We start from the raw sequence: 72089 nt of genomic DNA on the forward strand, positions 1-72089 counted from the left end.
CTCTTGGGAAAGTGCAAAGGAGCAATCTCTATGGAGTGTGAGGGCATACCGATGATCTTTTATGTATTGCCAAACATTAAATGTGTAGGTACGGAATCGCTGTTAGGATGCATGTTTCAAAAGCAAGCTCATTGTAATGTCGACTATGAGTCCCAACGCATTCATCTTGCCATAGGCAACATGCGTATAGTTACCGCTTTCAATAAGGGCTGCGCAACTCCTTCAAAGTCTACAACTAGTAGAGAAACCCACTGTCAAGTCTAAGGACGGGGGTCGTGACCCATCACAACCTGACAAACCTTAAGACGAGCCAATCACTAGAGCCAAAGCTAAGGCCTACGAACCAATTCTTCAATGGATACCTAAACATCAAGGCCCGCCCCCTAGGAGCAAACTCCCACTACCCCCCAAGGCTAAGAACCCTTACTCGAAACCTAGAAAGCCGAGATGGAACTACCAACATCAACAAACGGTCAAGCCGCGATAGGTCTCCAAGACCTTATTGCAAGCTCAAGGCTATTATGAGGGTAATTCATGGATATGGGTACCTAAAGCCAAGATGGCATTGGGCACTACTCAAACATCGCCCTCAATCTTGACCATCCAAACCATCAAGGCAAATCAGGCACACATGCCACACGAGACTCAAGCTGTGAAGCCCATAGAACCTTAGAAGCCTAGGCCAATAGAGCCTAAACCGAGCTATTAACAAAAACTATAACCTGCTACTCACAAGCTACCTCAACCCAATCCCAGTTGTACCCTTAAGGCCTCAGAAGCATCTAGTAGCATGACACTTGTGGCGCCAACCAAGCCCGGTGAACATGAGACCAAGCCACAACCTCAGGAGCAATCCAAGCTACAACAATCACTTGCTGAACTATCTAGTTCAACAGTCAAACCCCAACCACCAATCAACCTTAGATGCTCTTATGAGCGGAGATCAATTCTAACCATGCCAAACATTTAGTAGAAAATATGGATGACTTGGTTGCTTGCCTTAGATCCTTGAATACTACCTTGATGACACTTGCTAAAAGCTACGACATCTAGATTTAGGTATTTTGGATGAGCCTATAGCGATGGAAGTGCATACACTCCCTTGTTCTTGGAAAGAATCGGAATTTGTATTTGTTAAGGCTTCCAAAGTAGCTCAGGAGCTAATTGCCACGAAGATCTCCAAAGAACATGCACGACACCAACGCCTCAGTATGTCCTATCACAAGAGCATCATGACTAACGCTGAGCAATGACATGCCATCAAAACCTCAGAGTATGACCCCACTTATGTAGCTCCAACCTCCTATAGGGTGTCAACCACCATTCGTAACCGACCCCTAGAAGAGCACCTCCTGAATTACCCGCATTTAGATTGAATTCTGATTGAGGAGGAGTTACACATTGCCAGTCGAGTCAACTCTGGTGACCTCCTCACGGATGTTCTCACCTACATCACTCAAGTAGGCATTCGTCCTTTCAACATGGACCACTATGTTGATCTAGAATACAATCCAAACTTCTATGTTTGGCTCATGCGGAAGTAAAGCACCAAAAACACACATTGAATGCCCTTGACCACTCGACCTCTAATCCTAGAAAGGATTCTTCTCATTTCCAAGGGGGGAGGGGGTGATAAGGTGAAGGGAGTAATAAGGTAAAGTAAGGTAAAACCAACAAGTGAAATCAAACATGTAAGGGAAATGAAACATGCAATGAGAAATTTAAAGTCTCTTCTCTTTCTGTGCTTAAGCATGTTCTTTTTTCCATAAAAGCATGATCAACTCCTGCTTATCTTCTAGCAAGAGAGTGTCTTAAGAATGTTAAGGGTGAACCATGGTTTCATGACAAGAGCTAAAGATGGTAGCACAACAAGATTGCATCCACCGTCTTCTGTTCACAAATGAGGAAAGAGCGAAGTATGGCCTTTTCCTATCACCTATAACCAGCTCAAGTTCTGAAGCATCCACAATATTGTAGAGGTGGTGGCTAAGGAGGATATTGCAAAAAGGGTCGTGGAGCAATGCAACCTAGCCAAGTACCTTGAGAAGTTTGGACAGGAGCCAGACAACACCAAATGTGTGGAATTTTTGAGGACCTACAACCCTGACACAGAATGTGGGATGGTGATTGTGGGGAGGGGAGAAGGAGCTAAGCAAGTCCAAATTCAGCTTAGTAAGGCCTTGGTGGAGAAGGCGTTGGGTCTAGAATCCAAGGTGGAAAGGAGACAGAAGCCGGACGTGTATGCCATGCTGAACATGAAGAAGAAACAAGTCTTAACAAACAATTGCACAAGCATTCAAGACATCCCTGACCCAGAAATCAAAATGCAGGCAAAAGTCATCCATTCCCTCTTCTCCATCCAACGATACAACTCCCTCATGCACAGAATCAGTGTGCCTATGCTGGAGAGCTTGGTAGCTCACTTGTTGGATGAGATAGACTGGAATGTCTATGTGTGAAAAACCATAGATCAATCCACTAAAGCACTAGCCTTATTCCCAAAACCAACCCCCCCAAGACCTCCACATAATCAACTCACATGATCGTCCCTTTAAATCACCGACGAACCTTCACCAACTCAAAGCTGCCAGTGTCATGGAACTTGCAACCATCTACATGATCTATCACCATGCAGGCCACACGATGCAAGGAACAACCAAGGAAGCCCCCGTCAAGAAGTGAATGAAGAAGCTCATTCTACTCAAGCAAAAATAGTAAAGAAGATGGCAACCTTAGAAAAATGTGGGGGAGTTCCAACTACTTTGGTGAGATTCTCTCAAGGATGAGGGAGAACCTCCAAAGGCTCTAACAAGAAAAGTGCGAGGAGCAATGTAATTTATTTTATCAGCATGCCAAACCGACATCAGCGAAGGGATAAGGCACCTTGAAGGGAATAGGAAAAAGCCATGTTAGGATTGCGGCGTAGCAACCGCAGTAGGCAAGAGGACAAATCCATCTAATACCATCGTCAATTTCAAAGGATTGATCCGCCCACCTACCATTATCCAAGGGGGGATCCATCAACACCATCGTCGATTTCAAGGGACAGGCCCACTCAAGGTCAGTGTCAGGGGGGGACTTGCCCCAACTACATCTTCAATTTCAAGGGTCGGTCCATCCAACACCATCCCCGCCAAGGGCTCGTATACAAACTCAAAAAAATTATCTGGCTACACACACTTGGTGGTAGATTTCTCTATTAGTGGCTTCACAAGCTTTGATTGAGTCATGCTGCCCTTGCTAAAAGTTGTTACATTGCGTACATTGCCAATGGCAAGATGAATACGATGTGACTCATAGTCGATGTTGCAATGGGCCGGTTTTTTAAAGGCGCATCCTAGCAACGATTCCTTACCGGCACCTCCTGTGTTTGGAAACACATAAAAGATTATGGGTATGCTCTGAGACTACTCGATAGAGGCTACAACTTTTCATTTCCCAAAAGTGCATATGATTAGCCCCTAAAAGGGTTGAGTTTGGCAGTCATGGACTGTAGTTGTGGCCAGCCAATTTGAGCCCAATGATCGTGAGTTAAGATATTAACATCAACTCCTTCATCGATCAATGCATGGAAGATATGTGTTCATTGGGTGGTAACTATTATGCGGAGGTAAGTAGGTTCTACTGCTTCTTCATGCTCGTCTTCACTTTATGTAATTGTGGCAACTCGGACCTTCATAGAGGACTCTAGCATGGGAGGCTCTTGTGGATGTGTGGGAGGGAGGGTACTACTTCTTTACGTGGCTACCATTGAAGAAGCCTATGCCCTCTCCATCGAGGGTCTCGAGTTCCACATTGCCGATTGAGGACGCGGAAAGGCCTAATCCCCTAAACTTCATTTTCCACCTTGATCACTAACTAGTTCAATGGGGCAATCAAATCATGAGATCACATGCTCCCAAAGGAACTTAGTTGTGGTTCTAGCATCGTTCTTTCTAGTGGCTCGTGATTCTGTCCACTTTGTGAGGTAGTATGTGGGAAACTATGACGTACTTGTCCTGCAAATACTGTGCTACGAGACTAATTGGCCTGATGAAGTCGATTTCCCATTTTTCAAAAGGTTGCCTTGCAATGATTGGGATTAACTCCATCCTGTGCTTGCGAACAGGAACCTTGGTCTGTTAGCATTCATCACAGTGCTTTACAAATCACGTTGCATCTTGGAAAAGTATAGGCCACCATAGTTAAGACTGCATCACCTTGCGAGTTGTCTTGTCTCTGCTTAAGTGTGCTCCAGTAATTCTACTGTGTGCTTCTGCAAGCACATCATGCATTTCATGCTCGCACACACACCTACGTAGCAAGCCATCATGCACTAACCTATGGAGTTGTCCTGCTATCAACTAGTAGGGTTGCATCTTGAGGGTGAGTCGCCTAAGTCATGGCTTCTCAATGGGTCTTTTGGGTAGTCAATGTTTAAGCACTTGGACTATGTCATCTGCCCAATATGGCGTCAAGTCGGCTCTAAAAAAATCTTTCTTGCTAGTCAGACCAAAGAGATACGTTTCTGGCAATGGCGACACCCTATCCAACAGCTTTTCCTACAGGTATGCGGGATACATGGTTAGCCATGTAATGTTGTTTTCCTTTGCACACAGCCACGGAGAAGTCGAATTCTAACAGCAAAAGTAACCATTGAGCAATGCATCCTATAGCACAAGGTTTATTAACAAGACAAAGGAAGGCTTGATGGTCAACAGATAATGTTGAAATTTCTTTACATCAAACACCATGACTAAACCTTCTCTCTCCATCATGGAATAATTCATTTCGGTGTTCGTGAGTTGTTTGCTAGTAAAACTCATTGGATAGTCTAGATTGTGTTCATTAGGCTAGCACAACACTGCTCCCGTGACAAACTTTGAGGCATCAACGTGGATGTGGAAGGTTATGGTCCAGTCTTGGGCTCGTAGTATTGGTGCAGTTGTTAGAGTCTTTTTCAACTCTTTGTATGCACATTGGCATTCCTCGGTCCATTCAAATGTTATCAATAGTTCATAGAGTGGTCTAGTGATTAACGCATAGTTCAACACAAATCGTCGATAGTATCTTGTATGCCCTAGGAAGCACTGAACTCCCTTGTAGTTGGTTAGTGGTGGAAGGTCAACAATAACCCTAACTTTCGAGAAGTCAGTGGCAATGCCATTCTTGGACACCATGTGCCCTAGGATGCATCCGCACTTCACCCAAAACTAGCACTTAAGGGGGTTCAACGAGAAATGATAGAGTATGCATCGTTTAAAGACTGCACGAAGTTTTTCTAGGTGTCCTTTTCAACTCAAATGAACACATAGGTCATCTACAAACACTTCTAACTCCCGTCGAAGCATGTCCTTAAACATGGTACACATGATCCGTTGGAATGTGGCTGGTGCATTTGTCAGCCCAAAGGGCATAACCATGTAGGCAAAGACACCCCACTCAGTAGCGAATGTGGTCTTATGCCTATCATCAAGATGCATTTGTACCTAATTGTAACCTGAGAAACTCTCTAGGAAACTATAGGCTTCCTTGTTGGCCACTCTCTCAAGTATATGCTCAATGTACATCAATGGATAGTTGTCTCTCTTTGTTGCAACGTTGACTTTCTTATAATTAACACACACTCTAATTTTTCCCTTCTTGAGGATGATTACAATGGGCAAGACCCACTCCGTGTGCTCAATTTCATAGATGAATCCTACTTACTCTTAAGAGTTTGTCTATCTTCTCCTTGACTGCATGAGGATGCTTGGAATTCATCAAATACAGTCGTTTGACTAGCGTTGCATCACGTGCCATGGGGATGTTATGAGTCATTATACTCGAATACACTCCTTTTAGCTCGTCAAGTGACTAAGTGAAGACGTCTATGTACTCTCGTATGGGAGCAATGAGACTTGCTTCTTCTTGCTCGCTCAAGTCGCCAGTGAAAGGCAGGTCGGGGCATCTCCCCTTCCTTATCCAAATTAACCTCTTTTACTTTGGTAGGTCCTTCTATAGGCTCACTCACTTGACCTTGTCGTTTGGCTCCTAGCAAGATCACTACCCTATCACCTCTCTTAAACTTTGTGAAACATTTCGGTAGGTCTTGTCATTTATTATGTTCTCTAGCTTCCTACTCCCTAGACTATCTCTTCCTTTCCTCCCTCAACTGTCAGTGCCTTAGGTGGACCGATGAGTCTCCCTTGGTGCGTTTTGTATTAGGAGGCGGAGGTATTTCAGGGTCACTATTCGAGCTCACTTCTGGTTTAGAATCAAACTCTCCGTCATCGCTAGAAGAGGGAGTCTCTCTTGGTGGTCGTGACTCTCATGATGGCTTCATTCCCAATAGAGGCACGACAAGTGGTTGAACTAGCCATGCTTACTCATAGTCCATCACCCCTAAATGGTCTAGCCAAGTGCAATCACATTCGGTTTTGAGAACTCCTCTTTTAATTCTAAATGCATTGGTGCTCTGCGGCTTTAAGTCTACCCTGATTTGCTCAATTACCCGATCGTCTGTGTCATATTCTATTGTGTCAGTCTCCTCTTTACTGTCTTCGTTCATAGAATAGCAATCTTCATACTCATTGTTTGAACTATCCTCATCTGACTACTTGTCATCTCCTAAGCCTTGATGCTCTATTTCTTTCTCATCGATGACTAGGCCCCAATTGTACATCGAGTTGAGATTGTGCACCTTGGTCCACCTCCACTTGGGGTTGTCCAAGAGATCCTTGAGGAGTTTGAGGTTGGGGGATGGGTTGCTAGCTAGCTCATCTGCCAAGTGCTTTAAGATATCGTGGAGCTCTCGCTTGTTGTTCGAGATATGGAATGCGATAGGGGTGGGCTATTCACTAGGGCTTCTAACCATCATGCATAGTGGCACTAAGGGTTTGTCCTTGGGCTCACCGATTGCGTTAGCAGCTTGTTCACATTCCTCATTGTCTGAGAACGACATATCGATAGTGGCTAGCATGTGCATCCAATCACGCTCGTCCTTAGGGCAAGGGATACACTTTGTTAGCGGCCCATACGATTTTCTAACTTGAGTATCACCCTTCAGCAGAGTTGAGATGGTGTCGAGGTTAATTGGCATAGTCTTTCAGGTGTCCATTTCTACCCTCACTACGTCTATTCGATTGCCTAAGAAGATCAGACCATTGCCCTAGTCTTTTATAACCTGTGCATTCCGCGGCCTAGTAGGATATCATAGTCAACTCCCTTCATGACAACAAAGTCTAGTGAGAACTGGACTCTTGCAATCTTCAATGGCCAACTTTTTAGCACTCCGAATGGTTTGACCTTCATCCCATTGGCCAGTGTGACATTAAACCTAGTGTTCTCAACTTCTATGAGTCACACTGGTTCCTGCCATGTTTGTGGCCTCTTGTTCCACCAAGTTGTTGATGTAGTTAGTTGAGTTGTCGAACAATGTTGCACCTCCAATGGTGTCGATCCTTTTATGCATCACCTATTGGTGGGTTTGTTTTGCCTATTATATCTGGGTATATTCCTTTCTTTATTATAAACAACCCTCAACTTATGTACACTGCGAGCATGCTTGGTGTTCATTTTGTGCATTGTGCAAATTCAGGCTGTTAACCCCAGCTCGAGATTGAAGTAAAAGAAGTAAAATACGGATGAAAGAGAAAAATCAGGACGGAGAACAAGAAAAGATGCAAGGGCAGACTCTAAAATCAAGTTAATGGCAAAAGTGCATTTTTAAGTGAAAGGCACCCCGAAAATTTTGTAAAAGAGCACCAGATTCCCTCCTGTGCAAATTGTAAAAGGGTAGACAGGTATAGGCTAAAGAAATAGGCCAATTAGAAGGAAATGGAAAAGAGGACCTTGCCATAATGGCCAATCACATAAAAAAGAGGATGAGTGCCCATGGGATTTTAGGGCGTGTATATAAAGTTCAAAAAGTGAATGAGAGCTTATTCTTTGGTGTGTGGCAACAAGAGACTCTTCTTCTCTTCTCTTTGCTTGCTTGTGTGTGCTTGAGAGAGGGAGTGTGAGGGTGTGTGAGAGTGAGCATGTGAGGATGAGGGATCAAGGAGGTGAAGCTCTCCACCATCTCCTCTCTTCTTCTTCTCTTCTCTTCTCTTGTATCGTACGCGGCTATGGAGGATGGAGCTTGGAGATGGAGGCTTGAGGATGCTTAAGCTTGCATCAAGAATCATGGAGCTACCGGTGTGCTTGAGGGAGGATGCAACTCATTCAAGCATCGAGATAAGCTCACTACACCCCGATAGGATCGAAGGCGTGTTGGCTAGGTGAGAGATAGCCATAGGTGCTCGCTTGAAACGCTTGAACAAATAAGCAGTCCGTGGGTGTTGGCAGTTGAGTGTGAGCTCCCTCTACATTTTGTTTCCATTTCCAAGACCACAGATTCAAGCTTGAGCGCCTGTGTGCCTCAAATCAAGCATCGAAGTAAGGGTTTCATCCCCGAACTGGTTGAGATAGATAGGAAGTTTTGGGTTGTTTAATCTTCACAAGAAGTAAGTATTTTGGTGGTTCGATGATTAGGAGAGTAGGAGAAATCATTTCAATACTTTTCTTTTGATTCTTGTGGCATTTAGAGTAGGTTAGGATTAAGAAATCTGATTGGAAAAGTGTAAGGTTTGCTACTGTAAAACAAGCCCAAACAGAGCATAAATCAAGAAAAATAGGAAAAAAAGAGTGCTCAAGGGGATTAAGATCGATAAGTGAGTGATTAGGAGTGGCAAGACCTTTCTCAGGAAGGGGTTTAATAGCCAAGAGGCCAAGGGTTCAAACTACCTTATCCAAGTTGCTTGGTCGGAGTTGCCAGGTCCAAGGTGAAGCAATGGATGGGGCCATGGTCTTTGGGAAGAGAGAGAGAAAGAGTATACACAACATGGATGGCATCCAAAGCAAGCGACGAGTTGGGGTTGGAGTGTGCATTTTGTATTAAAGTGATAGAGCCACAATCCCTTACCCTTCTCCCTTTGTTCTTCTCCTCCTCTCTTTCTACAATCTTGTAAGCATCCCCCTTTCATTTTCCCATAGGATGCTCATCTAAAGACAACGTACATTCAACTTACATTGTCCAATTTCTTGAAAGTGAACGAAAGTTAGTATTTGCACCCTTGTTGAGCTCCAAAACTTCCTTTCCAATATTGGAGAATATTACAAGTTGCCTAGGTGTTGAGCTCACTCTCAAATCAATATTACAAACAATTACAAAATTGTGGTATTAACTAAAAAATATTGTGCATACACTATGAGTGGATTGAAAGGCTTAATTTCTAACCCTATGCCTTGCACTTTTGCTAGATTTGCACTTTTATTGCCTTCTTGCTTTTATTCGCCTTTGTTGTTTATTGCTATGTGCAAATTTATTGCCCATTCTACTTTGCGATTAACAAAGAAGAACCCGTGTTGGGTTTGTGGTGCGAAGGGACATCTCACTTGAGATTGTTATAACATAATAGCTTATGCCATAACTATGAAGATCATTTCATCACTTTCTTGGAGCTTTGAGCAACTATTGCTTAGAATACCTTGGATCTTGGTGTTTTACCACGTGTAGTGAGTTGTTTCTTCATCTCATGCTTCAGATTTTAGGAGTCTTCTTTGTGTTATCTCTAAGGAACATCCAGTCTATGGGCAAGACTAGGGCATCCATGGTTCCAACATTTTATTGAATTAGTGATATCATCGAAATCTCTTATTACTCATATCTCTATTGAGTCTTCTCTGGAGTCTTGTCCTCTTATATCCCATGCTGCCAAGTCTCGACCTTTGGAGTCTCATCATCTTAGGCCTTGTCCCACTTGTAGCCTATATATTACACATTATATGCTAGACTTATTGTTCACTCACACATTAAATTACTCTTGGCTCTAGCTTATTGTGAGTATTCGTGACGACTCACTTTGGGGTCACCCTTGTGTGACATCTGTCCTTATTGAGTTGATTTCCCTTGTTCTGATTGCTCTTTCATGCTCTACATTATCTTGTTATTAAGTGCATGATCTTGTAATGTTGGAAACACACACTCTCTTTCTCTCCCAACCTATCTCAAGCCTAGCACATTTCTAATAGTGTAATTCAAATGAAGAGCCAAAAATGAATTTCTAAGCATATTGTTCTAAAAGATAGCAATGAGCAAAACTTCTCATAGCAATTAGCCATCAACTTCAAATTGTCATGGCTGCTATGTGTTTTTGCCCACCAAAAGAGATTTGAACTCTTAATCATCAACATGTGCTCTCCTTATTAAGCTATTGGTGTGGGTGGAAGGATCTCCTTGGCAATGGAAAAGGGTTCTCCCTTGAGCTACAACATCGCTATAAATAAGGATTGCGGTAATAGTCATTTTATCTCCCGAGATTAGTCCTCTTAGGATGGAACACTAGGCGCCATTGATAGCGGGCGGAATATCTCAAAACATAAGTAGATAGTTATATTGTATTGCCCTCATCTCGAACCGATGGTTGGAACAATCGCCATCACCAAATGGAACATGCCCAAATGGCTTACCATTTGCAATGATGCAAATCAATTTGGCATTCGATTGTATATCCCTATCACATTGAGACTTCCCCGTGTAATGATAAAAGTATTATTTCTATAAACTCTTTTATTCTCTTCGAGTACAACAAATTGTGGTTGCACACAACTATGCATCTTATAGCTAAATATGCATGCCACCTTTATTCAAGCAATTACATTAACTTACTACAACATGTGGGCACTTTCTAATGGCGACTCTTAATCCATTGTTTTATCCTTTTGTTTGGGTTTCCAATGAGAGCAAGTTGAATTAACTTAACATTGTAACTCAATAGAAGGATATACATTTTATCAAGTTGTGACTAGTAGCATTTTGTGCTAGATTATTTCTAAGTGAAAACAATGTACCATAATGACAAATAGTATTTTAGAATTTTATGACCTAGTAAGTTGTTGCACCAAGTCTACTCATCCACATTATTGTATTGGTTAAACAACACATGTATAAAGATGCATTCATATAAAATGGATATTATAGTGTGTTAGAAATGTAGCCCGTATTTTCTAGAGAAAAAACATCTTTCCAAAGCTCAAATTGGGTTCCAATCCTCGCTCCTATAAGAGAGTTTCTACTAAAGGTGTAGCCCAAAGATCCTCCATACCTTAAGGTTTTGATCTTAAGCTCCCAATTTTGCAAATAAACGTAATCAAATAATCTCTCAAGGAGAGGTGTGTCTCCCACCTCATTTTTAACATGGTAATGAAGACTAAGTTGTGAGCCAAGGTGCTAGTGGCTCAATCCAAGTGCAACTTAAGGGATCTATAGGGAATGTAATCCACCCAGAGAAAACCAATTTTCCGATATTGCAATTGGGGTTTATCCCAATGAGAAAGTTGCTAATGGAAGGTAGACAAAAGGTCCGACATTATCTTGAGGTATTGCAGTCTAGATGGCCAAGCCAATTGTAGAGACATTCCTATCGAGTGCTTTATGACATAGACAAAAGTGCTAATATCAAGGTAGATAAATTTGTAGAGCACATCCTTTCCTTGTGATCTACAATTGAGTTGCACAATATATGCAAGTTACTATATAGACCACCATGTGTAACTAAAAATTTTGAGTTCCCCATAGATGATACCCACTAGATGCCAATGGTTTTCTAGTCCAAGTGGTTTGAGTGTATGGGTGTGTACATGGGTGGATAAGTTCAAACTCTGGTTATATCTTAGGGACATCCTGCATCTTTCAAATTCCAAGTCTTCTCAAAAAAGAAAAAGAAACCCACTATACAGAATTACGATTCAACTACTATAGTCTTTCAAGTGGTTATATAATTCAAAAGGGACTGATAAAATGCTAAAGTCAATATACATTAAGACTCCATTTTTCAAGCTTAGCCATCTTATACCATTTTCAAATTTGGTTCTTGATGTAGACAAGGTAGGTGCTTCTAAATTCTAGCACATGGCTCTTAAAATTGTTGCAAAGGTACCGACTTGTTTAAAGTTAAACATTCATTTTTCAAAAAGAAATACTTGACCTTTTCATCTTCACTCTCTTTTTTTTGCCCTTGTCATTTGAGTTGGATACCACATTAACACATGAAAAGTCAAAGCAAGAGGAATTAGAAGATAAGGAATGTATATCATCAAAATGATAGCCCTTGTGGGAACATTCGAGTAGAGTATATCTACTAAAATTGGAATCTGTCAAAAACCATTATAAGCATGATCTCTCTCTCTCTCTCTCTCTCTCTCTCTCTCTCTCTCTCTCTCTCTCTCTCTCTCTCTCTCTCTCTCTCTCTCTCTCTCTCTCTCTCTCTCTCTCTCTCTCTCTCTCTCTCTCTCTCTCTCTCTCTCTCTCGTGTGGTGCATGTGCGCAGGTGACACATTTTCACATTGAGAACTATGATTAAATAGGTATGACACGAGAATAAGAACGTATACACAAAATTTGTAAAACACATTTCCACATTGAGAACAACTAAAAAGGTTGAGAATAAGAATTTACACAATCATTATGTTGACTTCAACAAAGCTTTAGATGCTACATAATTGTTTATTGCCAAGAATATTTGATTAGTGCATACCACACAAGATGTTGTGGGAAGTATTAAAACTTCATGAGGCTTTGAAAGGGATTGTCTAGACAACTATGGCCTTGTTGAATAAAATTGATAATATTAAGGGGTAAAGTGTCTAGTCTACTCTTTTCATTCTACAAAGTAAGGCAATTGAGGGCTTGATTTATAATTATGGAAATAAGAAGGTAAATGGTTGTATTGTCAACTGCACAAGAGCTTTTGATAGCATGCCATCTACTTATTTACTCAAGGACTACATGATTTGTGCCTATGACATGAAACGTTCACCTCTCCATTACCCACTTATAATCCAAGGACCCAATGTTGCAATGCCCCTATATGAGGAAAATCATGGATGGACATGTAAACTAGATGGCTATGAGATGGCATACATGGACAACCAATGGGTCAAGTGGAAAAGAGCTAATGAAGATAGTGAAATATACCCTTGCATTGGGTTGGAAGTTACAAGTGCCAATATCATGAGGTACAAAGTGTTAGCCCCAACTAGAAGCTTCCTAAACAAGGGTCTTAGCTCAATAATAAAGGGAGTATTCTTTGCATTACTATACATTAGATACATTGGCAATAGATGGCAAGCCATCTAAATATGTGAGTGATAACTTTAACTACCCACATTCTCCATGACTAGCCAACCTCTAGCGCTACTCAAAATCATGCATCACATTATCAACTACTCTCCATCCAATATGATTTAAACTTGACTTGAGCATAAGAAACACAAAGCATCGTTCCCCATCACAAAGGCTCCATGTAGAGCTATACATATCCTTGACCTTTCTCATATGGATTTCAATAGGCCACAAAAAAACCCCTCACAAGGTTCTAAATATTTTCCACTCCAAGTTGATGACTACTCTAAAAGAGTTTAGATTTACTTTCTCAAGTAGAAAGCAAAGGTAACGGTCATCCTCTTGGTGAGACAAAGATAACTAGACAAGTTCAAATAATTAGGGCTATAATTGAGTAAGTTCTATAAACGAAGATTTCAAGAATTCTTCAAAGGGAGGTATAGAGGCAATTTTATATTCTCATGTGCTCCTCAATAGAACTCTATAGTAGAGCAAAGGAACATGGTAATTGTGGAGATGGACATGACCATGTCATACACATGCAAATGGACTATCAACTCTGGGTAAAGGTGGCTAAAATTGTGACATACATCACATGAACATGAGAAATTGTTGTGAGTGGAATGAAGAGGATTGATATTGAGCATCTTCAATATGACAATACATTTGTATTCAACTAATTGAAATTGCATCTAAGGATTCACTTCTAATTTATTAAAGGCCAAGAGTGGCATTAAATAGCTATTTTGACCTTTTAAAGGTCATGAAAATGGCCATATAGTCAATTTCTTTGTTCTCATATATACACACCTAATGCTAAGCATTGCTTCCAATAACCATGAGTACTAATTTTCCATGAATAGAGCTTGAGTTAGGATATATGAAATGAATGGGTACCATAAAAGAATCTTACTACTCAACACCACCATCAAACCACACATTTTTGAATAATAACTATTGACTGTGTAAATGTTGTCATACACATACTATCTCCAAATAATAAGTATTGACCATGTGGATGTTGTCTACGCATCTATGTGCACCCCCCCAAATATAGATTCCAAAATTCATGTAATTCAATGAAAATTTAATCGTATTTATCATGCGATTTGGAGAAGTCTCTCCATGACTACCGAATGTATTTTAGCATTGAAATTCAACAACTATACATATCATCTAAATGTCAAAGCATTTTGTGTTACATTGACTAGATTAATTTTTCTTTGGACGATAATTTAATTTTCAAGAAAGATGCAAACTCATAGCATGAAGTTAATTTGACAATACCTAAGTATCTAGATCCATCACTAAATAATCATTTCATGTAATTCCACTATAATTCTCAAAAGTATTCCATCTTCTCTCAAGATTACCTCATTCACACAACAAAAATCTAGCGAGACAACAATGCCCAAGTATCTAGATCCATCACTAAATAATTCTTTTGTGTAACTCCATTTCAATTATCAAATGGTATTCCATCTTGAGAAACCTTATTCACATGATAGAAACCTTGTGTCTTGCGACTTGGCCACTTTATGAATTTAACTTCAAAAAACAACTCAAGGTAGCTTGAGAATCACAAGACCATCTTGCAACTCACTTCATTAAACCAAGAAAGCCACCTTGGGAAACCTTGATCCTCACAAAAAAAGGAAAAATGTACTCTTTTTAGTTTCAATCACTAGGGTCTCAATAAGGTGATCATCAACAATAATCATATATTGCCTAAGATGGATGACCTTATTGGCTAATCATAATGTGTAGAGTGTAAAGTGCCTCAATGACAAAACAGAAACCTAGCATCTGAACTCTTAACCACCTTACAGATGGTTTAATCAAAAAGAGGAAGTTAATGTAGCTTTAAAAAATAAGACTCTCTTATGAAAGACTTACTTATATCAAGCATGTGACCTTGGGATACTTTGATCCTTGTAAAATCGGATGGAATACCCTAGTCTATATAAAATACAAGGATGTCAATAAAGTGACAATCAACAAAGAATCCATCCATCTTAGCAAAAAGAGGAAGTCAAGGTAGCTAGAGAAAATAAGACTCTTGTGAGCTTGGAATGCTTAGATTCTCGTGAAAAAGAAGGGAGCACCCAAATCTATATAAATTACTAGGATGTCAATAAATTGACAATCAATAGATAATACATCTGACCTAAGACCTGACCTAAGACGAATGAACTTGTTGATCAATGTAAAGTAAGGCTTAAATTGAATGAAATGCAAATAGCACCCCTAAATGTGTTAAAAGTGGATGTAGCAATGGAAGCATAAACAAGCGCTAAAATAAACTGAAGAACACAATGTAGAAGAGAAAGAAAACAAAAGAATGATGAAAAGGAAGAGAACTCAGAGGAATACTCGAGAAATGGAATCCATATACCAAACATGAGACAATCATGTACAACAGTGAGTCACTGGCTATGTGGGTACTAGCTCTGGCTCCTCTCTCCAACAGGAAATCCACCTATTGAATGATGATGATGATGTATAAGGAGCCCCACTCTAAATAGGCTCAAAATAGGCCATAAATAGCAACTAGTCAACCAACATTAATGATGCATGACTGGCATCATAAATGCCCAAATGACATGAAATAACCACCACAAAAAATGCCTAAAATAACTATAATGTGCCCAACCCTAAATGGCATGCACATGCTCACACATAAGTTGACAATCTTGCTAGCGCACTCTCTCTCGAATCATGGTTGATCTGATACAATACAATGATACAATGATAATGACTAATCATAGTCCATACGACATAGTCCACCAAAATAGAACCATGGATACCTAAGCAATAGGTGATCGAGCCACCACCAAGGTGCCTCAAAGAGAACTGACATCGATGTTGATCGTACGACTCCTAAAAATAGAGAAAAATCGTAGCATGTCTCTGTGTCTGTCACATCAATGTCTCACATTAGCATACAAGACCAACTTGTCAAAAACGCCTCTGAACATATGTGACCATGGATTCCCTGCCTTTGGCCAGTTCACCTAAGTGTCACCTCGTGAGCTCAAACGAGGACCCAAACATGCTCTCTACCAATACCAATCCATCATGAACATGGATGTCAATCCTAGCTCTAGGGTTTGAACTTGCCAGACTTCAATCGATGCGTCAGGGACGTCCCTCTCTGAACCTATGCACCTCTATGCCTATATAGATGAGGCTCGACTTCTCCATCTCACCATCCTCTCACACTCCCTTTGTGGCATTGGAGAGTCATAAGGAATGACTGCATCACCTACACTAAAAAGCATCGAGGAAGGAGCTACCAAGCCCTTCCCTCAATCCGAAGAAGTGGATCCCTTCTACACCTTGGGCTTCTCCTTGACTGAGAATCTGAATCGGAGTCTGAGGAACAGAGGGTAGCTCCACAAACAATGTACCTTCACTTCCGCACAAACCAGACTTTCATCGTAGCACTCCACGTAAGATCGTCAGGTCCATGTAACTTATCATCTGTGGAATTGCACGAAGGAGCCATGTGGAGAAGATAAAAAGTGAAGATACAAGCTAGACAGAGAGAGAAGATAGTCAACCGAATAGTAAAGATTGCATAAAAATAGAGATCACACGCAATATTCACAGGGTCAGCACAAAACCACAATGCTACAAGGACCAAGACCTGCAAGATAATGGTTAGAAGATAAATTTCAGATGCTAAAAATGCTAAAAATTCCTCTCTCCAATAAGAAGTCCATCTGCTGAATAATGATGATGATTATATATGAGGAGGAGGAGGAGGAGGAGGAGGAGGAGGAGAAGCCCCACTATAAATAGACACAAAATAGGCCATAAATAGTGGTTGGTTGACCAACATTAATGCTAGCTAACCAACATCATAAATGCCCAAATGTTATGAAATGACCTCCACAAAAAATGCCTAAAATAACTAAAATGTGCCCAACCCTAAATGACATGCACAAACTCACCGAGCTGACAATCTTGCTATCAAAAGGATAGCCCTAGAAAGACCATTGTCATATGCCACAAGTCACTATAGTAATTCCACTACCACCATAAGGCAATAACTAATATCAACCATCATACACAAGTATTTGGTAAGATCACACTCATATCACCAGTTAGAGAAGCTAATCAAAGTTTCATAAAAGGTAAAATATCTCAACTTTGAGCTAAATTTTTATGTCATGTATAAAATATTGGACTACTTTTCATGACATGTATCTACAAGAGATATAGTGGCATCTTAGAAGACCATGAGCTCACCTTTTGAGATTTACATTCCAATAATAAGCTACGGATCAAGAGAGACATAAAATTTCATGGAATAATGGATAAAAGGCTTCCAAAAACATCAAGTATTCAAAACAATATTGCCTTAAATATAATATATCCAATGATTAGTCCTTAGTATTACAGATGTTGCAACTAGATTTGAGCTTGTTAATGCTACAATGTTGAAGGACTTCTCAATATGAAGTATGTATGTCCTTAGTGATACAGTTGTCGCATCTACATTTGAGCTTGTTGAAGCTATGATGTTGAACGACTTGTCAACATGGACTATGTATGTCAGTGGTAATACAGACATTGCATCTAGATTTGAGCTTGTTTAAGCTACAACATTGAAGGACTTCTCAACGTGAACTATGCATTTAAGCATAGGCATGCCTTTTGACATTTGAAATATGGACATTACTTGAATTCTTCTCACCTATGCAAGCTAGGATCTCTAGCAACAACCTAGCAAAAAGTCTATATTATTGATGATGCATAAGGTTCGATTTGTTACAAAGTTGGAATGACCAAATATCTCAAAAAGCACATTTTGGGCCCTTCCCACCTTAGTGCCTTGTTTTGTGAGTCTCTACTATGTGAATCGTTTCCATACAAGTTTCTGTGATATCGGATGAGTCTAGTTGAATAACACTATCTACTATCCGGATCGTTGCTTCAAAAATCAACGACTTTACTGATTGTTGTGCCATTCGTCCTGTCCAGAGGTCTTTTGGCTTTTCTTTGCTGTTCTCTTTTGCTTCAAGGCGGCATTGAACGAGGAATTTTGGCTAATTTATACCACAGCGATTGATTTTATGCACCTGAGTCTTTGCCGTTGTCCCGCTAATCATTTTGCTAGACATCAATTCATGCTACTGCATGTTGAAGGAACCCGATCTAACACAGCAGGACCTTCTCTAGCAAGAGATTGGAACTTTTCACAAATGAATTAAAGAGCCTGCTAATTGCTTCGGCTCAAAGCTTGATTATCAGCTGGTAGCTCCTCTTCATTCATTCGTGGTTGAGAAAAATGGGACAACCCCTGATCATCTTTGCTTGTTGCCCATGAGAGAACATGCACCATTTGCGTCCAAAGAAAAGAGCTTACAGTTAAAAGGAGCTTTTCCTTATATTGTGGCTTTGTGAGCCTCTCTGAAGTGATATGTCCAGCTTGTTGTACTGAAACTTAGATTTTGCATTTTATGGGACATCCCACTCTTCCATTGAGGTTTAACTAAAACATGTGCAAATGAGATGCACTTCAAAGAGGCACCGAAAGCAAATTGCTCTAACATGGCAACCCTAGCTGGTCTACTTCAGCAGGAGTAGTACCTGACAACATGTGAATGCATATGGCAACGTCAGCAGCAACAGCTGGAGGGGAACATGCAGCCTTCAAAGCTCGATGTCAGCAACTTTTGCACGCCTGGAATTTTGTTCTCAGACTCAGCATTTGGAATGCCAGACCGCAGTACTAGAACCAAACCCAATCTCAGGACCAGGTGGCCTTTTGCAGGCTCATTTTTCATCACCAAGAAGGCCTCCCCCGACATTAGATGGGAGACATCTGATAAGAGATTTAATAGCGAGCTTGCCATCACTGGAAGTGGAACAACTCTAGGGGATTCAGGGGACTCATGGGCTTGCCTTAACTGGCTGTTGAGCAAGTCTCAAATGCAGACATTCGGCAGATTTTTGAGGGGACTCTTCAGGATGACATAAATAAAGTTTCTAAGATGCTACACACATGCAAGGAAGTTACAATCATAGACTTTGGTATCAAAACAAACACAGCCCTTTCCTGACACACCGTAAGGCCTGAGCCAACACAGCTGTATGACCAAGATGACTGGGGTGTAATGCTGTCTGAAATGGGCATGTTGCACTTACAGTACTTGCTGGCTGTACTAATGCTCTGGACTGGTGGAATGTTACGGCATACTTGCTTGGAGACTGTCAACACAGTTAGCATACTTATGTTCACACTACTTCCATGTGAGAGTTCAGTGCTTTTCAACCTTACACTGCATTGTTAAGCTTACAAACTGCCTATTTATTGAGCTTGCGACTCACTCAAGTTCACATAATTTGATGCACTGTTAAATAAAGATATCTATTCCAGGTTGATTAGCTTCTTTTGAAATGTGGTGCAGAGACAAAAAAACTAATATTCCATGCACTCTCAATTAAGCCCTAAGTGATAAGGTTGAACTCAACTCAAAACAAATACTTACCATGGTAGTGGTTACATGCACTCCATATATAAGACCAGTTGTCTTAGCCCATTTCGTACCTGGAAAAGAATTAAGGCCACGACATGAGATAAACAGTTAATGTATTTACAGCTTTCCTTACTTCACATTTGTTCAAAAGCAACATTCATTTGTGTAAGTCAGGCCAAAAAAAAAAACTCTGTTTCTTTCAGAACAACTACATAATAACTTGTCCTTGTCATGTTTATTGAGTAACACTAATTGTGATCCATCCCACACAAACACAAGGCAATCAAATTTATGAACTTGTACATACTTGCAACAAAGGTAACTGGAATAGACGTGTAAGAAGGGACCAATTTATGGTTGTGATTCAAATCATGCACCAATTTGTGGCTCAGCAATGATCTGTTAGAAAAAATGCATGGTAATGGAGCAGACGGATACACACAGTTGCAGAGGACAGCAACTGAACACTGCAATAGCTGAAGCCAGGATAAAGAGTGCCTTCATATAGGCACAAATTGACCACACTTGAGGAGACCATAAAACTGTCAAGCACATAAATAAAAAACCACTCTCAGACATGGAACTCACACTATGCACCCACATGCACAATGTAAAGGTGAGAAACTTGCTGTAGTACAAGTCTGCCGGTAAAATGCTGCCACCCAAAAATAGGGTGGCCAGTCTCATAAAATCTCCCACAAAATAGTAAATAAGCACACAAACATCCACAAACTCACCTGTGAGTCATCTAATCTGCTCGCACCCTCTCTCAAATCATGGGTGATCTAGTACAATACAAGACAATGATAATGACTCATCATAGTACATATGGCAATGACCATTAGATAGGGCCATGCATACCCAAGCAATGGGTATGCAAGCCACCACCAAGGTGCCTTCGAGAGAACCTAATGTCCATGTCGAAAGTACCAATCCTTAAAAACACATAGTAGTCATAGCAACTCTTGATGCCTATCATGAAACTGCTCTGCATAAAGCACATCATGACCATGGATTCCCCACCTTCGACCAAACTGCCAAGTGTCCCCTCATGTGAGCTCTGCCTAGAAATCCTCTTCATCGTAGTGACAAAGAGGGATTAGTATACTCCTCGTCTACCAGTTCCTTGACATAATGGAGGGGTGCTAGAATTCAATGCATGTAGGAAGCCTCACTCTAGGTCCACTACACCTACATATGGATAAGGCTCAATTGCCCCATCTCCATCAACCTCTCACAATTCCTCTCTAGCACTGTAGAGCATGAGGGATAACAATCACCACTAGGGCTAGAAGGCGGAAGAGGAGGTCATCACGGCCTTCACCTTCTTCGCAGAAGACGAGCCTTCAAAGCTTGGGCCCTTGCCCTAGCTAGAGGTTTTAAATCAAAAACTTGAGTCAAAAAAGGATGACGACTTGTCAAAGAAGTCCTTACCTTCTTTTTCTTCTTCTTCTTCTTCTCTGCTCCGCTCCTTTTGCAATGCCACTAGATTCTTGGATTCCTTTCAAAAATGCCCCTTCTTGTTGCCACAATGATAACATCGTGCCTTCGTCTTCTTCTTCCTATCACCCCTCTCTAAAGCTGCGTAAGCCTCTTGTTGGCCACCGTATCAAGATGGAAGCTTCAAGCCCCCTTATAAACACAAAGATGCGTCATGTTGCAGCAACAAGGAGGACATATGCTCAAAACTAGTAGATGTTGCCGTGTCTGAGCCCATAAAGTGTTGGCCATACCATCATACTGCAACAGAAGCTTGTAGAGAATAGTCCCCACACGATGTGCTTCTGGAAGGACACATTGCATATGGCGAAGTTAATCATATATCTATGTCAACCAAAGAAGAAAGGACTGAATCATATCAAACAGCTCGATGTTATAGCATCTATAACTTCTTCCACACACCTGAAGCTGTCTTGCAGAAGGTAACTGCCAAGAGAACCTCTTCAGAGATGCATCTAAGAAGAACAGAACAGGCATGAGCAACATCAGCCTTCGAAGTAAGAACTACCTCCTTGTAGTTGTCTCAATTTGCTTGAATAGGATCTAACATCTGGGGACGCATGATAGCTCCTAAGACCAGCAAGGAAAGGGTATATTGGAAGAAAGATATTATATTGTGTTGTAGAGGAGAGTAGCAGTGGAGAAGACTAGAGATGAATAGGCTGAAGCTTTTATGAAGTACTAGTGGACTAATCTGTGATCTCCTAGGATGTAGTGGACTATTCTAAAGAGGGAAAATAGGTTGTCTATTGCTATTCAGGAAGAAAGTTCTCTGATCCACCTTAAATTTGTGGGAGATTTTGGCTCCTTGTTGTCCCGAATACAGGTTTTGTGTTGACTATTTTGGGGTATTCTTATTCTTTTTCTATAGTGGATTAAAATAGAGGTTTTTAACAAAGCCATCTCGTTAGGTTTGGGAGGGGTTAGGGAGTTGAAATTGTGGTAGGATCATTGGGTTTGAGAGGAGGTGGGGAGTTGGATTGTGGAAGGATAAGGGAACCAATGAGGTGGCATGCAACTTTAATAGTATTGAGGTGCAATGGTGAGACAAAAAGGACAAGATTATCTGCTGTCAGTAGTAGCCAATGAGTGGCTGTATTTCAAATAACCCCCCAATCACAATGCTCCAAATGCTGTGAAAAGTGTGGCATTTTAGGGGGATTGTCTATCCTTCTTTTAGGGGCCATCATGTTACTCGCCCCCTTACCCTAGTTGGAGATCATCACATCACAATAGCCTTTCCTTGGCATTTGGCTCCAAGGGTTTGTCTTAACAATGTGCTCAAGTGAAGTTTTGTGTGGACAAAATGTTCACCAAGCCATTATTTGGATTAAAGATTGAGCCAAAGGGATCTAGATTAAGCCATAGGGAGATACTGTCTTGAGTATAGCTAGAGTTATGTAGCCCCATTTCTAAAATCGATAGACAAAAATGGTACATAGCAGTGATTGTAGCAATACCCATCTCTATCACATTTACACCATATTTTAGCTTTGTTTACACCGATCTAGAGCATATATGTGCTTTATATAATGTTTCATTTTATTAGAGCACATGGCAAGTGCTACATCATACACAAGGTAAACCATATCAAAGATCAACTATTGAGAAATGATTTGTTTAAGTTTCTTTGCCATCTACAAAGATCCACAATGTGATTCTTGAAGTCTAAGCAAGGGTGCTACTCCTTGCATTACTATTCTTGGGAGTATAGTACCAACAATGTCTCATGCTATGTATGGTCTTGTGTTTTATATTTTTGGGCCTAATTTTTTAACTTAGATTTTGGGCTTCATATCCATTTACTTGGATTACTTTGTTATTGTAGCTAGGTCGCTTCTCCAAACTAGAAAATTTTGTAACATTATTATGTAAATGTGTTATCTATGTAATCGTGCTATGTAGTGATGATGTACCTTAGAATTAATATTAGTAATGAGATCATACAATTAACGCATCTCACTATCTTAACTATTTAAATATTATTGATATTGTGATTATAATGATCTTGAAGGTTGCAACTATTAACAAGGTCATATCATTTTGTGTGTGTGTGTGTGTGTGTGTGTGTGTGTGTGTGTGTGTGTCTGTGTGTGGTTTTTTTGGTTTGGTCGAGGTTTGGGGGGGAGGGGGAGGGGGGTTGGCTCTAATTGTTTAGCAATATGCCCAAGTGAAGTTATGTGCACATAAAACATTTGCCAAGCCATCTTTTTATATTGTTTTAAGCAAAAGGACTAGTAGGTTGTCTTGGTTGTGCTGACATTTTTTCATCATGGATATTATAAGCACAAGCAAGTGAAGCTATGTGTGCATTAAATGTTCACCAAGCCATCTTTTGGAGTGGAGATATGTTGTATACTACCTTAATCAAAAGGGACTAATAGTTTGTCTTGGTTGGGCTAAAGTTCTATACACTAGGCATAACACATATTAAATTGGTTGCAATGAGGTGGTGAATTTACTAACGAAGGCCTCCAAGCTCAAGATCTATTCCCATTCGTTCCTATAGACCGTGAAACATGCAAAAAAAAAATTCACTTTGGAGTGCTTGGATTCGGTGCCAAAAACTTTGTTGAGCTCCTCCCATGTTAACTTTGCATTTAGAATACCATCAATGTGATGTATGCATTCATGACCTAACACCCCTGCTATGTACCCCAATGCTTTCCTGTTGCTTGCTTCATATTCTTCTCCTAAGCTTGTTGTTGTGTATCTCCCAATGATGATGCCCCATAATCTCTTGCACATAAGAAGATGCATTATTTTGGATTACCCAAGTGTGGAATCTGAACCCCCTGAATTTACTAATTACATCTTAAGTTGACATTCTACTTGATGGAGAGGTCTTACCAAGTTATTTCCCACGGCAAAGTCTAACTCCATACAACGAAAGTGATATTTTTTGGGATTTTACAAAGACATTTCAATAATAAGAGATCCCACACGTAGTGGCCTTTTACAAGGGTGTAAATCAATTTGGATAAGCAACAATATGAATAACATCCAAAGAACCGGTTTCAACTTCTTCATTGTGAACTAGGGACTAAGATAACCAATTTGGTTACACCCATGTGAATGAGGGTTGGAATTAGAAATAGCTTGGTCTTGCGCCAAAACTTGGGGCTTTTCATATTCAAGCTCAAATTTTACCAAATTTTACCCATTAAATTTGGAGCTTTTGTGAAATTTTTCCAAATTCATCGACATTAAGGCCAATCATACCTTCTACATTGACATTCACACACATTGGAGCCCTTTCAACTGCGATTTCTTCATTGATGCCATCAATTTTTCAAAAAATTGAAAGCTTTTGGTATTTCCTTTGCTTTCTTTTTGAGTTGCATCTGCAACTGTACTTTGGACAATAACCAAAAATTTCAGCAAGCAATTGCCAGCAAAACAATGTACTCAACATGTTTCGGAACTCAAACAAATTAGATGACACTAATCATCCCTATGGGCATACATCAAGAAGCTTTGGGGCTATATATGTGGTTCAAAAGTTAGGCATGCAGGCCTTGCTACACAGAATGTCACAATTTCTTTTAGCTCATCCACAATCACCAATGGATCTTCAGCTCTAGCTCCTCTTGCACCTCCCACAACAGATCAGTAGATGGTTAAAATCCACATGGATCGATGCAATGTCTATGACTATAGTGATGGGGACACCCTCATTGTCACTGGTACTTTGTACAATGGGCTTTATCAGCTTGATTTATATGAGAGGAGAGCATCAGAGGATGCATTCCATATTGATGCCACCATTGTGGATGACACTGAGTTATGGAATGCTCGGTTTGGTTGTCTTAATTATGGTAGTTTGCTATGTCTAAGAAGCAAAAATACGGTGCTCAATCTCCTCCGTTGAAAGGACCTATTCACAATGTATGTAAAAGTTGTGTACTTGGTAAAATGCATCGTGCTTTGTTTCCCAACAATGGTACTATGCATGCTGATCAAAAATTACAGCTTGTGCATAGTGATGTTTGTGGGCCCATGCATGTCAAATCCATTGAAGGATACTTGTACTTTGTTACCTCCATTGATGACATGACTCCTCATTGTTGGGTATATGCTTTGAAGCACTAATTTGAAGTGTTTGCATGCTTTAAAAACTTTCTTGGCCTTGGCTGAAAATGGCAATGGATGTAAGTTGATTACACTACGTACCAATCAAGGGAGGAAATATATGTCATGGAAGTTCAAGTCCCTTTTGGCTAAAAGGGGCATTATTCATCAATGTACTACGCCTTACACACCTCAACAAAACGGTATGGCTGAAAGAAATAAGTGCACTTTAATGGACTGGCATGTTGTATACTGTCACACAATAAGCTGCCCCCAAAGTTTTGGCTTGATGCTAGCATGTATATAGTGTATGTGCTCAATTGCAGCCCAACTAAAGCCTTGGCTGATTGTATGCCTTATGAGGCTTGGAATGGCCGAAAACCAATGGTGTCACATATCCATGTCTTTGGTTGGTTGGCATATCCTTTAGTGCCACAACCACGAAGACATAAATTGGAAGACGGGCTATCAAATGCATCTTTATTGATTATAGTGCAGAAAGCAAAGGATACCGCTTGTACGAACCCTCCAACAACAAGATTTCTGTTAGTAGAGATATGGTATTCAATGAACATGTGGGTCAGCCCTTCATGGACTGACAAAATCCACCCAATGTGGGGCCTATGGACATGTTTGACAATTTGTTGCCTTTATTTTCAGCAAGGTGAACCTGATTTTGGTAAATTTCAACAACTTATTGAGGGTTTACAGCAGCAATATTAGCAGCAAACACATGCAAATAGTAGCCTGACTTTCAACCCATTGATCAAGGCATTGCTGATTATGAAGTGGCCGATGAGAGAGCTGTTGTTCCGGAAGCTAAAACCATCCCTGGATGGCTATTAGGTAAATTACAGGGCAACAAACAGCCCATTCCTCTTCCCGATAGAATTAGAGCAGCCATTGGCCACGCACATGGTAACTTGGCCGCACAAGCACTTGTAGCTACTGCATGCAATAAAAGAACATGTCTCTTTACATGATGCTTTACAAGACAAACATTAAATGGCAACTATGCAATTAGAGTTAAACTTTATTGATAAAAGTGACACATGGGAGCTATATGACTTGCCTGCTGGCAAGCATGCTTTAGGCACTAAGTGGGTTTACAAATTAAAATGCAGATCTGATGGTGGCATTGATCGCTGCAAGGCATGCCTTGTTGCCAAAGGGTATGCCTAACACCATGGGATTGATTATAATGAGACATTTGCACCCACTTCACGAATGACCACCATTTACAGTGTCATTGCTTTGGTTGCTCATTATGATTGGCATGTGCATCAATTGGATGTGAAGAATACTGTTTTGAATGGTGATCTTCATGAGGAGGTTTATGTCACTCAACCTCCTGGTTTTGTTCAAAAAGGGTCAGAAAGCAAAGTATGCCATTTGCATAAGGCCCTCTATGGCTTAAAGCAGGCACCTAGTGTTGAGCTAAAACATGCATTACTTGTTGATTAGCCTCTTAAACAGCCCCAAAACACACTAAAAATGCTCTTTTAGAGTAAAAACCCTAAAACGGGGAGCGGTTCAAGAGAGTTCAGTGGAAACCCTAAATTGGGGAGCGGTTCGAGAGAGTTCAATGGAAACCCTAATTTTTGGGGCGCCCTTCCACATCTATAAATAGACAGGCTGCCCCCGTTCAGCCTCATTCCATCTGTGTAGGTTTCTCACTCCACGTGCAGATTTCAGCCATCTACCTCCTCCCACGTGGCTATCCAGCCCTCGAGACTGCTGCCACTCCATTTGTGTTTGCTCCTGCTGCTGGCGCCTTCATCCATGCTGACATCCGCTGTTGGCGACATCATCATCTACTGCGATCTGATCATCTAGTCATTGCCAACCACATCAGACACTGTTTCAACCTGCTGTTTACAGCAGACTGTGCACAATTTCCAACCTCCGATCGGTGGTACACTGCTGCATTTACCAGTTTCCAGCCTCCAAACTGCTGCATTTTGGTGACCAGCCTACTGCCATTCACTATTCAGCACTCCTATACTCCGACTGGTGGTCACAGACTTGGGATCCGTCTCCAGTGGACGTCACACTCCGACATTGCTCTGCCCTTGAGCACATTGCACACTCTTAAATTCATTTACAGCATTCATTCACTTCAGAGTTGTGTTCTCTCTCTCCCTTCTTTTGTTTGTGTTTGAGTTTTGAGTTTTGCGTTTAGGGTTTGAGTTTTGCCCTCTGTGTCTGTGTCTATCTCTTTATGTTTCTATCGTGGTCGTACACTATGTGTGTCCTCAGTGCAAACCCTAGCAATTTTTTTCACATGGTATCAGAGCCGGTGCTCTTGTAAAGAGTATCCTGCAGATATTGTGGAGAGCTAGTCTTTGTGCGAGACACACAATGCGACTCGTAACCGAATCACAATGTCCCAGACACCTCCTTCTCCAATTTCTATGATATCTTATCGTGCTTCTCCATCATTGGAGACCCTAAGATGGCATTATGGACTCGGTGAGGAGGACAACACTCCACCGTCACCAGATTTCACTAACATGACAGAGGAGGACTTTGAGAAGTACTATCGCAACAAGTACGGTGATGTTTACACCCCTCCTACCAGTTTTGCTACCACATCCGGACCGGTTGGTGAGACTGGCCACCTCTCCGATCATGGAGGACATACAGTATTCGGAACGTCTGGTGATCCATCTTCATCATCTGAGCCAGGTCCAATGTCAAATTTGTCAATTCTTTTGTGTTGCATGAATCAAAACCCTCGCATGTTTCTTCTTTTGAGGTACAGGATCCAGATGGCTTTGCGTAAGTGAACTTCAATAAAGGGGGCTCACAAAGCAGACAGAATTCAAGTACATCTACAGCTTCTGTTTCATTTGAGCATATCACACACACTTCTCACTTCCCTCCCATCCCACCCTCTTCTATATCACACCTTGATCACCTCTCATCATCTTTCCAAAACCTTGGATTACACTCCACATCTACATCACACACCCTAAGGGGTTGGATCTTCCATCTCCGCTCCTAGAGCCTTTTCCTTCTCCACCCCTTTATCTACCTCTTTGCACCATGGTACTTCATTAGGGGGGATGCCACCCTTTAACACAGTGCCTCTCACCTTTCAGCAAATGAGCATACCCATAACTCCTGGGTCGACTATGATGGGCTCTCACCTTTCAGCAAATGAGCATACCCATAACTCCTGGGTCGACTATGATGGGCATCCCCCTCACTCTCCCCAGCTTCACAACTCACATAACCACTCATACGCAGGGGTTTCCATCCTCAACTTATGGTGCGTCTTCACACTCTCCTTGGACTACACCTACGTAGGGATTCCCATCTTCTGCTTCCCGTGTCCCCATCCCACCTCCTTGGGTTCATGTGCTACCATACCCATGCCTAGTCAGCCTATCTCTACCTATGGATCCACCTTGCACACTACACGCATGCCTGGTGGGCACTCTGGGGCCCATTCCCAAGTGTACTCCATTCCCCCATCCTACCCACACTACACTTTTTCACACTATCCATCTCCGAGCACTACCACTCCTGTTGCAACGGCCAAGAATGCCTTCACGGATAAGACACGTTTTAATGTGTCAAATTTCACCAATTGGTCTAATTTCATACAACAAGTGCTTGAGTCTCGGGGTCTTTGGGACCTCATCATGTTAGCAGAGTATTTGTCAGCTCATGTGTGAGTCTGAGCTTGATCTGGGCTGGGCAATTTTTATTAGGTATTTTAGGTATTTTTCTAGTGTGGCATTTTATGCCAGTGGGGCATTTTTATGCACTAGTCGGCCAGCTTTAATGCTGTCCGACCAGCATTATTGCTCCCCACTTTTTCAGCCTATTTATACTCAGTGGCTCCTCCTCAGTCAGTAACTTCATTTCACCATCTGTAGACTCTATGGAGAGAGGAGCCAGTGCCAGTGCCCACGCAGCCAGTGACTCACTGTTGTATGCGACTGTCTCGTGTTCAGATATATGGATTCCATTTCCCGTGCATACATCTGAGTTCTCATCTGTATCGTGTTCTTTTCTTTTCTCTTTTTGTCTTGTGTTTCAGCAGTTTATTTCAGCACATGTTTATGCTTCCACCGCTGCTCCACTTCTGACATGGTATCAGTTTTCAGGATTTGTGTTTCTGCTGTGTTTTCTTGCTGATTTCAGGACTGTTTTATACCCCTGCTGATCAGACGACTGCTCTCGCAGCCAGGCGACCTGTTTTGGGGCTGTTTTCAGCCTGCGTTTTTTTCAGTTTTGCCATCGCCTGCTGCCTCCGCACCCTCTGCTGCCTGCGTTTTTCATCTGCAGCTGCTGGCGACAGTTTTCTACCTGTTTTTCTCCAGTTTACAGCCTGCGTTTTGCTGATTCAGCATCTCTCGTGGCTGGGTGACTGTTACTTCAGGCCGTTTTCTCTGTTTTTGACTGATTTTTTGACTTTCTGCAGCAGATTTTGTCTTCTATTGATCAGATTTTGGGTTCTATTGCATGTGAACTCCCTTTTTCTGTAGTCTGTGCTTGTGTTTTGGCTGTGTTTCCTCTCTAAATTCCATCTCTTCTCTACTTCTCTTCTTATCCTCTCCATATGGCTCCTTCGTGCACTTCCACTGATGATAAGTTACATGAGACATCCTTGAGATTACAGGGGCGGCTTCCGGCACATTATGGAGGTGAGGCTTATGTAGCTTCAGAGAGGGGTGACGGGAAGAAGAAGTCGAAGGCCCAGTGTTACCACTGTGGCAAGAAGGGACATTTGCGGAAGGACTGCAAGAAGTTAGCGGCTTCCAGGAAGAAGGAGCAGAAGACGAAGCGGGATGCTGACTCTACCGATGAGTCCTCTCCTTCATCAGACTCCGACTCCGATCCTCCGACCAAGGTGAAGTCCAAGGGGCAGAAGGGATCCTCTTCTTCGGATCGCGGGAAGGGCTTGGTGGCCCCTTCCTCGGCTGCTTTCTAGTGGTGGTGATGAGGTCATCCCTCACGACTCTCTTGTGCCAGAGAGGGAGTGTGAGCGGGTGTTCAGATGGGGCAGCCGCGCCTCATCTATACTTTGATACAGGTGCACAGGTTCCAGAGAGGGATGTCCCTGACGCATCGACTTCAGTCTGGCGGAATCAAATCCTGGAGCTGGGATTGACATCCAGGTTCATGATGAGCTCGTTATCTGACAGAGAGCGGGAGGCTTTCGTCTGGAGCTCACATGAGGGGACACTTTGGCGGTCTGGCCAAAGGCGGGGACTCCATGGTCACATATGTTCAGAGGCATTTTTGACAGGATGGTCTTGTATGCTCCTGCGAGACATTGATGATGGACACAGAGACATGCTATGATCTTCTCTATTTTCGGGTGTTTGGTACGATCGACATCGACATCAGGTTCTCTCCGAGGCACCTTGGTGGTGGCTTGATCACCCACTGCTTGGGTATCCATGGTTCTACTTGGTGGTTCTATGTTGTATAGTTTCTGATCCCTTTTCATTGTACTATTGTATTGTATCAGATCACTCATGATCTGAGAGAGGGTGTTAGCAGAGTATTTGTCAGCTCATGTGTGAGTCTGAGCTTGATCTGGGCTGGGCAATTTTTATTAGGTATTTTAGGTATTTTTCTAGTGGGGCATTTTTATGCACTAGTCGGCCAGCTTTAATGCTGTCCGACCAGCATTATTGCTCCCCACTTTTTCAGCCTATTTATACTCAGTGGCTCCTCCTCAGTCAGTAACTTCATTTCACCATCTGCAGACTCTGTGGAGAGAGGAGCCAGTGCCAGTGCCCACGCAGCCAGTGACTCACTGTTGTATGCGACTGTCTCGTGTTCAGATATATGGATTCCATTTCCCGTGCATACATCTGAGTTCTCATCTGTATCGTGTTCTTTTCTTTTCTCTTTTTGTCTTGTGTTTCAGCAGTTTATTTCAGCACATGTTTATGCTTCCACCGCTGCTCCACTTCTGACACATCATTGGTCTAGAGCCTATGCCTAGCTCACCCTGATTACATCCGTCAATGGAGAGCCTACAATGCCACAGCCAATGTCGAGTTGATGCAAGGATTGCTTCCTAAATTTCACTCTCAGTTGCAGCAGTTCCCGCTCGCGTCAAAGCGTTGGAGTCACCTTCTAGACCGCTATGCGGCTCATGATCGTACTCGGCGCATCAATCTCAATTTTGAGCTTCAAGAGTTTTCTATTAAGAAAGGGGATGATCTGAAAGTCAAGCTGGCTGAATATAGGCGGTTACTTGCCAAGTTCACCACTATTGGATCTCCAAAGTCAGATGACGACCAAGTTACATTCTTCTTGAATAAGTTGCCCGAAAAATACTTCAATTTCATTCAACACATCATCTCCCAATCTCAATTGCCAACCTTCTACGAGTTTGAGTGTCAGTTCTTGCGTTACGCAAGGCTGCATGATCAAGTCCACAAGAAATCCTCATCACAGCCTTATTCAGAGCAAAGGGGGTTGATTGCCTCTTCTTCAGGAGGGAAAACCACCAGTGGCAAGAACTTGCAAGATGCAAAGGCAAGCCAATTAAGGGGTGACTCCTCTTCCTCAAATGGAACCAAAGAATTTAGACCTATCTGGCAACAACTCCCTAAGAAAAACCGATTTTGCACACACTGTCAGAGAGCAAGCCATGTGAACAAGGAGTGTCGCTCCAGGGCCCAAGATCTTCCACCTAAAAAGCCTCTATAGACCGTTGCGACTGCATAGTCCAGTGGAGCTACACCTTCCGCTCCTGCTTCATCTGCTCCTTCAACACCCCCTGTTGCTGTTGGGCATGTAGCTCGAGTATAGCCTCAACAGCCCATCTCTTTCACTACCCCTAAGGGACTGGCTGATTGGTCTGCAGGTTTCGATCCCGTTGCACTTCATGCATCTATCTCACCTTCCTCCCCACCTCGTCAGGCATTCCCTTGGCAGAACCCTGCCACTGGACGTACGCGATGGTAGCCACCTTCTTAGACTAGCATGTTTCTAGGTCCTTTCGGATACCCTAGATCAATCTAACATTTATTTTTCGCACTCTTAGAGTCGGGCCCATAGGATTCATTGTCCTTAGCTTTTCCATTATTTTGACTTCCGCTGCATTTACTCACACACATACACATTCATTGCATTTATTTTAAGTTAAATTTTCTTTCTGTTCTGTTTTGTTTTGGAGCATCTCACCACTAACCTCTATGTTTGCAGATTCTCATCTCTTTTGCAGGGTTTTGTCTTTCAGTGTAGGGCTAACTTGTAAATTGCTTTGATCCTACCTGGGCTAGAGACATGGGGATGCGCACCGTTCCTTTCATGGTTTCATCATCTTAGGAGTGCTTGCTCTTCTTCCACCATGGCGGTTTCCCCTCCCGAGGCGGATCGTGCAACATCTCTCTCAATGCTATCATGGCGGTGACTTCTACCTTGCTCTTCTAGCGGGGTGCTTCATCCACTTCATCCACTTCCTCTTCTTTCATTCCTTATGGTTCTTGGCACCATCCAAAGACCGCCATCAGGCTCCTCTTCCTTCTTCGGCATCTACATCCAAGTTGAGAGGAGGTTCCTGTTAGACAATCATTTCTTGAACAATCGTATGGCCACAGTGCCATGTCAGCAGCGTAGGACAGAGGACACGTCAGCAGGCAGTACAGTGCCACGTCAGCAAGATGCCACATCAGCAGCTGCAGTCGGACAATGCAGGCTGCAATCGGACAGTTTTTTCATTATTTTATTCAGTCGCCTGCATTTCCTGCAGCCGACCTGGTGCTGGCATTTTTTATTTGTTGGCTATATATAGCCAGTTGGTGGCACACTCTCCTATCATTTTGATCTTGAGATCTGTCAGAGTTGGTCTGCTGAGACTGACTGCTCTCGGGCTGATGGAGATCGAGGTCTTCAAGACAGAGACACATGCAGATATTTTCTCTACCCCCGTGTATATTTCTGCACTCTTATACAGCATATTACACTGCAGATTTTCTGCGTTACATTGTCTCCTTTCCTCTCTCCCTCTTTTCTCTGTGTTCACTTTCTCTCAATCTTTGTCCTACGCTTCCGCATCGTTGCACTCTGACATGGTATCAGAGCGGTGAAGACGGACTGACAGAGTGCTGAACCTACCTAAAGAGGAGATTTCAGCGCATCACAAGGCTACGTTTCCGGGATTCGAGGGCGATCGGGAGGGCTGCACATCGGATCAAGGCTGAAGCGAGCATGGGTGTGCGGGAAAGGAGTCCAACTGGTGAATTTGCTGCAGGTTATTTTTGTTCAAAGAGGAGGAAGGCTGCGTTTTAGGCCTTCCATTGCAGATTTTACCTTTTCATCGCCTCCGGCGGGTGAAGAAGGTTTGGGCAGTGGAGGAACTAGCCCTAGAAGGCTGCGTTTACATAGTCAGAGGGGACCGATTTTGCGTTTGTGCAGGCATTACAGGTGAACATGTCTACAGAGACTGATTTGGAGTTCCAGGTGATCATGGACACGAAGGTGCCTATCCTACCGGCTCTTCCATCGGATCAAAAGATTGATGGTGACAATTACCACATCTAGTGGGTGATGATATTGGCCATTTTGGAGTCTTATGATTTGGCGGAACTAGTGATGGAGGAGATTAACAGGCCCTCGGTGAGAGATGAGTCCAAACTCTCTTCCAATGCTCGTGCGGAGTTGACCAAGGCCCAGTCTCATTGGGACAAACTGAATGTCAAGATTCGTTCTTTTCTTTTTCTGTCTTGCACCACAGCCGTGATAGCTCACATCGAGCACTTGACGGTGGCTCAAGAGATATGGCTGGAGCTCGACCAGATGTACAACCGGATGACCCTAATGAAGAGAGTTTCTTTGGAGGTGTAGATGCGGACCGTATCCGTGAATAAGTCTTTTTCGCTTCGGGAACACATCAACAAGCTTCGGCAGCTTCAGATACAAGCTCAAAATGCGGGGAAGCCTATTTCCTCCGAAGACATGGCGATCACTTTACTGTCCCAATTGCCGCCACGATTCGGTCTTTTATTGCATCAGGGTAGGAGTCGACTCTTCGGTGGGAAGAGTTGGTTCCTATGGTCTTGGACCAAGAGGAACAATTGAAGGGACAGAATGCTTCCAAATCAGAGGCTTTGGTTAATCAAGCCTCTCAGAAGAAGGGAAAGGACCAAAAGAAGAAGAAAGAGGATAACAAATCCAAGAAGGACAAGGAGAAGGAATCGACTTGCCATATTTGTGGTAAGACCAATCATTGGAAGAAGGATTGCCTTGACAAAGACAAGAAGGACACCAAGAAGAAGAACACGAAGGATTCTGGAGCGGTGGCTGCATCCTCATCAGCTGCTTTTCTACACTTAGCAGTCATTGAGGACTCTACAATGAAGACTTTTGATGCTGCAATGGCAGCTCCCTAGGCTCTTGAGTGGATCGTGGACAATGGTGCCTCCCGACACATGACTCCTCCCCTTGGTGTTGTCCATTTGCGACCTTCGCGTGGGCAGATTCTCATTGGAGACAGCTCTTCTATGTCTATTGCTACGCGGAGTGAGATGCAGCTTATTCCAAATGGACGTGGTGGTACCCACACTTCTAAGGTGTTGCATGTGCCAGGCTTGGGGTATCATTTGCTTTCGATCCATAAGATTTGTGCTCTTGGCCTCTTGGTGGAGTTTGACAGTGATACTATTCGAGTCCTTGATCGTGGATCGAGACAGGTTCTCTCTATAGGGTATGAGGAGAATGGCATCTACAAATTGAAGTCTTCTACAACTCTTACTTCTCTTCTTCTTACTTCTCAGACACAGTCCGAGCTATGGCATGCTCGGTTTGGCCACCTGAACTATGAATACCTTTGGAAGGCGTCGCAAGGATTGTTTGTCCGAGGTTTGCCGGACATAGTGGTGAGCCATCAGCCATGTATCTCCTGGATTCGTGGGAAGCTGCATCGGATGCGATTCCCAACAAAGCTTCGAGGTGGTCTACTTCACCTATGGAGCTTGTCTCTACGGATCTTTGCGGCCCGATGAGGACCGAGTCCCTGAAGGGGAGCTTGTACTTCATGTTGATCGTAGATGACTACAGTAGGATGACATGGGCCTATTTCTTGACATTAAAGTCGAAGACTTTCTCTCACTTCAAGGATTGGCTTCTCTTTGAGGAGAACCGATCTAGCCGACGACTGAAGACCTTGCATTCAAACAAGAGAGGTGAATTTATGTCTAATGAGTTTGCTCGTTTTTGTGCAGATAGGGGCATTCACCAGGAGTTTGCTAACACCAGTACTCCTCAAGAGAATGGCATTTTGGAGTAGAAGAACCGAAGTGTGATCAAGATAGCGCAGACCATGATGGAGCACAGATAAACACCTTAGTTTCTGTGGGCCAAGGCAGTGGCTACCGCAGTTCACATCCTCAATCGATCTCCCACTTCGGCCGTTGACAGGATGACACCTTTTGAGGCTTACTTGGGGACTAAGCCTGATGTCTCTTATTTCAGGATCTTTGGGTGTGACGCCTATGTGCACATCCCAAAGACCTAGCGTGACAAGTTCGAGGCGGCTTCCCAACGACAGGTTTTTGTTGGCTACAGCTCCCAGTCCCAAGGTTATCGTCTGTTTGATCCCGTCAAGCGAGATGTCTCCATAAGCCGAGATGTGCGGTTCGTGGAAGTTCCGGCCACTAAGGGGGTTAAGGAGCACCCCGTCCTTGGAGATCCAGGGGAGAGTTGGGCTCCTGAGACAGTTCCTTTGGAGCCAGAGCCTCTTGATGGAGATTCTTCTTTTGATTCAAAGTCTTCCCTTCCACCGGCCACCCCCGAGAAGCTTCCGCCGATGGATGTACCCGAGTCTTTAGCAGCTGGAGAGCGACAAGGAGAGGTTCGTCCTCCTCCTCGTTGGGCCCGTGACACACTCTGTGATTCAAGGATCGAGGGGGTCCCTGAGGAGTGGGAACCGTACAATGGACCGCGGAGGTCACAAAGGAATCAGGCACATTCTACGAAGCTTGTTTGCTCTAACTATTGTTTGATGACCCATGTTATGCACAATCGCGAGCCCACTTCAGTGAAGGAGGCTTTGCAGTCTAACCATTGGCGAAAGGCTATGGAAGCCGAGTTGGAGGCTATTGAGAGGAATGGCACTTGGTTTCTTGTGCCTCGTCCCTCTCACAAGAAGGTGATTGGCATCAAGTGGGTCTTCAAGACCAAGTACCTTAGTGATGGTTCTTTGGACAAGCACAAGGCTCGTCTTGTTGCTAAAGGTTTTGCTCAGCGCACAGGCATTGATTTCCATGATACTTTTGCCCCTATTGCTCGTATGGCGACTATTCGAGCTGTTCTTGCCTTGGCTGGCCATAGGAGATGGCCTGTCTTTCAATTGGATGTGAAGTCAGCCTTTCTCAATGGTGATTTGCAGGAGGAGATCTATGTTGAGCGGCCTCCTAGCTTTGGGTCCTCGGCTGGGAAAGTCTACAGGTTGAAGAAGGCCTTGTATGGCCTCAAGCAAGCTCCGCGTGCATGGAACGAGAAGATTAACTCATTTCTTCAGTCGCAATTTGGATATGGACACTCCACGGCCGATCCCAACTCTATGTGCACACTTCCAAGGCTGGTCGTGTGTTGTATGTTGATGATTTGATTCTGACAGGGGATCATGCACAGAAGGTCCAAGAGACCAAGACAGCTTTACATCCGACGTTCGAGATGACGGATTTGGGGCTTCTTCATTTCTTCTTGGGTCACGAGATTTATCAATCTCAGAGGGGGATTTTCATCTCTAAGTAGAGATACATTTAGAAGCTCTTGGTGACTTTTGAGATGGAGACTTGTCGGACCATTACTACTCCTATGGATCCGAACTGGAATACCACTTCACACTCAGATTCTCCCTTGACGGATGCTTCCTGCTACCGCAGTCGATTGGATCCTTGATTTGGCTTCTCAACACTCATATTGATCTTTGTTTTGCTGTGGGTCTTTTAGCAGGGTTCATGAGTGAACCCAACCAAGTGCATTGGCAGGCTACCCTAAGGATTCTTCGGTATTTGAGGGGGACCTCTGACTTAGGGATTTCTTATCCAGCCAGCACAAATGCTTCAGATCTTGTTCTTGCAGGTGGGAGCGACTCAGATTGGGCTGGTGATGTGGACCACCGGCAGTCTAGTACAAGTTACTGTTTTACCTTGGGTATAGGTGTTATCTCTTGGAGTAGCAAGAAGCAGCCCACAGTAGCCCTTTCTTCTACTGAGGCGAAGTATCGGGCTGCGTCTTCCACCACCTGTGAGGTTGTGTGGCTTCGGAGATTGTTGGAGAAGCTTGGCTGCCCCCAGACTCGTCCTACTCTTTTGCGGTGCAACAATGAGAGTTGCATTGCCTTGGTACAGAATCCTATATTCCATGCTCGGATGAAGCACATTGAGATCCAATATCACTTCCTTCGGAAGACGCTTCAGGATGGGACCATTGATGTGGAGTACTGCAAGACCGAGGATACTCTTGCAGCTTTGTTCACGAAGACACTACCCTAGGCTCTTCTTCAGCAACATTCCAGATCCCTCAGTCTTTTGACCTGTCTCAAATCTGAGAGGGGGTGTAGACTGTGATTTCCTAGACAATCATACAGCCACAGTGCCACGTCAACAACATACGGCAGAGGACACGTCAGCAGGTAGTATAGTGCCACGTCAGCAGCTGCAATCGGACAGTGCAAGCTGCAGTCGGACAGTTTTTTCATTATTTTATTCAGTCGGCTGCATTTATTGCAGCCGATCTGGTGTTGGCATTTTTTATTTGTTGGCTATATATAGCCACTTGATGGCACACTCTCCTATCATTCTGAGCTTGAGATCTGTCAGAGTTGGTCTGTTGAGACTGACTGCTCTCGGACTGATGGAGATCGAGGTCTTCAAGACGGAGACGCGCGCAGATATTTCCTCTGCCCCCGTGTATATTTCTACACTCTTGTACATCATACTAGACTGCAGATTTTGTGTTACGCTGTTTCCTTTTCTCTCTCCCTCTTTTCTTTGTGTTCACTCTCTCTCAGTCTTTGTCCTACGCTTCCGCATCGCTGCACTCTGACAGTTCCTACCCTTCTTGGTATTCTACAGGCTTCAACACATTGTCTTCGACATCGGCTTTTCCCCCCTGTTATACCTTACCCTTTGCATTGCATGATTTCATGATCTTTGTACTAGAGCACCCGGGCAAGTGAACAATTTTCCCACAAGGGACATTGTCCAAGTGGCACCTGTTGCATGAGCATTCTTCAACATGTAGCATACTTTGCATCTCATTGTGCAGAGCACCACTTGAGTGGATCCTAAGTTGTTTCCACTTGCGAATGTTGTTACCACCCCACCATCCTTCATCACATGGATACCTCATCACCTATTTTTTCTCGTCGTCAACACCCTGAGTGGATGGGTTAGCTTGTACTGTTTTGTGATGTGTTGGATGTACCCTCCCTCCTCCTGTCTTCTGGGTCACTTTTACTCAATCGGCTGCATCCCATAAAATTTATCTCACTTATTCAAAAAAAAAAAGTTCCATATAGTTCCATCCGCCTTTGTAGGACTTAGTGGGCCACTGGGCAGCCGACGTGCACCCTTTGTCCAATGCCTTGTCCTCTCTGGGGTGACTACTTGGATTCCCTTGGTAAGATAACCATCGCCTCTGTAGTCTTGGTAGGCCACTGGGCAACCGACGTGCACCCTTTGTCCGATGCCCTGGCTGCTTTGGGGTGGGACGCCTTGGGTTAAGTAAACATCACAATGGCTTGCCTAACCTTTCGGTTCAGTTTTGGGCCTGAGAGGGGATGTTGAGCTAAAACATGCATTACTTGCTGATTAGCCTCTTAAACAGCCCCAAAACACACTAAAAATGCTCTTTTACAGTAAAAACCCTAAAATGGGGAGCGGTTCAAGAGAGTTCAGTGGAAACCCTAACTTTTGGGGCACCCTTTCACATCTATAAATAGACAGACTGTCCCCATTCAGCTTCATTCCGTTTGTGCAAGTTTCTCACTCCACGTGCAGATTTCAGCCATCAGCCTCCTCCCACGTGGCTGTCCAACCCTCGAGACTGCTGCCACTCCATCCGTGTTTGCTCCTGTTTTGGCGCCTTCGTCCTTGCTAACATCACTTGCCGGTGACATCATCATCTGCTGCAATCTGATCATCTAGTCATTGCCAACCACATCAGACACTGTTTCAGCCTGCTATTTACAACAAACTGTGCAAAGTTTCCAACCTCGGATCGGTGGTACACTGCTGCGTTTACCAATTTCCAGCCTCCAGACTGCTGCGTTTTGGTGACCAGACTGCTGCCATTCACTACTCAGTACTCCTACACTCCGACTGGTGGTCACAGACTCGAGATCCATCTCCGGTGGATGTCACACTCTGACATTGCTCTGCCTTTGAGCACACTATACACTCTTACATTCATTTACAACATTCATTCACTTCAGAGTTATCTTCTCTCTCTCCCTTCTTCTGTTTGTGTTTGAGTTTTGAGTTTTGCGTTTAGGGTTTGAGTTTTGAGTTTTGCGTTTAGGTTTGAGTTTTACCCTCTGTGTCTCTGTCTGTCTCTTTGTGTTTCTGTCATGGTCGTACACTCTGTGTGTCCTCAATGCAAACCCTAGCAATTTTCTTCACACCTAGGACATAGTATGGGAAGATACATGCATACTTGATTGCTCTTGGCTTCAACACACTGAAAGCACACTTTATGTCCGCAAAGATAGGAATAGCCTCTTGATCCTCATTCTTTATGTGGATAATATGTTGTTGACTGGACCTCATGAGACACATATTTCAGCTTTGAAAGCTGGATCGCAGCAAGCTTTTGATGTGGCAGAACCTGGCCACTTGCACTACTATCTTGACATATAGTTTATTGTAGTTGAGGGGGGCATTATTTTGCGGAAGTCTTAAGTACATTGGGTAGCTTCTTGAGTGTTTTCATATGCAAGACTACAAGCCTATCTCTACTGAGCGAATGACAAAAGAGTGAGGGGGGAGTTTGCCTTTACATCAGCTCATGCATACATCGGCCAACCCAAATAGGATGCCTATAGTAGAAGTCGACCAATAAAATGTTGGTGCCCAAAAATAGGGCAGCCGATCACATCAACCTTGGCAAGAAATAATAAATACCCATATAAAATGCACAGAATCACACATGAGATGTCTAATTTGCTAACATAGATATGCATGACTGCATAATATCTAACATGTACTGATTGGATTGTAGGTTTGCATGACTGCAAAATATTTCGTATGTATTCAATGATTGACCTCTATGATAGGAGGTTTCTCTGGTGGTTTTGCCAATTCACTTTAATGTCTAGCAAGAAACATGACAAGCACCTCAATTCGGACACCTTTAGAGAGTGGCCCGGTTACAACTTGGACATCCAGATGGGTGTTATCAATATCAGTCACAATGGCATTAAAGAGGCCTAGTGCAAATTCAGATGGACACTAGCAGCATTGGTCTTGATGGTCATTAAAGTGACCTGGTGCAATTCACATGAATGCTACTAGCATCCATCTAGATTCACAGTAGGTCATTAAGTAACCACCATTGTGATCAATGTTGCTAGTGCCCATCCAAATATCCAAGGATATAACATGCCCAAAACTCTCTTTGAAGTAGCAACTATATCTCACTTGTATCTCATAGTGTATTGACCCTCTCTATAGATCTAGTTGCTCCCTAGCTCTACTTCACCGAGTATTGCATAATAGCATATTATGACTCTCTCATGGTAAGCCCTATACCCAGCCAATCTCAATAGATATGCATACCTGGAGAGACAAAACCATCTACAACCAATTGCTATCTACATCATGGGACTCCTTGAATATGCTCTTATGCAATTAGACGCATGAAGTGATCCATATAGAACCAAGATCCTGTCAATAAGTCCTATAGCTGAACAAATACATTAGGGATGTTTAAAGGTGATCCTGCCATATGTTGCCACAAGTGTGACCAAAAGAGGTAGAAGAGCAACCATTGAAGTGGGTGTACAAGGTCCACTTGTTGGTATCTTGTGTTGCTTAATATTTGTAGGGGGTTGCTTCTTAAGGGGGCATCTTGAAGACAAGCACAAGGTCTGCTCTCCTCATAAGCTAGGGGTAGCTTGTTTAAACAAGTAGGGGCCCTAATTACTCTATCATTAGAAACTGCTCTCCTCATAAGCTAGGGGTAGCTTGTTTAAACAAGTAGGGGCCCTACTTACTCTTTCATTAGAGACAGTGACAAAGAAGAGAGGAAAAAAAGAAGAGAGAGTAGTTGTTGCTAATCCATGGTCAATCAATTGCATGTTATCGCACGTAAAAGACCTACCCTATTCACACCAATCAGAAAAACGGCGGCCTGTTCTTCCTTGTTATTCTATGCTTCCCTCCTACCTCTTAGTATTGAGCATGGTTATCTCGTCCAATGGCATCCGATTAGTACCATCCAATACTAGTCAGGTACTAATCAAACTAATAAATCTTGGACGTGTCTCTAATGTTTCGTCCGATGGAAAAATTTGTGCATATAATTTTAAGGCCTATACATAATGTTGGGACTTAAAGCAATAAACTTCAAACATTTAGATTATTTACACTAGGAATTTACATATGGAGAGGCTGAGGATAGAGAGGATGGAGAGCTTGAGAGCAGAGGTAGGCTGTAGGAGAGCTTGAGGGAGTAGGGAGAATTTGAGAGCAGAGAGCTTGAAATTGGAATTTGAAATCAGAGAGGGAAAGAGAGGGAGAGAATGTATTGCCAAAAGGGGGTGGGGAGAGAGAGAGAGAGAGTCAGTTCTTCAGCTCTGGATTGAGCAGCAATTGTTTCACCTAGAGCTAGTTTTACACCAACAAAAAACATCTCCTGGCGTGATTAATTCAGTTCTTCAACTCATGCACGCACAGAGAGAGAGAAGCGGGAGGGGGTGGGGGGAAGGGATGTTACCATAGAAAAATCCGTAAGCGTTGAGGAAGACAAGGGGAAGCTGGAAGAAGACCTCTGCATACACAAGCCCCAGAAAGTAATGTGGCTTGTCTCTTACCAGGTAGTCCCCCGAGAAATCCACGTACCACCGATTCAGGTCCTGCAGAGACTGCGGGTACCAGTGAGCAGGGAAGATCACCTGCGAATCAGCGAAAATGGTAATTACGACATGAAGCGCAAAGAAGGCGCTGAAGAAGAGATCCATGGAGCGCCGCACTGACGCCATAGCTTCCCAAAATACAAGAGCCAAAGGACTAGCTACGCTACGCAAAACCTGCTATATATTTATATTAGCCTTTGATAGGAAGGTTTTTGCTTGAGACTTGAATCATCCTCGAATGAATATTCACGATGTGGCTGATCGCTATTGTTCATGCTGGTGTACGGTATTCTCAGGCTGGTTACACACTAAACAGCGATGCTCACCTTTGCTTAGAGTAGGCATGCAATTTTTGAAATTGGGCCTAGATATGGACATAAAGCTTTTACACATCAAAAGGACATATTTTACACCCAAAAAAATGATATTTTTAATTTTTTTGATTGGTTATAAATGTAAAAAGTTCACCCATGTCTATCACTTTACTCTCCAAATGTCTCTAGAGCTCATGTGCACTCTCAAATTCTCTTTGCAAGGCTAGACTCAATGGGTTGTAGTTGAGCAAGAGCTTGGAGGATGCATTCTATCCAACTTTAGCTTCTCACTGGTATTTGAAGGATGGTCTAAACATCACTAAAGATAGAGAGAAGCATTCTTCCCTCACTTGATTGATACATAGGTGCCATCTCTTGCAGGCAAAGTCGGTCTTACACCAACCTTAAGCTAATAAACTTAAGTATCAATTTCTTTCCAATAAGTGTAATGCTAGGCAAACACATCCTTCAGTTTCTTAAATAGATTAACTTGTTCTCTTTGAATTATGTTGGTAGGTTTTTGTTGATTTTGATATTTTTAAACTCCTATGATGTGCTTATTTCATCCTCCATGGATATTTTCTCATTTCAACTCCTTTCTTTGTGTCCTCACAACATGCCATTGGTTGGGCTTATTTTCCCCTATAAGAAGTAAGTGTGCGTATTGATCTTCTAGATTCAAGACAACAACTATTAGCTCAAATCTATTATGCCCCTTGAAACTATATTGAGAGAGCTCATTGGTTTTCAAGTTGTGCAAGGCTTTTGCCACCTTCAACTAAGGTCTCCCAAGCAATATATCATATGTCTTGCCTACTCTAACACCAAAAAGGAGGCTAAGAATTTTGTTCCTCTTAGTCTAATGGTCATTTCCTCTACCATGCTTGTTGGTTCTAACACTTGATGACCTACCATTCTTAGCTCGCCCTACCCTCAATCTCCCACTAGTCTCATAATTGTGCTCTCCCACTCCCATAATGATTAACCAATTTTACACAACCCCCTAGTAGGATCATCAAATGGTGACAATGCAATGGACTAGGAATGCAAAGTGTTGATCATCAACTACCAAGTAGTTTCATGCTATGAGCCCCAATCCAATAGTCACTAAGTATCGAGTCTAGTTAGATTGGACATTAGAAAAAAAAAACACAATGCATGCATATATATGGAGAAGCCATATTAACTCTATATATCTATACCAAATGATGCAAATGGGGAGAAAGCTCCACAAGTAAAAATGACTCCAAATGATAATGAAATCTAGTAATCAAAGGTAAGCAAGTACCTTGAGTAGGCCTACAAACCTACGAGTATATACAAGAAGAGAGCTTTTGGAGTGAGCTTTTTTTGGTAACCCCCCAATTTTTGTTCCACATAGTTCACTTGCTCCATCTTTTGTTGCAACCACCCCCTTTATGACCACCTCCACTTGCACCATCACTAACACCACCACCTCCTCTACCATCGCCACAATCTCCCCCTCCTCAATACCACCACCACCTATCCATCTCTTTCTCTCCCCCCCAACTTTCTCATTCACCAATTATCCTTTCTCCTCATTCTCTCTCTCTCTCTCTCTCTCTCTCTCTCTCTATATATATATATATATATATATATATATATATATATATATATATATATATATATATATATCCACACTCCATTCTACCTCTTTCTTTACCTGCCTTCTCTCTCCAATTCTTGCCACCCCTCATCTCTCTCTCTCTCTCTCTCTCTCTCTCTCTCTCTCTCTCTCTCTCTCTCTCTCTCTCTCTCTCTCTCTCTCTCTCTCTCTCTCTCTCTCTCTCTCTCTCTCTCTCTCTCTCTCTCTCTCTCTCTCTCTCTCTCTCATGTCTTGGATTTAAACTCCCATCCTATCTCTTTCTCAAGTATGCCTAGTATCCAAGGCCATATTGATGCATATATTATATATCATGGCAATACCTAGAGAGCTCACTTGGGGTATATCACATTATACAAGTAGGTGATTGGTATAGTACATGTGTTTGAGGGTCTCTTACTCCTATTTCACTCCACCATTGGAGTGAACGAGGGATGCCCTTGCTCATGAACACTTTTTGACCATATATTGATGAGATTTATGACTATATTTGTAGAGGAGATACAAGAGCCCCATAGGTCAATTCTTGGATAACGCTCTTATTGTATGCACATGACATCATGCTTATGACTTTCCATGGGGTTGAAGAAACCTTTGGATACCCCATAATCCTATGCATAGGACAATGGACTCTTGGTTAACCTTAGAATGACCAACCTTATGGCGTTTAACAAAACATCAGGATGGGCTAGGATGTTATACAACGGTGTTTAATACTACACCATAGTGGGCTAAGATGTTATACAAGAACATGTATCCCTATGCATGTGATTCAAAACCCATGCTATGTGTGTGTGTGACAAGCACATACCTTACTTGTTGGTGATAGATTGAAATGTAGTGGAAGGTAGGTGGGAGGGGATTCTTTCATAGATAAAGGATATAGGGGTGGGGGGCAAGGAGAGAAAGGGGGGGAGGAAGAGAAAAATTGAAGGTTTTCTAAATTTTTTTCTTCAAATTGATGGAGGATTTGGAAAACTTTCTACCTAAGAAAGGGGGATTTTGTCAGCCTTTTGTGCAAAAAAAATGTCAAAATCTCCCATTGATTAGTTTCTCTCTTCCTCCTCCTCCTCTCTCTCTCTTCTAAGGGTCATTTTAAAATTTTTTTAAAACCCAAATTGGTTTCTCCATCTCTAGATAGAGGGGGGCTTTGGTTTTTGCTACAAATGACAACCCCCTTGTCAACTTTTTTTTTCAAAACCTTCAATTGACCAATCTCTCTCTCTCTCCCTAGGGAGGGAGGGACTTTGAAAATCTTATTTGCCAAAAAGGGGTTTGGTAGCAACCCCCTTACTAGAGAAAACTTTTCAAGACATTCCATTGATCAATTCTTCTTCTTCTCTCTCTCTCTCTCTCTCTCTCTCTCTCTCTCTCTCTCTCTCTCTCTCTCTCTCTCTCTCTCTCTCTCTCTCTCTCTCTCTCTCTCTCTCTCTCTCTCTCCTCTGCCCAAAGGGAGGTTGTTTGCAAAAAGGGGGTATGCCAACAATCCCCTTTTTGATGAAGAATAACCTATACATTAATAAGATGATTTAGCTAGAGTCTATTTAGACTATCGTGCAACTTGAGGTTGTCCATGCATTTCATTTGCACCAAAGACAAAGGCACAAAAATCAAAGTTATTTAGACCTTTTGCTATGGCTTGGAAAATTAGATCTAGCATTGAATGGTGTGAATTGTTCACAAAGTTGAGAAATGCTTATCCAATTGGTAGTACTTCTTCATTTTTAAACTAAAAGTTACTCAAAAATTGGCACAAAGTTCAAGTTGAGATAACAATTTATTAACATTCGTGTAAATGTGAATGTGCTCTATCATGTTCCTCCCTTTCTTTTTGTTATTTGAAAGCATTAATTTATAGAGTTTATGGGGTTAGAGGGAGCTTCCAACTAATGAGAGCACCTCACAACTTTTGGCTCATGTAGTGTAAGTATTACTTGTTTTTGGGGACACATCAAAAGAATAACATGATGTAAGCTAATGATAGAACATCAAGACAATATCTGGCATACAACATAAGGAATATGGTGAAAACTCCCATCTAATTTCAGATGCTCGGTTTTGTTTATTGAGTTGATTGTTTCACCTAAAGGGCATCCAACAAGTAGAATACAATGGAATGAGGAACATGTTTATGGAACTATGGTGAGTAGTAGTGCCATGCCTTAGTTTTATTTTATAGATTCACAATGAAGAAGCCAAGAGAGCCTCACTAGGATGGAATGAGGACAATTTACTCTAGCATGATTCATGAGTACCAAAAGAATATAGGAGTGTTGACATGTGTAAATGCAAATGGGCAAGTTTGTGCCCATGGTCTTTTTAGTACATTAACAATGTGAGTTTTTAGTTAATGTGTAGTTAACACATCATGATGAGAAATATAAATAAATGGAAATTAGATATCATTGAGAATTGTATATGTGAATTTAATCACATTTGAGAATTGTAATGAAGAGTCTACGTCTATAGAAAAGATTGTCTAATATATCCTAACCCCCCCACCCAACACACACACATATCACTATAACAATTCTTTTGTTACTTTTTTACCCTTATTTGGTACACATGCACACAAACTACATGACCTATTGTCATAATGTACATTTGTAGGTACACACATGCACGCGCATAGACACACACAGACACGCACACATAAAACTAGTGTTGTGCTTAAACTAAAGAGGAGACTCATACCTACCATATTTTTCCCTTTTACTCAAAGTGCCCCCCCCACCCACCCCCCAAACAAATATACACTATATAAAAGAGTTAGGATATTGATGGATTGTTTCTCCTTCTCTCTCTTTTGACTTATCTTTCACTACTCTTGAATATTGATGGATATATGCAACTCCTCTTCTCCCCAAATGATGATATTCATTTTTGTCATATTTGTTTTTTATCTTATATCTTGATAGATATATGCAAATCCTTTCCTCCCAAAGGCAAAACAATACATAGTTTGATTTTCAATATTGATTATTATAATTTATTACTATATATACACATGTATGTTAAAACAACACTAGTTAAGGATGCCATTTTTCTTGCATACAGTATAAGGCATTGAGAATATAGCCATGGATGGAAGTGACACTTTCCTTCAATGTCTCTATATCTGTCACTATATGCAATGCTAAAAGCATTAATGTATGCCTTGTTATATAGTGATGTATATATTTATGAATATATGGACTAATATATTGGGGCAGATATTGATGATTTTAGCCAATCAGATACAAATGCCATTAAGGACGTCTTTAGCAACACATTACGGTAGAGAAAAAAAGCACGAAACAAGAAAACATTTTTTGAGCGTGAAAGAGAGAGAGAGAGAGAGAGAGAGAGAGAGAGAGAGAGAGAGAGAGAGAGAGAGAGAGAGAGAGAGAGAGAGAGAGAGAGAGAGAGAGAGAGAGAGAGAGAGAGAGAGAGAGAGAGAGAGAGAGAGAGAGAGATCCACGAAGGAGAAGACAATGACTACGAATGAGAAAAAGAAGAAAAGGAGGAGGAAGACCACAAAGGAGAAGAAGAAGAAAACATGATTTTCTAATTGTTGATGTAAGCCTTTTTTTCTTTTCTTTCTTCATTTTTCTTTATGCATTATGCTTGTGTGTGTGTGTGTGTGTGTGTGTGTGTGTGAGAGAGAGAGAGAGAGAGAGAGAGAGAGAGAGAGAGAGAGAGAGAGAGAGAGAGAGATCCACGAAGGAGAAGACAATGACTACGAATGAGAAAAAGAAGAAAAGGAGGAGGAAGACCACAAAGGAGAAGAAGAAGAAAACATGATTTTCTAATTGTTGATGTAAGCCTTTTTTTCTTTTCTTTCTTCATTTTTCTTTATGCATTATGCTTGTGTGTGTGTGTGTGTGTGTGTGTGTGTGTGTGTGTGTGTGTGTGTGTGTGTGTGTGTGTGTGTGTGTGTGTGTGTGTGTGTGTGTGTGTGTGTGTGTGTGTGTGTGTGTGTGTGTGTGTGTGTGTGTGTGAGAGAGAGAGAGAGAGAGAGAGAGAGAGAGAGAGAGAGAGAGAGAGAGAGAGAGAGAGAGAGAGAGAGAGAGAGAATGCAATGTACGAATGGAGTATAAGTGTGACTAAGTTGTTAAGTACTAGTACACTTGTTTTTTGATTGTATACAAAAGTGTTCTAAAATTTTCAATGTTTTTGGGATTTTTTAGATTATGAAAATGTCACATATTGCCATTTGGAAACATTATATCCAAGTCTCATGATGATACAAAAATTTGTTGCAAAAGCTAGGTATGGATTACAATAGCCTACATGCGCATGTCAATGATTATATGCTCTTTCAAGAAGAATATGAGTCCATGGTTACATGTCCAAAGTGTGGTGCTTATAGGTATCGACAAGGGCTGTAGGGTGAAATAGTCCTCCAAAAGGTTCTCAAACACTTTCTACTGATACCACATATCCCTCACATGTTTTGCACATCAAGCATGGCAAGGCCTGACAACATGGCATGCATGAAATAGATCCATAGGTAGTATCCAATATACGCCAATAAACTCAAATCATAGCATCACATTGATTCCACCTTTTCAAGCTTTGCATGAGAAGCAAGGAATCTTTGGTTTGGTCTTGCTATGGATGGCACGAATCCATTCGGACTATGCTCAATCTCTTATAGTGTGTGGCCAGTAATCCTTGTTAACTACAATATTCCACCATGTCTTTCTACTAAGAAAGGACACCTAATCCTTAGCTTGCACATGTCTAGATACTATAAAGTCAAGAATATGGATGTCTATCTCTATCCATTGGTTAAGGAACCTAAGATGTTATGGAAGGAGGGGATTACTGTGGAAGACATGACCAAGCATTCTAGGAGGCGGTCCGCTAATATAAGGGTCATTCTTAGGTGGACCATGCATGACTTTCTAGGTTTTGGGGAGTGCTTAGGTAAATGAGTCTCTATTCTCATGGCTTTCTCTAACATTACACTTTTATATTCATGTTGACTAGATACAAATGTTGTGGTAGGGGTACTCACCTCAAGTTACTATGCATGTTTTGTGTGTGGGACTCTCCAAGGTCACTAATGAAGAAAGTTTATTAAGGGTACACAACATTCTCATTGGAGAGCCAAGATTTGAGAGAAGGATTCTTTAGATGATCTCTTGCAAGGAGAAATACCTGAAGTTGGTATGGAATCCAATGGTTCTCAATTTTCTATGAGTTTCCATATTAGGCTTATTTACATATTAATAATTTTTTGGATCCCATACACATTTTCAAGAATGTTGATAGCTTATTGTGGAACCATATCATAGGAAAAAGAGAGAGACTATGGGGGTAAGGATAGACTTGAAAGAGATAGGTAAGATGGAGGCATATTGGCCACTACAAATAAGCTTCAATGGTCATATGCAACGATCTTGTGCTCCTTGGGTCTTGTCCACTAAAGAGGATGCACAATGAAGTAAAATCTATCTACATGCTGATGGGAGTGGTGCACTCTTTCAAGTCCACGTTTTCTAAAGATGATCAACTAATACAACTCAAATCCCACAATTGGGATAAGAGATACCAGGTTTGTACCGACCAAGATAGTCATTGACTTGATTAAGTGCTCATTGTATTTTCTATTTTACATTGATTTGTAGAAAATATTATCGATCACGATTGTGGATTGTCTCACTCTAGAGATATGTTGTCCAATTCATAAGTTGTTAAACTTAGTGCAGTGGATCTTAAGAAGGAGATAAGGACATCCTAAGTTGAATTCAGAAGGCAAGGACAATGAAGGTAGTTTGTCTCTTTGAAAAGTATTCACCTACAAGTATGCTCACAATATGGACCCACCTCTTAGTACATCTTGTGGACAAAGTGGAGATTGCATGACTGGTACATACCCTATGAATGTTCTTTTTAGAGTGCTTCATGAAAACCTTGAAAGGCTTTATCTAATAGTAGGCTTATCTAGAGGAAGGCAACATGGCTAAAGGTTGTTGGCTAGTGTTGGATGCATTGATACATATTTTTGAGTGGCTTGTGACTGTGGATACAAACAATAGAATGCTATGGATGTTGAAGGGTGATGACATACTAACTAGAGGCATGGTAGTTGGAAATGGGATAGAGAAACAAATGGATGGAATCATGGAGGAGAAGGTGAGTCATTTATGTATGCTACATCATGCATTCATGTAGAAGTGGCTTCATAGATACGAGGTCATTAGAGAGCAATGAGAGGTAGCATGATTGGAATTTTGGTGTAGTATACATTAGTAACCTATTCGATACCCTGAGGGCCTAGGGTAGTTGCCATGGTTCATGTCAATGAGGTGGTTGCATGAGGCATTGACAACATCATATGAAGGGAAGGAAGTCACATGAGAGAAGTGGGAGTTCTCCAGGGGATGAGGCAATTGCATGAGGCATTGACAACATCATCATATGAAGGGAAGGAAGTCACACGAGAGAAGTGGGAGTTCTCCAAGGGATATAGTCAAAAGGTAAACATGTGCTTTCATCATCATTGTATCTACCAACTGTAAGCGACAACTCACTTAAAAGTTTTAATCCATGGTACAAGATCTATAGTGTGGTGTGGTCGCATGGGTGATATTTTCGAGTAAAACACATTGATAAAGTACACACGACAACTAATTGTGATGTCATTGCAAAGTTTGAGCAAGAAAGTTGATGGCATGCCATAGATCCAAACATTGTAATGGACAAGATGGAGTACTTTGGCAACTTGTAAGGTGTGATTTCAGTAGATTATCATAGCTTTGCCATGACCATATTTGATGTGTGGTGGTTTAAAGTGGTATTAGAAGGAGTGGAAAAATTTGTTCGATGAGGGTTCTCTAGGTTCTTGGAGGTAAATTTCAAGAAAAAGTGGAATAATTTGTGAGACACATTTGTCTTGCTGAGTCACCACAAGCATATGCATGTCTTTTGTCTTTTTTTTTCCTTTTAATTTAGCAAAATGAAGTCCATAAATACCTCTTATTTTGTAACAGGTTCTTAATTGATTCCATAGATGCGATCTTCTACTCTAACCCACACCAACCTTGTTGGTTTTATGTTGTGCCTATAACACCTCAGGCGACTCAAGTTTAGGATGAAAGCAATGTCCCTGGCGTGGACAATGAGAGTACGGAGGTAGGGGAGAATAACTTCAAGAAGTGGAGGATGAGAATGGCTTGCAACATGTGGAGGAAACAAACATGGGTAATCTAGCAGAGGAGACATGCATACAAGAATTTTTCAAGAGTGAAATAGATTCTTTCTTGTTGTGGAGACCTTTACATAGACCTTCTAGCATATGTTGAGCTATGCCAATGTGAAGTTATGGAGCCATAGAAGTGATTGTATTTACATTGGCTGGTTGTAAGAGTCATTGACCATTCACTTATGTTAATATTTTATTACATGTTTTTTAATTGAAAGTCCATAAATATATATTGTTATTGTGCTTCACTTTTACATTTGTATTGAATGTCTTGATATCTATTTTTGGTTGTGCAAGTCATCACCCACAGATGGTCCAAAGAGTAGTATGAGGAGTTGATTAGTTCAGAGAAGAGGAGCTGGAGGAGATTTTCACATGTATGTCTCTAGATTATATGGTGCACTTCAAGGATATAGCAAATATGGAGTTGTCTTGATCAATGTCTGTGCTTTTTGCCTCGATATGCTTTGATGTGTTGATCTCCAACAAGTGGAGTTCACAGTCTAGGTTGGTTGCAAAAGAAGGTAGCTCAGGAATGCTTTGCTTGATTAGTGGAGGTGGTGGCTGTGGTGGATACTTTAGAGAGTCACAGACTTCCTCTCTTCAGCGTATGGGGATTGGTTTTGGGGGGTGTTGTAGAGATACAAATGTTACAACCCCACAATCGATTGATACTTCTCACTATCGTTCACAATTCTAGAGAGGGTGGCTCTAGTGCTTGATGCAGAGAGACTAATGCAATGTTCCCCTCCCATTGATCAAGTGGACGCCCATCATATGCTAGCACAACTACACCTATAGGCACTTTTACTTTTGTGAAATCATGGTTTGCTCAGCCATATGAGGGTGCCACTCCTATGTGTGCCACACTCCTATAGGTGCCACTTCGATAGGTGCACTAGATATACAAGGGTCTCCTAGTTATGCTTAGGAGTGTAGTTATAGATGGAAGAGGATGTATACTAGACATATCCCACCAACTTATGATGGGTACTTGGTGGAGCAGACCATTGGTGCCATATACATGAATGATGAGGGAAAGAGACAGATTGTGCATATGCACGAGTTGTGCAAGTAGGTTTTTGGGCACAATGTATTAGATCATTAGAAAAATGTACTAGAGGTTAGCAAAGACTATGTAATAGCATCCTTCCACGAGAAGTCTCTAGTACTTTCTGTGATCAATCCTTTCTTCACAGGATAGATGATGCAGTAGATGTGCACCTAGATGTCCCATAAATAGTGCATGGAAGGTAATAAAGAGTGGCATAGGGAAGCCTAAGTGGCTAGGTAAGGAGGACTCAAAGAGCATAATGTGGTGTCACATGGAATGAAACACCTAAATCAAGAATCCAAGTGTGCATGTCATCATCAGAATTTGCAATCAGTGACTATGCACTAAAAGAAGAAGCGAAGAGTACATCATTGCCACTATCACTCTCATGACGACTGACTACATTGACTTTCTCTATTTTCACACTGCTCTTCTTTGCATGTTGGTGGTCGTTTTTCTCATCTTTGCTATCATTAGTGCTTTTGCCCTTGCCCTTTTCTTTTCTCCACTTAAAGCAATCCTACTTGAAGTGTTCTTTGCATGCTTTGTTTTCAAACTTGCCCTTTTGTTGGGATCTGCCTCTAGTATGCAATGCATTGGAAGACTTGCTGCTGAATAATTTTTCCTATTTAGCTCTTCCATGAGTAAAGAGCTCTCCACATCAAAATTTAATAGCATGGCATTGAAGCTACTCATTGTTGTCCTAAAAGTGTTCCAACTTTCAAGCCAAGTGTATAGTAAAAATGTTGCATTGAACTCTTCATCAATGTTGAACCTTAAAGCAACCAACTGGAGGCCACTTCCTTTCCATAACAATGGTGATAGCAAAGCGGGAGCTAGCGAGGGCACATTGGAGTCGGGGGGAGTGGCGGCCATAGGATCCAAGTAGATGATTTTGTAAGTTCTCTATTGGTTATGTTGACTTTCTTATTTATTTGTCTTTTGTAATAATAACCTAATTCTAACAATACTAATTTGTCATTTTTATTGTAACACTCCATTACAAATCGCAATCCTATAGGCTTGGAGATGCGATATATAGAAAAACATGGTCTAGTTACACTTATTTGACAAGCTATATACGCACATAGATCTGGTATGTCATGTCCCTTTTAGTTAGTAAATTTTTAGTATTTATAATACATTGTGTACTCTAAATTGATCTTTTCGATTGATTGTATATACTTTTCTTTATAACTCATTTTTCCTTCATTGTTTATGGCTCGCATTGAGTGACTTTTATAGACAATTTTTCCTATTACTATACTACTCTATCACATGATATAGTACTATGGTTCTAATATTATCATTGTACTTGTTTGTACATATTAGCCATTGTGGGAGCTCTTGCTCAACCGCCAAGACCCATGGACCGCTTATTGTTTCAAGACTTCCAAGCCGAGCACTAATAATGGCTACCTCTAACATAGCCGACGCGCCATCCATCTCTACGGGTGTAGTGAGCTTACCTCCATGCTGATCGAGTTACCTCCTCTCCTGCGCACTAGGGTAGCTCCATGATCCAAGTGCAAGCTTCAAGCAAGCTCCATCCTCAAGCTCCACGCTCCAAGCTCCATTGCCGCAAGCAAGAGAAGAGAAGAGAAGAAGAGAGGAGAAGATGGAGAGCTTCTCCTCACCGATCCCTCACCCTCACAAACTCACTCCCTTACACTCTTACACTCCCTCTCTCAAGCACAAGCTCAAGCAAGCAAGCAAGCAAGAAGAAGAAGAAGAAGAAGAAGAGGAGAGCCACTTTTGGCCACACACAAGAATGAGCTTCTTATTCACTTTTCAACTTTACATACAAAACCCTAGATCCCTTTTGGGTGGTCATCCCCTTATCCCCTTTTTTACATGGCCGACCGTGGCCTAGGCTCTTTTTCCCATTGTCCTCCTATCTTCCTAGCTTCCTCCCTACTGCTCATCAACCTTTACAATTTGCACGGGTGCGAGCCCAACACTCTTAAAATAAATCATAGTGCGCCTTGCGCTTTTTTACAACAATATAGACTCGCACTTTTTCTCATGCGCCTTTTTCCTTGATTTAGGACTTTCTGCACTTCTTGTGTTTCCAGATTCTTCTTGGTGCGCCTTCGTCTTCTGTTTCACTTTTGCCTTGGCCTTGTCTTCTGCTTTAGATTTTCCAGCTTTTCCACCTTGTTCGTTTGAGGGTTAACATTACCCCCCTCCTAGACGAGTGCCAGTCCCATGGCACTCATCGTCATAGGTAGCAGGCTTGGCATGCATTGAAGGCGTGGGCAGAAGGGACAACTGTGGTTTGCCGTGGAGGATTTTTGGTGGTGGTGCGGATGAAGGTCATTGGGGGCATGTGGTTGGTGATAGGGCTGGGAGTTGCACTCATGGGTTAGTACGGGTATTGGTTTTTGGGGATTCTACACATGACGATTCTTGGCGGGCTTGGAGGATGATAAAGGATGAGAATTCAGAGTTGAGTGTCGATGAAGAGCAAATGACACTTTCGTTGGAGTCTTCAATACTTGAAAACCTCTCATATGTGGTCTCCCCCTTGGGGTAGTGCTAGTCTTCTTTATCGTACACAAGACGTAGTTCAATTAGTTTGGGAGACAGGTCGAACTCTAAGCAAGTTGAGAGTATTGCCTTGCACTTGAGGACCGAAACTGTGTATATATTTTGGTGCAGATATAATGTGAGTACTCGTGCATACTTAGATATTACGTAGTTAGAAGACCGCGGCCTGGTTTCTCAAAACAACGTGTGGATGAAGCAAAGTTGTCCATGTTGAGAAGAAGTACACATGAAGATGTATGAGACATCCCTTACGTTGTGACAACACGATGTAGCATAATCGAACACATTGATACCGAACTTTTGGTAGCTGATAGCTACTGGGCTTGCTTGACGAGTACGGTGTACTTTTCATGGCCATTCGTGCAGTGCTTACCACGATCAATTGCAATTATACTAAGGTGGAGTGCAAACAGGAATCATGCAAATGGGTCAGGGTGACAGGTCTAACCATAGGCGAGAAAAAGTTCCCTAGGTATGTCCCACCCTTGATGTGCCCTGAACAATTGTGGGGGATGTGTAGAGGGCTAGGGGACTAGGGACAGAGCCAGCCGACCAAGGTCACTGGGCATACCTAATTTGAGGACCCCTAGGTATCATGCTATGATCATGAGTGATTTTTTCTTTTCTTTTTTTTCTTTTCTTTTTTCTTTTTTCATTTTCTTTCCGACACTTACAAAAAAAAAAGAATAACATGAGTACAACCATTGCAATACATTGAGGCCACAGCCTTTCAATTGGATCGGGAAATATCGAGATTCAAAGGCTGCAAAACTGGATATTACAGCGATGATTGTGTCCTAGCCTCATTGCTAGAGGAACAATTGTTGAGATGGGGAGATACACTGGAGATTTTGCAAAACCTCTTTGTAACGTGCGATGTTGGTACAATTGAGGTAACAGCTGCTGTGAGTGCCAGGTTAGAGTTTGACCCATAAAGAGAAAGTGGCCACTCATCATGCTTTGGGCCATGCGATGTGAGCGATTAGCAAGGGTGATTTTCTCTTTCGGCAGTGTGGCTTCATCATGGCTCTTTGTGAGGTTGGTGGTCTTACGGTGACTTGGGCATTGAACACTTTCGTACAAAGACCTGTGTCGTCCTACATCCACTTGATACTTCGTGAGAGTATATGCAAGTCACATGCATCAATGATAATGAACAGATGCAACACAAAAAGATATTACTTTATCAAAATCCTATGGTGCTGACTGTGATGCATATCCTCGGTGCTTGTTAAAGACGTGACATATATTAGTAGTAGGTAAGGGAGGTTTATAAAGTTGGGCAGCCTGCCCCTTTAACCACTTAAGGACAAAAAGTCATGACAAAATGGCATTTGGCAAGCAGCTTATACACATAGGGCATATTCTATTTGTATGAGGCATGGTGAATTTGGGTGATCAGACGACTGGGGATGTGCCGGTGGTGGGCTCCTGCTAGGCTGGGTGAGGAAGATATAGGTCGAGAGTCGAATGGTGTAGTCCCTTGCCGCAGCTGTTTCAAGAATGCTTTTAAACAATTCATCAAATTCCCGCTTATCTCTAGATGCCTTCTCCTCTTTTGAGCACTTGGTGCCCGAGCGTTTGGTGGGGGCCTACACGGCTGGTGTTGCCACACCCCGGGTTCTCCCTTGAGCCTTCATCCTCTTGGCTTGGGGAGTTTTCGGCCTGCGTCTTGGGCAGTGTCTCTTGGGGCCTCTTTTCGGTGCATACCTTGTTAGAGTAGGCACGTAGTGTTCTGGTGGGGGTGCTAGTGCCTTATGATCCCTTCTACGGAGGAGAGCTTCCTTGCATGCCAGCTACATTGTGTGCTCCATGATGGCTATTGTGGGGAAAATCTGCAAAATGTGAACCAAGGTTAGGCTTTGAGGCATGATAGAATTATTTGCATGAAAGGGATTAATAGTGGATTATCAAGCGCATATAAGGAGGAGTGCGATGAGGTAAGGCATGCGTGGACTGGTTATCATGGAGTGGAGCAGGGCTCGTTCCCAGAAGGATAGACTGGAAAGGGGAAAGGTGTATAGAAGGGGACGGCACCCCATCTACGCCATCAGAGATGTTGGTCAGGGCTTCCTATGGCGGTAATGAGGGTTGCATGCCCTCCACCTGGAGGTGGGAATGGTCACACGACTTCTAGACGTGTGGTGAGAGGAGGACTTGAGGAGCTCAGCCTATCAAACCCCACTGTTCTCCCTGCGCTTGACTATCATTGCTTGTGTGTGTTGATATTATCTATACAGGGTCACAAAACTCATTGTTTATTTATGTACATATTTACGAATCCATGTCACTTCATGAGGATAAAAACCAATTCTAAAACTCAGGATTGTACTGGAGTGTGGCACATGCATCCAATACTCGTGGCAACTTACTCAATAACGATAGATATTTTGCAACATCGAGTAGCATGGTACCTTGTCCGAGTCTATTGGCAACATGTAACTCCTCCTCAGTGAGAACCTTATTAGCTAGAGAGTTCTCTCGGCTAGTTCTAGCTAAGTTTGTACCCCAAATGGCAGTCAGTACTCGAAAGGAAGTCGGCGCCACATAGGTTGGGTATCTTTGAGATCGCCATTTGGCCAATCGCTCCTCTAAGACCATCATAATTTGGGTTCCTAGTTCGGCCATTGTAACGGGGTTTTCAAACCAACATTTTTCAAATCGACTACGACCCTCTAATTGTTGCTTTAGTTGCTTTATCTCTAAGAGATTTGGTTGATAGAGCACATCATTGAATGTCACAGTTAAGCGTAGTTCGTCGGCTTCCTCGTCAGAGATGAGTTGTATGCATTCATGCATGAGCCTGTCATAGTGCTCGTCAAGATATTCTTGCTCTTCCCAGGATAGGGGAAATGGCAAGTATTCTCATCAAGTTTCTCCTTAGGGAATGCACCTATGTCTGCAAGGACTTAGACACGTGCGAATACTTTGAGTTTAGCATCCAACTCTATTAAGCATTCTGTGACACTTCTATGTTCAATGAGGGCTTGCTCAGTTGCTATCTCCTGCAAGGTCCTAGGAGTTTCCCTAGGCTTTAGCATAGCTGGGGGACTTAGGCCTAGATGAGCAAGATTGGTCAACTCTAGGATTGCTTATGTCCTCGGGGTTTCCATGTGTCTCATGAGGCTTTGTTGTTATTGCATCATGGTTCTCCTTGGATGCGACTGGTATAGATTTGTCACCCTGTTGTGACAGTGTTGTATCCACTCTTGATTAATCAATGGAAGTTCTATCGACGGTGGATTGAGTGTTGCAAGTAACCGTTGATGGTGATGGTTGCTTTGACTTATCAGAACACACTGATGTTTCTGAGGTTTCACTGCTATTAAGGGAGATGGAAATGGGTTCCTTAGTGGGTAGACTCAATGCTTTATTCCCAATCCCTTCCGTGCTCTTGGTCTCTGTCTTCTTGGTGTCCACAACCAGTTGTAACTGCTGTTGTTTTTGCTATTTTCTCCTCTTTTTCTTGGTCAATGAAGGTGTATCCCTTGACGACTCAGGACCCTAAACCAGGTCAATCGTTGATGTGCTTGGTTGGGCCTTAGCATTCTCTTTCTCTAGTGTGTCCTCATGGGACATAGCTGCGACCTGTTGAACAACCGTGCTAGCTTGTGAGGGTACAATTGCCTCTCTTTTTGGAGAGTCTAGCTCTTCAGCTAATTCCCCTCTGTTTAGCTCCTCAAGCCTAGGCTTTAGGTGCTTTGGAAGTGCTGGAGTTGTCAAGGATGTTGGTCGCGACACCTCCTCCATAGGTGAATGGCTAAGGACACGTTCTGCAAGGGGCATTGTCACGGCCAAGGGCTGTGACTGCTGTGATCCTTGATTGGAAGTAGTAGCAGCTAGTTCAGTGGACTGGCTACTATTGGTGGATTGTGGTGTCAAGTCCTTAGGCCGATCGGAAGTGGTCGTGTCTTTTGTTGCCCTTTGAGCATTCACTTGTGTAGATCGAGCATCAGTTGATCTAGTCACATTAGGTTGCGCATGCATATCCTTGGGCCGAGAGCTACGGGTGGTGTCATATCCCACCTCCTGGACATCTTGAAGCTTAGATGGAGATAGAGGTTGGGATTGAGCAGCTGCACTTGACGGTTGCTGTTGTGCTTCCTGTGTCCGTTTAGGGAAAGAGGGTGTAGGAGATATGGGACTCTTAGGTGGACTTGGCATTGGCAGAAAGATTTGCTAGCAGCTATTAGACGATTGTGCCATTTGCTTTGTTGAGCAATTAGCCTTATTATGAGCAGCATTGTGCCTGTGGTGCTCATGATCCTCTTGGGAAGTCAAAAGCTCCTTGAGCACTAGTGGTCTTTGTGCACACTCAATGGTTACATCTAACATCTGCTTATTAAGCATGCTAGGCTCTTCCTTTCTAATACTCATGTTTGGTTTCTTGCCCCAACGCCTGGATTTTCTCTTAGATTTCCTCCTGTGCTTCTTTGCTCTTGATGCAATCTAGCCTTCAACTGATAGAGGTGGTTTAGTAGGGGGTTTTGGTACCCAAATCCATCGGTTACTTGTGTAATACCCTTGAGCACGTAGCGACGCTTTGGATATCCATCACGGTGTTGTGCTAGCTCTCCATCGGTGCCTTCGTCTATAAGACTTGGGCTTCTTTCGTGGTCTTCTACGATGTTTGTAAGTCCAAAGCCTACCCTTGGCATTGTCTACTGACCTTCTTGTTTCAAGCCTGTCCTCACTCACTGGTTCTCTCTGTTCAACCTGTGCTTGTAGCAACTCTTTCAACAAGTCCTTGCTCTCATCACTAGGCTTGCTTGGCATGTCGGAATGTTCCTGTAATATCTCCCCCCGTACCTTTCCCATAAGAACCCCCACTTAAATTTTTTTAAATTTAACTCAAAATTTTTTACTCTCCCTCTCTCTCCCCATCTACAGCATGTCGGGGAGAGAGAGAGAGAGGGAGTAAAGAAAGAGAAGGGGGGGCATGCAGCCCCCCAGGTGGAGGGGTGGTGGCCGTTAGATAGCCATCTCCCCCCCCCCCTCCCCCATATACCACCCCCTCCCCATTATAAAGGGGAGCCCCCCACTCGTCATCTTTAGCAGAGTGCCCCCCACCCCCCCACCCCCCCGTGATCAGAAAACACTGCCCCTGTTGCTCTGACGGAGAGAGAGAGAGAGAGAGAGAGAGAGAGAGAGAGAGAGAGAGAGAGAGAGAGAGAGAGAGAGAGAGAGAGAGAGAGAAGCTTTTGGAGGGTTCTTCTTCCCCCCCTTAAAGACAGGTCATACGCCCCCTCTAATATTTCTGAAAATGCGCCCCCTTTCATTATCTTTTCTCCACTCAAGGAGAGGCTGCAAGAATTTACTTAAAGTTGCATAGGAGAGTGCGAGAATTCTCTCTCTCGTACGCGCGTCTTTGAGTATGGCCCCAAAGCGCAGATCTACAAGGATAGCCGAAAACCCCGCAAGAGTGGATGGCGGCTTGAATCAAGACGGTACCGCAACCACGAATGGTCTATCATCAGACGTAAATACCACTGAAATCAAGACATCACTCCAAACCCAGGTTGCTCTATTATTAAATCATAGATTATAATTATCATGGTGAAAATCATATTCACGTGCATCACATTGATTGCGCGATTGATGGGTAATTGCCTTGGTATGAATTTAGTTGTGATGTTTGTAACAAACAAGATAAATTTCGTTGTAAGATGACATCATAATAGGTGAAATTGATTAGGTAATTGCATCATAAATTACCCCAAAAAAATTCTTGCATGAATTCTTACATAAAGTGCATTGCTCCTTGCATAAGTTCTTACAAAATACATTTTAGAGGATATCGAAAGAAGCAAAGTGCATCTCCATATCGCAAGATGGATTCTAAGGTACATGTAATAAACTGCAGAAAAGATTAAAGTGCAGCTAGACTCATACAATAATCACATAAAGTTATAAAGATAAGATCATTCAAGAAGGTTATAGATCGTGTAAATAATTACATAGAGGATAATGTTAAGATTGCATGCATAGAAAATACCTTCACATGTGTGGCATAAAATATCGTGTGGATTATATCAAAATTGTAAGCATTGAAATGAAGGCATGGCATTACGTTGCGTGCATTAAAGTTGTTGGGAAAATTCAGTGCGGTGGATGCCACTTGGGTCCATCCTATGGAAGGGTGGTCCCGGTTAGCTGGGAAATTTTCTCAAAAGATGTGAAAACGATACTGTGAAGACCTAGAGTCAGTAGAGCTAGAATCCTGATTTATGCTATTTTAGGGGAGCGGAATGGGACTATACCTTATAGGCAGAGAGGTTGAGCTTCACATCCCTCTCGTTTCCCATTCTCCATGAACCAAGTGCAGCATAAATCCACTTCGACTCTGTTGTTCCTACGCAAAGTGGTTCATCTAGAGCTCGACGCTAGCTACTGCCTAGAGACTTGGTTGATAGGAAAGAAACCATGGCTTCAGGTCGGTCCTAAGTGGGAACGGCCAAATACTTCCGCTCGGAGCAGACTCAGGAAGACCTAGATCACAAACCCTGTGACATTCCTTGCGAGTGCCAGGTGGTGCTTTCTAGACTCCCCTCCTGATGGGCTACTAAGACGTGTCCCACAAGTGGTCAAGTGGACATGTTACAGTTCCTTGTCTTTCCCTCGAGGTTTGATGAGGTCACCCTTACTAAAGGTTATGATTATCCTCACACCCGATAGCGTCAAGTGTATCCTCTGTGCAACATAGTCTGCCTCACACTTGGCTGCCCTTTTGAAGGGTCGTCCAAGGAGGGTTTCCTTTCCACAACTAGCACTATTTGGAGGAACATGGAATAGGACAGGCAAGCTTTCAGTTTCAATACTTACAAGGATTTTGCACTTTCCTATGAGTGCTTGTGGGTGTCCCCTATATGGACCAATAGTTGCATTAGTTGGTGTGAGCTCTGGTTGGCCTAGCAGAGTCCATGCTTCATAGGTCAAGTTATTAAAATCTGCCCCTTCATCGATGAGAGCATCGACAGTATGCTCTCTTTTTGCGGTGAGTTTGATCCTAAGATAAGTAGGTGGTACTATGTCTTCATCTTCTGTGTCTTGGCTTATAAATTTAAGCCTTCTGACCAATGCCCTTGAGTCCCCAATTGCACGACTAGATGTGTATTCTCCACTAATGTCTTGGATCGTTTGTGCAATGCTATTCAAGGTGCATCTATGGTTAGGACTGTCATATCTAGTCATCCTTGCAGTTGTAGCTTGATGTTGTTGCCTTCTGCTTTGACTAGATGCAGTCCGAATACATCCGATACATGTTTTTTGGCGTGGCCTTTTTGCCCTTGTTGGCTAGATTGGCCCATTGAGGTTCTATGGTCTCTCTTTGTCTTTGTTCGGGTATGGGCTTTTGGTTGCTCTTTTGCAAGTGCGAATCCATGCTTGTGTAGATCCATTACTACACTGGGATCTAATTTGGAGGACCTATCACGCCGTGTGTTTTCTCTCGAGCCTACTTGGGGGAGGTACGGAGAGAGCCCCCTCTGCGGGGGTCCGGGGGGCAATCCCCCCTGGCCCGTAGGGTCGTTATAGTAAACACCATGTGCGATTTGAAGGACCGTTCGTAGCCAAGTTTTGAACTACTTGCTCTAGATTTCAGTCTATGATAGGTCTATGATGTGCTTTTGCGTCTATACAGTCTCTGTGTCGATTTTGGGGTCTATGGGTCAAATATTTGAAAAAATCCAAATTCGGCCCGATAGGTGTGAATTGCAGGGGGATTCGCCTGTCCGAATGGTTGAGGGTCGAATGCAACTGGTCCGAATGTTAAATTTGACCAATCCGAGTGCATATGTCTGAGGGCCGAGTGCCCGATGGTTCGAAGGCTGAGTGACTGAGTGGGCCGAGGGTCTAATGGCCAAATCAGGTGGGCCGAGTATCAAGTGGTTTGAATGCTTCACTCGGATGGGCCGAGTGAAAGGCGTCTGAGTGTAGTTGGCTGAGGGCCGAATGGATTGAGTGGTCCGTGGGCCGAATGGCCGAGTGGTTAGAGGGCCGATTCTAGGACTCGGCCTAGAATTGTCGTCACTCGAATGGGCTGAGCACGACACATTTTTTTGTCGAACTTCCAAGAATTCATCGCGTTGAGCGATCGAGGCCTTCCTACCTGTTGAGCACCCTGTTGAGCACCTCCAGATCTAAGCTACTCATGTAGGGGAAGGTGTGGAATTACCTGGGCTGGGCAATAACTCCTAGATAACAAGATCAAAGCAGGTCCACGCAATGAAGCTCTCTCCCTCTCTCCAGCTCTCCTGAAACCCTACAATGCAAAATGTGGCCTTTCTTGCCACTCCTAGCCCCTTATCACCCTGCCCGGGCCTGTATTCACCTTAATATTGGCCCCCTTACTAATATTTAACCCAAAATTACATTTTTTGTCCTTCTTTTCCCTATTTCAACCTATTATATAGCAACAGAAAACCCTACTGTGTGCTCCAATGTTTTACTCCTATCCTTCCTAAATGTAAGAAAAAATCATGAAGGAAATACCTACACTACTCCATGATGCTTTTCCAAGTCCAAAAAACAAAAAGCTACTTGATAAGGAAATCGAATACCTCTTCAAACTCCCTCACTTCCTACCTACCTACCTCAAGCACCGGTTCGGGGAAAACCCTACTTCAATGCTCGATTCAAAGCGCACAAGCGCTCGAGTCTTGAATCCGTTGGTCCCGACAACAGAACCAAAATGTAGGAGCTCTTGCTCAATCGCCAAGACCCACGGACCGCTTATTGTTTCAAGCGTTCCAAGCCAAGCACTAATGGCTACCTCTCACATAGCCGACGCGCCATCCATCTCTATGGATGTAGTGAGCTTACCTCCATGCCGATCGAGTTACCTCCTCTCCCGCGCACTCCGGTAGCTCCACGATCTAAGTGCAAGCTTTAAGCAAGCTCCATCTTCAAGCTCCATGCTCCAAGCTCCATTGTCGTGAGCAAGAGAAGAGAAGAGAAGAGAAGAGAATAAGAGAGGAGAAGATGGATAGCTTCTCCTCCCCAGTCCCTCACCCTCACACACTCACTCCCTTGCACTCTGACACTCACTCTCCTCCCCTGTCCCTCTGACACTCCCTCTCTCAAGCACAAGCTCAAGCAAGAAAGCAAGAAGAAGAAGAAGAAGAAGAAGAGGAGAGCCACTTTTGGGCATACACAAGAATGAGCTTCTCATTCACTTTTCAACTTTATATACAAAACCCTAAATCCCTTTTGGGCGATCATCCCCTTATACCTTTTTTACATGGCCAGCCATGGCCTAGGCCCTTTTTTCCACTGTCCTCCTATCTTCCTAGCTTCCTCCCTACCACTCATCAACCTTTACAATTTGCACGGGTGCGAGCCGGGTGTGAGCCTGGCAGTCTTAAAATAAATCATGGTGCGCCTTGCGCTTTTTTACAACAATATAGACGCGCTTTTTCTCATGCGCCTTTTTCCTTGATTTAGGACTTTTCTGCACTTCTTGTGTTTCCAGATTCTTCTTGGCATGCCTTCGTCTTCTGTTTCACTTTTGCCTTGGCCTTGTCTTCTGCTTTAGATTTTCTAGCTTTTCCACCTTGTTCGTTTGAGGGTTAACAACCATGGCTTGATATATCATATTTACCATTGTCTATGGTTTGTACCCTAGTCTATGTTGTGTCTTTATGTGGATGCACTTACTATTTGAGTTTCATGTTCATCTCTCGAAGCAACAAAGTTGTCCTTTGCAATACATGTAGCAGTATGCTGTATTTCCTCATATAGCAAAGGAATTGTATTATGTATTATGCATAGACTAGGGGTTGTAATACTTTGGTGATCCTACCTTTGTTGTCCTGAACCTTCCGTTTAAAGCTCAATAAAAAATAACATTGTTTCATGGAAGAAGTTCAAAATTCTTGTAAGTCCTTAAAGAAGGATGATGCACTTATGATTCCTGATATTTCTAGTTTAAAACTGAATAAAAATGACCCTATTTCAAGGCAAAAAATTGAAATTTGTATAAAGCTTGAGGCAATAAAACCCTTCTCGAGGGAAGAAGATGCAGTTCAAAGGCCTAATTCTATTGTGAATAAAAAAGCCTATGCGTCACTGCCTTGTACTCACTACACACGCAGTACTTGGACACATGTGCACTGTAGATGGTAGGTGCCGATCACTATCACTTTATTCTTTATTCTTTTAGTGACTATTAAATAAGGGAAAGGTGGTCTCACATTGTGACTATTGGAGTTCCCACATCTTGTGCGTGTCTCTCTCTCTCTTGCTCTCTTGCTTCATTCTCCATAGCTCACATCTCTCTTGCTTCTGCTTGCTTCTGCTTTCACTCGAGCTTCACCCTTCAACTAGTATTAGAGCCTACCATTCAAGGAGCTTCTCCATCATTTGCTTTAGCTCAGATCCAAAGCTTCAACTTCAAGCCTTAATAGTAGTCACACATTGAGGTATACGTTAGTATTAATCTTCACCTCATTTAAGCTTGTTCCGACATTGTTCCAGGCCTCTCCCCCCCAAATCATTTGAGCTCTCGAAAGTGAGCATTGTGCTTAATTGCAGCAACTAGAGGTTCAAGATAGCCACTCGCAATTTTCAATGCATTTTTAGGGGGCTGCACTACTACTCTCATTCTTGTTTTTTCTCCTACCCTCTTGCCTCATACTTTGCCTACTATTTGGTAGTCCTTTTGGCATCCTCTAGCTCCATCTTGGCATCAATAGAAGAGCTTTGGGTCAGCCATTGCTCTATAGTTCATGGTAGACTATGATACACAGTTTGGACACTAAACAACAAGCTTTATACTGCAAGTTTAATGCTTCAATGATGCTATTTTGGTGCCTAAATGTTATGCTTATGCTTTTAGATGCTATTTGGATTGTTTAGAGCTTGATTAGCTCACTTTTGCAAAGGTCATTGCTGTAATAACATTTTGGGCAACAAGCTATTAATAGTAAGCGTTATGCATTTGAAGTCTATATGCTCTATGGGTATGCCACTTGAATTGTTGATACTTAGCATTGATGCTTGGACCCCGATATGATTATAAAATAACTTGCCATTCAATTTTGAGCTATACTTGATGTCTTTGAGCTTTGGCTATATGCTTTAGTTGCTTTAGTGATTAACATTATAGGTTTGAATACTTATTTGGGTTTTAAGCTCCTGAATGTATTGATTGATGCCTTTGGCCACCTGGATGTTATATATTTGATGTTTTGAGCCTTATGTTGCTCTTTTACACTGCGGATGTGCTTCAATGGATGCACATTTGAGATATTTGAATTTACTTGGATACTTTGCATTAGTGCTTTGGATTTTCTATGTAGTTAAGCTTGGTTATTGTTGTAATAACAGTTTGGGCAACAAGCTATTAATAGTAAGCTTTATGCATTTGAAGTCTATATGCTTTATGGGTATGCCACTTGAATTGTTGATATTTAGCATTGATGCTTGAACCCGGATATGATTATAAAATACCTTACCACTCAATTTTGAGCTATACTTGATGTCTTGGAGCTTTGGCTATATGCTTTAGTGATTAACATTATAGATTTGAATACTTATTTGGGTTTTATGCTTCGGAATGCATCGATTGATGCCTTTGGGCACCTGGATGTTATATATTTGATGTATTGAGCCTTATGTTGCTCTTTTACACTTCGGATGTGCTTCAATGGATGCACATTTGAGATATTTGCATTTACTTGGATACTGCATTAGAGCTTTGGATTTTCTATGCAGTTAAGCTTGGTTATTGAGATAGTGGGATTCTTACTTTATGTACATATGTTTTTTGGGTACTCTTGGATGCAATTATACCTACATCATCACTTATATTTGTTAGTAGGATTCACTGATGTATACATGCTTCTTGGTTATATATTTAGCTTTATTACTCTCTACTCAGTTAGTTGTGTATTTGGTGCACCTCTGTACTTGATCTTGAGATCTCTTACATACACGATGTCCATGCCTATGGGATGTATTGGTTATTGACTCCCTTGAGTTTATAATATAGTTTAATACTATTTGCATACCTATTCTCATTGTGCTAGTTGCTTTTACATATCTAAGTTATTATCTACATATTCCTAGCAGTGGGAGCTTGGTCTTTCTTTATTATTTTTCCACAGTGGTCTTGGTCATACTATTGCATTTATTACAATAGTGTTGTAATTATAGTTTTGAGCATTCTCTTGGAGAGTAGATATTTTACTTTGGTAATTTATTGCTTATAGTTGGTGGACAACTCGCTACTTTGGTATTCCCTCCTATTTTGCCCTTGTTTTGGCTAAGTTTTGGGTCTATTTTGTAGTCATTTATAACAACCCATTCTCTCTTATTTTGCCCTTGTTTTGGCTAAGTTTTGGGTCTTTTTTTTAGTCATTTATAGCAACCCATTCTCTTGGATTTTGCATTGGTATACTACCATTGTGGCTGATTCTTTGAATGATAGTGCTATTTTCAATATTGAAGAGCTCGATAGCACAAGTTTCACATATTGGAAGATGCAGATATGGCAAGTATTGATCCCAAAGAAGTAGGTTAGGCCATTGAAAACCAAGAGTGTAAAGCCCAATGACATGGATAAGGATGATTGGGATGAGTTGGAGGAGCTATGTAAATCCACCCTTATAGTATCATTATCTAAACATGTTTATTTCAATGTTGTTGCATCTTAGGGAAAAGATATGCAATCTCTATGATAAGCAAAGTCTTGCATCATAGATGTATTGGTTGAAACAACTTATGTACCCTCGCATGAAGGAAGCGACTAGTGTATCCACACATTTGAATGAATTTCATGAGAAAAATAGAAAGAATATAGATGTAGCTCATACTTCTCATGCATTGACTATTAGGGGCAGACATTATGGTAAGAATGGTAGTGACTACCATGGTTGAGACTTACAGAGGTCTCGGTTTCGCTGGTAGTCTCACAATAAGTCCCATGGCTGTAAGTCCTCTTTGACATGCCATCACTATGGGAAGTAGGGTCATATTTGGCCATAATGCCATGAGATGTGCCACAATGATAAGCATAAAGAGAAAGGAAAGGGCAAAGTGTATGAAAAGTCTAATTATCATGGCATTATCCCTAGTAAGTCTAGTGTAAAGATTGAAGGGGTAAACATAGTGCACAACCTAATTCAGTACATCTTCACAACTTTCTCTCTTGATGCTTCTAAGTTGTTCAATGTTGGTTGCTTGATTTGGGGGCTTCTTTTCATGTTACCTTGCATATAAATTGGTTTCAATCCCTCTTTTACTTTGGATAATATATGCCACATACTAGCTTTGACCAAAAGCCTTCTATTTGCTGGACAATCAGATTATGCAGGCTCTATTATGTATCTTTTGGTGATTTTGTATGGAAAATTAATGGTGAAAATCTTGTTTTGCTCAAGGTGTCAAGGTTGGCATCCTTTATTCTTTATTTGTATCTAGGTTCCTTGAGCATGCTTTAGCTGTGGGGCTGACATAACACATGTATCTATCTTTATAGGGCACATGTCCTTAAAGGGAATGAAAATGCTTACTCATTTGTAGTATCTTTTGCCCTTTGATTACAAATATTTTGACTCTTGTGACATTTTTTAAATGGTAGGAAGACATGCATTTCTCATAAGAAGTCTTTCATTATGCACATGGGCGAGTCTTTGGCTCATGCATTTCTGATATATGTGGTCCTATACCTTGTCAGTCATTGGGTGGCATGAAGTACTATGTTACATTCATTGATGATTATTTGCATAAGGGCTAGGTATATTCTATTAATAAGAAATCAAATTTTTAATCTACCTTTTAGCATTGGCTTGCTCTTGTTGAGAATCAATCTGGGTATAGTTTGGCATACCTAAGCTCTAACAATAGGGATGGATGCGTTTCTAAAGCATTTGAGTAGTTTTTTGATAAGAGGGGTATTAAGTGTTAGTTGATTGCCCTATACACCCCAACCCAGAATGGTGTTGCAAAGCACATGAACATGACAATTTAGGAAAGAGTCCATAGTATGCTTAGCCAAGCAAGCTTACTGTAGTATTTTTGGGCCGAGGCAATTACTACTTCCATACATTTGATAAACAGATCCCTATGCAATGCTATTGGTTATTAGGTTGTTGTAGAGGAGATATGGTTTGGAAACCTCCCTTATATGTGTATCTTAGATTCTTTGGATATAAGGTTTTCTTCCATGTACCCAAGGACAAACGTAATAAGTTGGGTTCTAAGTTAGTGAAATGCATCTTTCTTAGTTATGGGGATGCATGTAAAATGGGCTATCATATATGGGATCTGTAGGCTTGAAAGGTTATCCGTAGCTATGATACTGTTTTCCAGTGATTGACGAGAAGATACATAAGTATCTTGAGTACGTAGTTGAGGTATGTAGGGTGATCTTTTAGGAGAGGAGCCTTCTATTACTGTACAGCTAGCTACATAGCTTGCAAGTGATGTCCCAGTGGCCTTAATCATAATGTTGGATAGAATATATAATCCCCATAGCCTTGTTTATTAGAGATAGATTTAAGCCCTCCTTAGACTATGTTATGGTTATAGATTTTGGTGGTCCCCTTACTTTATGAAGAGGCCATGTGTAGAGGTGATAGTCACTCTTGGGAGAGGGCCATGCAGTTTTAGTTTAATTCACTACAAAAAATCCATACATGGGATCATGGGATTTAGTTTATTTGTCCAATGGAAAACATGCATTGCCATGCAAATGGGTATACAAGTTGAAGAGCACCTCTGGACATACCAAACGAGTATATAAAACCAAATTGGTTACTAAGGGTTCTAAGTAGTAGTATGATGTTGACTTTGATGAAGTCTTTTCTTGTGTAGTCAAGATGACTATCCTATGCTTGACTTTGGCCTTGGTTTTGTAGTTAGAGTTGGACCTTTATCCGATTTAAAAACTACTTTTCTACATGGAAACTTGCATGATGATATCTATATATAGTAGCCTAAGGGCTTTATGGAAAAGGGAAGCTAGGAAATGGTATAAAAGTTTGATGCTTTCATGTATTCACATGGCTATACTCACAGTGATATGGATCTATGTTTGCCATGAAGATGGCTCATGATAATAGCCTTATTATCTTGATACTTTATATCGATGATATGTTGATTGCTAGGAGAGCTCATGATGAATTGGATGCTTGAAAGACTCAACTCAAGAAGAGTTTTGAGATGAAGGATATGGGGTAGGCCTCACATATTCTTGGTATGTGTATCACATGCAATTGCTCTAAGGGACTTCTTTACCTATCATAGTAGGCATACACATAGAAGGTGCTTGGGCGATTTCATACGTATGATGTTAAGCCTATTGGCTACCCTTTACATTTCCATGTGAAGGTCAATTGGGTTGATTGTCCCAAATCAAATGGGTAGAAGGTTGGAAATAATACATGGGATTTGGTTCCTTTGCCTAGTGGAAAGGGTGCTCATGTGGCTAGACAGAGGTGCCTTTATCCCCAACAACTCCCACTTAAAGGTGAATCTGCCTCAGTGAGAGGAGTGAAAATAAAAAAGAAAAGACAATCCAACATATACATAGATATAATAGGATGAGGAAATATGTCATCTCATCCAACGCCCATCAACCTCCTAAGGAAGGCAAAGCGCTCTATAGAGAGGCTTTTCGTGAGCAAGTCTACAGGATTTTGGTTAGTTGAGATCTTGACAAGGTCAATACAAACCTTCCTCCATGACCTCATGAATGAAGTGATACCTCACCTCAATGTGTTTTGTCTTCGCATGGAAGATCAGATTCTTGGATTCTTAGCTAACTGGATAGCACTCATAGAATCTGAATGCAATGTAGGGATAGCATCTGTAATACCAAGGTTAGCAACAAGCAAATGGCCTCCTTGTTTCAAGCCTCAGTGGTGGCTACAATATACTCAGCCTCTGTAGTAGAAATGGTAGTGCATGTGCAATCTTGCACCTTGGACATCCATGAAACAACACCTCCAACAAAAATGAACACATAGCTAGAAGTGGACTTCTTACTATCTGCATGTCTGCATAGTCAGAGTCAGTGTATCCCACGACTCCTGTATCTTGGCTACCATAACATATGCACATATCAGTAGTGCCCTTTAGATACCTCATGATACCCTTCACAACATCCCAATTCCTCTTGCCAGGTGTAGCCATATAATGTACCACAACACCAACTACAAATGCAATATCTGGACAGGTGGCTATCATGGCATACATAAGACTACCCACTGCGGATACATAGGGAATCTTGGCCATCTTGGCCCTTTGCTCATCTATCTGTGGACAATCAGCTTGTGATACCTTCACGTGAGAAGGCAATGGATAGCCAATAGGCTTCACATCCTGCATATGGAAGTTCTCAAGGACTTTATGGATATACTCCTTCTATGAGAGACCTATCACGTGTAATGTGCATACCAAGTATATGAGAGGCATATCCTAGATCTTTCATCTCAAATCTCTTCTTGAGCTGAGCCTTAAGAGCATCTAGCTTATCATGAGCTTTCCTTGCTAAAAGCATGTCATCTACATACAGTACAAAAATCAGTAATAAACCATTATGGGCTTCCTTTGTGTACAAGCACGAATCCATAGCACTACAACTGTAGCCACGTGATTGCATGAATGCATCAAATTTGTGATACCATTCCCTAGGTGCCTGCTTCAAGCCATAAAGACTCTTTCCCAATCTGCACACTAGGTGTTCCTTGCCAGGCTTTGCAAAGCCCTTAAGCTGCTCCATGTATATCTCATCATGCAAGTCCCCATATAAGAAAGCCTTGACATCTAACTGATACAAGTCCAAGTCAAGCTATGCAACCAAAGCCAAGACTAAGCGTAGGGTGGTCATCTTAACCATAGGAGAGAAGATCTCATCAAAGTCAACACCATACTCCTACTTAAAACCCTTTACTACTAATTTGGCCTTATATGCCAGCTTGGGGTGTTGAGGGGTACTTTCCAACTTGTACACCCACTTGCAAGGCAAAGCTCGCTTACCATTAGACAAGGAAACCAAATCCCACGTACGATTCTTATGCAACAAGTCAATCTCAGACTGCATAGCCCTCTCCTAGGAGTGATTGTCACCCCTGTGCATAGCCTCATCATAGGTGAGAGGCTCTTCTACATTT

General features: G+C 42.2%; 1 protein-coding gene across 1 annotated transcript; it reads right to left on the reverse strand.

Annotated features, from left to right (window-relative positions):
* Positions 1-11838: 11838 nt before the first annotated feature.
* LOC148020053 (uncharacterized) lies at positions 11839-42560 on the reverse strand. Its single transcript, XM_087700886.1, has 3 exons — positions 42103-42560; positions 19624-19682; positions 11839-12153 (listed from the first exon to the last, which is right to left on the reverse strand). The coding sequence occupies exons 1-3, from the start codon at positions 42365-42367 to the stop codon at positions 11998-12000; spliced, it is 480 nt and encodes a 159-aa protein (XP_087557012.1). The 5' UTR covers positions 42368-42560; the 3' UTR covers positions 11839-11997.
* Positions 42561-72089: the final 29529 nt, after the last annotated feature.

This window comes from Lygodium microphyllum, chromosome 19 (genome assembly GCF_053477565.2).
Source record: "Lygodium microphyllum isolate KBCC chromosome 19, Lygodium_microphyllum_v1.1.10, whole genome shotgun sequence".
In the NCBI taxonomy this organism is placed as follows: Eukaryota; Viridiplantae; Streptophyta; class Polypodiopsida; order Schizaeales; family Lygodiaceae; genus Lygodium; species Lygodium microphyllum.

Excerpts from the sequence above, each read along its gene's own strand:
- LOC148020053 (XM_087700886.1), bottom strand. The coding sequence starts at position 42,367 with ATGGCGTCAGTGCGGCGCTCCATGGATCTCTTCTTCAGCGCCTTCTTT. Across the intron at positions 19,683-42,102 it reads CGCTTACGGATTTTTCTATG|GTACGAAATGGGCTAAGACA; the intron begins GTAACATCCCTT and ends ATTCTTTTCCAG. Across the intron at positions 12,154-19,623 it reads TGCATGTAACCACTACCATG|ATTCCAATTTTAGTAGATAT; the intron begins GTAAGTATTTGT and ends GGTTTTTGACAG.